This window comes from Vipera berus, assembly GCF_964194415.1.
Source record: "Vipera berus genome assembly, chromosome: 2".
NCBI classification, from domain to species: domain Eukaryota; kingdom Metazoa; phylum Chordata; class Lepidosauria; order Squamata; family Viperidae; genus Vipera; species Vipera berus.
The window spans coordinates 208,828,640-208,889,587 of record NC_138203.1 but is presented as its reverse complement, the minus strand read 5'-3'; the positions used below and the strand labels follow the sequence as shown (position 1 = coordinate 208,889,587).

Sequence of the window (60,948 nt, the reverse complement as noted above, 5' to 3'; positions counted from 1 at the left end):
AAATAGCTCTAGAATCTTTAAAGAATAGTTAACATATAAATGCCTGCAAATGTACTAGTCCATGAGGCTATTGGCAGATAGTAAAAGCGTTCTTCAAAAACTGGAACACTTGTTGAAACCGCAAAAAGAAATTAAATTTAACCAAATAAATGGAAAATATGCTGAGAACAATTAATCAGAACTTTAAACACATTAGAACTCAGCAATCTGGCTAGAATGGTAATTAGAATATTGGATAAAGAATGACTTAATAAGGGGATTGCAGAGAAATATTTTGTCTTCATTACTTACCACGTAAGATACTGTAGATGACTTTGCCAAAACTTGTTGGTTTCTAGTAAGGGTTTTAGGAACCTCTACAAACAATAAAGAACTGAGATGTGGGGTTGCGTTTGGCTTTTTTAGACAAATGATAAAAACACATCTGAAGGATAAGGAAGCAATTAGCTTTGAAATATTTGCTTTTTTTTACAAAATGTCTCTGTGATTGTTTGCAAGACAGGAAAGTAGGCAACCTAACTCAAACAAATTTGAGCAGGCATGCCTTTCTACTCTGTTCACACATGACCTGAAGTTAGGGTTGAGCAATGAGTTTAGGAGTCGACTCCAACTTTAATACATTGGTTGGAAAAATAACCAGCAATTCCAAGAAGTTATCTCCAAATTTTAAGAATGCATACTAATATTGCCCAAATGTAAGCAAAAACTAATTGTTCACATTTAATACAGCATTAGCTGAGATATCAATAGTAAACATGTCTTTGTGACGGGCAGCACAGTAAAAGGTCAAATAATTTGTGGCTTCAGGGAGAAAGACCAAATTGAACACACTGAACACATCCAGTTCATATAGATTACAATATTATTCAAGAATCAGTAAAGATGCAAAAAGGAGCAAGCAAAATGATCAAGGAAAGCACAGATACCATACAAGGAAATGTTAGAATGTGGAACTACTTGGGTGCAGAAACCAGAATTGTTTAAAATACTTCACTGTAGAGTCCTTTTCACATGTAATTTGATACAAATATTCACATAGCACACAGTCATAGGTCAGAGGAGAATAAAAGCCATCAGTAGCTATTAATCTAAAGGCTTTTCTCTCAATTGTCATAAACAGTATTCTTCTACATGTTATTTGCTAGGGAATACTTAACACTTGCTTATGGCCTTTCCAAATGTTAATTGCTCATTGCAACAGAAGACTGGATAGAAGTTTGTTTTCCTTTATACTGCTGCCATGTCCTTAAATAAAATACCAAATGCAATTTACTTAACTGAAATAGACATTCAAGGAACATATTTTCAGTCCAGAGCAAAATGCTGTAGCATGATTCATGATAGCTACTAAATCAGCCTCTTAAGCTTACATCTTAGTTCTCCAAAGCCTCAAATTACAAATCTAAGTTTAAAACTATCAAAAGGTAATTTGTCCCCTTTATCAACTACAGAATACCAATAACAACTGAATTCAGCTACACCATGTCAACAGGTGTGTCACCATCTCAATACAAATTGTAATTTTAAAATTTTCTAGTATGGTGGCCCATGAACAATGTTCAGCTGTATTCTAAATTAATATGATTACACCAGCCATACTGCTTTTAAATAGGTACTGCAGTTGGCTTTCTAGAGGCCATGCACAGTGTGATGGTCTTAATATATAGTGGAGAAGACTATCAGGCATTCCCACAGCTGCAATGTTATTTTATTTTCTTTTATATACATTCAGCAAAGACAGATGTCTCATAGCTTATCCAATGCCATGAATATAATCACAGTGAAAAATGGGTATTATCAGAAATTGGACTTTATCGTTTCCCCCTTATCAGAGCGGCATTTTAAAGCCAATCTAAGTCTTAACACATAGCAACATACTTTGTAAATTGAACATGTGCATATTATAAAGATTTATGATTTCATTTCCCACAGTCATGTAATAGTGGAAGGCACTCACTTCAGAGCTAATGACAGTGTCAATACATAGCTGGGCCTCTGAAACTCCTGAAAAGCATTACACAAGTATATAAGGCTATTAAAAATAAAACTGTGCAACTATAAAACCATGTGACAATGAGAAAGGGGTCAAAAATCTCATGAAAGATTTCAACATACTCCAAAACTGAATAAAGCAAATCTATACTTTTTTTATTTTTTTAACAATTTGCCAAGACTGGAATGAGAGATAAATAGAAGGCACAACAATTTTGTTTCGGTTTTAATACAAATACAAACTAAACATGAAAAAGTCCCTATTTCAATAAAAAAAAATTTACAAGTTCAGGAAGAGTGTTTTAAAGAGTCAAGTTCTAGACATTTAAAACCTATCCCACAATCCTTGTAAGTGGTAAAACAGTAGTGAGAATTCCTTTTCGTGATCATGTACCAAAAGAAAATATTCTATGAATACCCTTTATTCCACTTTTACAACGCCACACAAAAAAAAAGGGTAACGTCGATTTCCAAACAGCAACATCTCCAGACTGGGAATGAAGAGGTCCTATGACCCCACCTTCCAAGGGTTGTACGGATTTCCCCGCCCTTGAAATGTTTGTCAGGTGCTAGATTTTCCTATAGGCTCCAGAACACATGCAGGTAAAAAGGGTAGTTCCACTGACTAAAGCGCACCTCATGTCAGTAAGAGGGGGAAAAAAAGAAGAAAAGCGCCACACTTCCATTAGGAAAAAATCACTGGTACCAAAAAAATATATATATATATCCAGTCCATATGTCTGCAGCGAGCGAGCAAGGATTTGGTAATTCTTTCTAAAATCCATCTTTTCCTGAAATATTGTTCCACAAAGCTGGAATCTGGGACAAGGACTAGGAAGAAAAATCACAAAACCAAACACAAACAAAATGAGCCAAAATTGTATCAAACGTAGCAGTCTATAACAGGGTAGGACCACATTCCAAGATACCCAAGGCTGAAATTCACAAATCTGCAGGAAGAAGGGTTTGTCTCCTCTCATCATCCATTAATCACTGGCGTTGCCCGATGCCCCTTCCAGTGCCAAATCCTGGTTTCTGAGACATTCCTCCACGTGGAGGGCCTCGAATCCCACCTCCCAGCCCCCCACGGGTGCCACCAGGCCCACGGGGTCTGTTGTCTCGGCGATCACCCTCCCTGGCTGCTCGTGTTTTTTTCTCTTCTACATTCAAGCGTACTTCTCCTCTGAACATTATTGGCTGCAAGAGAAAACGAGAGAAAAATCAAGAGACAAAAAAAAAAGCCATTCAGAACAGTGAATAACAGAAGTACAATCCAAGTCTACTCAGAAGCAAGACTCACTGGATTCACCATGATCTCTTTCTGGGGAACACAGGATTGCAACCTAATCCATTCAATCTTCCAAAAGGCTAAAAGATAATGCTGTGGATCCTACCACCTGTTTCAAAATAGGTATATGTGTTTCTGTGAATTTAAACCACTCCGTATTCCTTTATTTTTTAACAAGTTGGGATTACTTATGAAGTTCCTGTACAAAGCCGTAAGAACACTGGATGCTCTCCTGTCCATCATATTTGGTCTCATTTCAACATATAATAGAGTATTGTTTAAGGAGATAAGGGCTATTGCATTTCCTATTCTGTCCTTCAAAGCTTCCTGAAAATCCAAGAGAACAGTTTCGTACGTGGGGTCCAAGCAATCTACAATTATTCACTAAACTGGTGAACTACCCACACACATTTACTATTATGGTTTCAAAAAGTACCGAAGAATCCTAATATATAAGATTACACAATACCGTTTTTTAAAAAAATCTTTCCAAATAACTAGAGTATGAAATTGATATTTATTTAATAATTATTTTAAATGACTACTGCACACTAATTGCAGAAATAATCTAATTACGGTAACTATGTACCACTCTTGTTAATTCCATTTTAGCAATCATTTGCCAACATAAAAGCAGAAGCATTCCGGTGATTTTTTTTTTGTTTTTAATACAAATATTTTCTGTTTTACCTTAAAAGGATAGATATTTAGCAAAGTTCAACACGGCCATATCACTTAAAGTTTATTAATTTGAATTTAATGTACCCTATTGCCGAGGATCTTCTGAACTGGTTCTGGATCATCAAATACCACAAATCCAAAGTTAGGGAGTTTTCCTCCACTGTTGATACGCAGTTCTACAACGTTTCCATAGCCTGCAAGAGAGTTTCCAAGTTCTTTGATCATACATTAGACTGTTCTGTGAAAATAAGCATGTACTTTTAAACACCACCAATAGCAAATTCCAACCGACAGAAGAACAATGTTCACAGCTTACTTTGAAAGAAGTCCTTTAGTTCCGACTTATCAACGTCGTGAGGAAGGTTCCCAACAAAGAGCTGTTGACTGTCTGGGTACCTCACAATCCGTCTGGTTTCCATGTCACCCTGTTCTCCTTCCCGTACTTAAATAAATGATAATTATGGCGTAAGAATACCATGAGATTAAATAAAATGAAAAAAGCATCTATCTTAATCTTTGTTTATAGTAAAAAAAAAAGCTAAAGTCATTAATTAGGCAAATGAAATTACAAACAGGATGCAACAATTGGTCTAGTTATTCCTATTCTGGAGGCTTCATTATTGACATGTAAGTGGCATCTTACCAAAGCCTTCAAAGTAGAATAAAGACTAAAGTGCTGGTGCAGTGGTTAGAATGCAGTACTGCAGGCTATGTCTGCTGACTGCCAACTGCCAGCAGATTGGCAGTTCGATTCTCACCGGTTCAAGGTTGACTCAGCCTTCCATCCTTCCGAGGTTGGTAAAATGAGGACCCAGATTGTTGTGGGTGATAGGCTGACCTTGTAAACCGCTTAAAGAGGTCTGTAAAGCACTGTGAAGTGGTATATAAGTCTAAGTGCTATTGCTATCCACATAGAATTAATTTGGACTCATTCTTTCCAACTCTTAAGCAATATTTTTGTATTTTTTAACCTAAGCACAGAAGTTGGGAAGTTTTATTTCAATACTGAATTTCCTTTTAAAAACTATACAGCATCACCACCATACAATTCTTCTATATGCCAAATACAGAATTTAGTTTTCTTACTTGTCCTAGGGCCTCTTTGTAGTGGCATGTTTGTCCGTTGCTCTCTCACCCTCTGGTCCCGCTGAGGTCTCTGGGGTGGAGTCTGGGATTCGGGCTTAGATTCAGGACGGGGCTGCAAAATGTACCAGCACAAAATGAGAGTACAAAAGAGAAGCAAAATTAAATTTATTCTGTCTGCAACCATTAAGAACCTGTGGAAAACAGGCTTAAAAGATGGAATGGAGAAAATTAAGCCCTTTCTTTCACTTAGCACAACTCGGCGTGGAAGCTGGCAGAGGTCATACTGAATTGGAAGCACTGGTGATGAAATGCTTCCTTTCCACAGTGTTTTTCATGCATTCCTGGTGATAATAGCAATATATGGTTGCATTTTATCTTTAATGTGGCAGTGTCTCCTCAAAATGATCAGGGGGTTGAAGAATAGAAAACAAGTCCAAATGATATGGCCAGGAGACAATTGTATAGTTAGAAGCAAATCCCTCTAGAGAAGGGGTGTCAAACTGCCAGGCCGCAGGCCGGATGCATCACGACGAAACCACGCCCACCCCACTGCCAGCAATGGGGAAAAACTTCCAATAGGTGACGTGACGTCACGTGACATTGCGAGTTTGACATGTCTGCTCTAGACCCTAGTGTTTTTAACTAAAAAAAATGCCCATTCCCATTCTTCTTAATCAAATTTTCTCCTCAGGAATTTTAGAAAGAGGCTAGAGTTATTGGGAGTGGGAGAGCCAATAAAATTGATGTGAAACCCATTGTTGCCGCTTTTTCTTTTAATATTGTGTTTACTTGAAATCAATCCCCAAGTTAAGAACATCCAACTTACAGGTAACTTGTGTAGGCTACCTCTTACTAAAAATGGTAGATGGCACTCTCCTTAAGCCAACGAACTGCTGAAGTTGTGCAATGTTTTCATGAATTGCTGAGGTTGCATATTTTTAATATATAGCCTATTTTCAGTGATTTTCAACATTCATTGAAACATTGTGCAACTTCAGCACTTTGCTGGTTTAAGGAAGGATTGTGCCATTTGCCACCTATGCTGAACACGCCATAAACAATTGACTAGTGCTAAAAATTCAAATTAATTGTAAATTCAAGGCATCTATAGATTGTATTGAACTTGTTGATTACTCTTGCATGCATTTGTTAGGCGGTTCATACCTGTGATGTAGGCAATTTGACAACATGGGGTGGTATGCCTGACACTGGAACTGCTCCACTGGGTGGCAAATTCTTACTGGTCACAGATGCCCATGAAGATGTCTGGGGGGGGGAAAAAGCTTTAGTAACGATAGAATCCTATGTTCTTCAAGGCTGCCCCTCTCAACTTCTACAATTTTTTACAACTCCACTGGTACAGTCTCATTTATATACATAATAAGTATATACTAAATAAATAAATAAATAAATAAATAAATAAATAAATAAATAAATAAATAAATAAATAAATAAATATTTGTCACCATTTAAATTTTTCCTTCAAATTATCTCAGTAGTTAAGAATAAAACTTAAAAATAATTGGTTCTAAGTACTGGCAATTAACAAGAACAAAGATAACTATTTTTGCCTACTAAAATTGCCTTTCAATGCTTTGTTAGGGCATAGCTCAGGGGTCATGCCTGGCTGGGGAATTCTGGGAGTTGAAGTCCACAAGTCATAAAAGGGCCAAGTTTGAAGAGCCCTGGCACAGCTAAGCCATAAATAGGAAGATTTAGACATTTGGTTCTTATACCATACTACATTTCGATGCAAATACTGATGCTTACATCGGAGTTCCTTCCCACTACGGAGTGCTTTCCGTAAGTTGGAATGACTAAATCTAACAGAGTCATGATACGTTGAAACAGTTCTCCATGTTGTATAACCATAATCTCTTATCTGCAAATAGGTAAAGGTAAAGGTAAAGGTTCCCCCGCACATGCGTGCTAGTCGTTTCCGACTCTAGGGGCCGGTGCTCATCTCCGTTTCATAGCCGAAGAGCCAGCGCTTGTCCGAGGACGTCTCCGTGGTCATGTGGCCGGCATGACTAGACGCCAAAGGCGCACGGAACGCTGTTACCTTCCCACCGTAGTGGTCCCTATTTTTCTACTTGCATTTTTACGTGCTTTCGAACTGCTAGGTTGGCAGAAGCTGGGACGAGTAACAGGCACTCACTCTGTTTCGCGGCCCTCGGGATTTGAACCGCCAAACTGCCGACCTTCTGATCGACAAGCTCAGCGTCCTAACCCACTGAGCCACCGCGTCCCTACAAATATCTGCAAATAGGACTTAGATAAATCTCATTATCACCCTGTAGGTCACAGTAATGAATTGCAAGTAGTTGTTTCAAATTTCCTCAACAGCTGGTTGGTTTCCAGAAATATGGTATATTTGCCACTGGGTGTCTATGGAGGTATTGCCATTTTGTCAATAAGCTGTAAGTGAAACATCTTATAACTTGTATAGGAAAAATACGAGGATTTTGGTAGTGCTTTGGTAGTGCTTTCAGTGACACAATAACATTAAAAACAGATTTAGCAGTAATTAATTTAGTGGTGCAATTTTACGGAACTAAAAGCCAGAAAAATAATTGCAAAATGAACATTTTTTTAAAAAAAGTAAAAGAACAAGTTTATGGAAGGACAACATAGAAAAAAAATTCTTGTATTACTCTAGAGTCTTCTTGCACAACAGGTGTTGGATCTGCAGGAACCGGAGAAGGACTCTTCTCAATAGCTTCCTCAGGAGCCGCTTCCTCTACCACTAGGTCAGTTTTTTCTTCTTGAACTTCTACTTCAGGTTCTTGTTCAGGCTCAGCTTCTGGTTCCGGTTCTGGCTCTACAACTGGTTCTTCTAGTTGTTCCTCCAAGTCATTGCTGCTGAAGAAAGATCTTTTCATTATAGGCGGCAATCTGTCTACACCGTTCAATAACAATCTTAACTGTTTCTAAATCCTACATAGTTAGGGTATTTATAAAACGTTCAGTTATTTATAAAATGTTCCAACATAAATAATTTAATTCAATTCTATACCGGCCTGCAAAAACGTTTTCTTGACTAAAGTCACTAATGCCTCCATTTAAAAAAAAATAAAGATTCTTTCGTTCTTTTTCCTTGAACTACATACGGAAAATAGGTCTTCCAAAAATACATTATTTCTAAAAACGAAAAGAATTGATAGGGGTTTATATATTCTAAGAACAAGATTGCCAATTACCGCTGAATGGTGAAAATTTGACTCTAGAATTAACAATGGACTTCTGTTATCTATCAGCAGTGCTGCGAGAGGCGACTTGTAAGCAGAAGTGAGGTTAGACTGGATGTTCCGAGAACTGGACTTTCTATTTCAGCTAGAGCAAGAAAAGACAGGGTAACTGGAACGCTGGGTTGACTTACCTGACCGACTGTTCATAGTAAGCTGCTGAATCATCAGCAACTGCCTCCGGAGTCTGTTGCCTTTCCTCAGGCTCTTCTGCCTCTTCCTCAGATTCTGGTGAGGGAGGAGAAAAAGAAAAAAAACACCTATGTATCCTACTTTGTACAAATTAAAAGGACAGCTCATAATGTTCATTCAATCTTTTATGGCTTACTAAATATGTGTACGTTTTAGGCACATATACGTTTTTATACACGTACATTTTTAATGGGACAATTAATGGGGCCAAATGCACACCCGGGAAAGAGGTCAAGGTCTTTGGGTTGCTCGGGTTGCTCTAGCAAAATCTTGAGGGGAATAAACAAAATAATAAAATAATGGAATAAAAAGGAATAAGCAAGGAAAGACTAGTGCATGCTGTCTGCTCTCCCACTCCTCCTCCACATAGCCCGGGGGTCCCCAAACCATGGGCCGTGAGAGATTTGCAACCAGGCAATGGAAACAGCCGCCGAGCGCAAGCACATGCATCTTCACTTGCGCATCGAGCGAGCGCAGGCACGTGTGCACATCGCTTGCGAAAATGGAGCTGCATGCATGTGCACGAGCTTGCCAGCCACTTGCGCGAATCAACCTCTCTCCGCCCCCAGTCTGAGAAAGCCGGAAACATTGGGAACTTTGACGTAGACTATGCACTAGCCAGCAAATCCCAATTATAGGTAGTCCTTGATTTACAACCAATTATTTAGTGACAATTCGAAATTAGAATGGTACCGAAAAGTGACTTATGACTATTTTTCAGAGCATCCCACGGTCACGTGCTCAAAATTCAGATGCTTGGCAACTGGCATGTATTTATGACAGCTGCAGTATCCCAGGGTCATCTTTTGCAACCTTCTGACAAGCAAAATCAATGGGGAAGCCAGATTCATTTAACAACTGTGTAACTAACTTACCTGTGACAAGAAAGATCATAAAATGGGGCAAAACTCACTTAACAACTATCTTGCTTAGCAACTGAAATTGTGGGCTCGATTGTGGTCGTAAGTCGAGGACTACCTGGACACAGTGACTTCCTTCTCCTGCTTCACATCCACTGATGTCTCAGGAAGGCATATCCATCTTTTCATTCTTCTTCTTCCTAGCAACTTTCCGCTGACTCAGTTCCCAGACTGATATATCACACCAGACCACCCCCATCCTTATCTTCCGGAGCCTCCTTTTACACCCCCCCTAAGCTGCCAATATCCTTGGCTTTTGCTTGACTTCCCCCACCCGAAAAAGCAGTTTCATTTCATGGATAGACCGAAACACCCAAAACATTTATTTTTAACCTTGATACAGAACACCCCAAACCTATTGTCCCATGCGTTCTATTTCTGCCTATCCTCACCTCCAATGTTTGGCTTTTGACTGAATTGCCAGTTTCAGAAAACAGAAACCGAACCCATTAGTGACTGAAGAAGGCATCCCTCCAATATTGTCTTTTCCTATTATTATTTCAGACTGTACAAAGATTTCATCCACTTCTCTACCAGGCTTACATCAATTAATCAGACTAGGACAGCAACACAAGTAATCCGTGACTTACAATTGTTCATTCAGTGACGGTACTGGAAAAAGTGACCTATCACCATTTTTCACACTTACGATTGTTGAAGCATCCCACGGTCACGTAATCAAAATTCAGATGCTTGGCAACTGACTCATATTTATGAATGTTGCAGTGTCCCGGGGTCATGTAATCACCTTTTGCAACCTTCTAACAAGCAAAGTCAATGGGGAAACCAGATTCACTTAACCGTGTTACTAACTTAACAACTGCGGCAAGAAAGGTCGTAAAATGGGGCTAAATTCATTTGACAACTTGTTTCACTTAGCAACAGAAATTTTGGGCACAACTGTGATCACAAGTCAAGGACTATCTGGAAAGGTCCGAAAATATATTGCAATGTAAAACAAGAAGTTCATTAAGAAAGCATTTCTAATGATAATTCAGTTTACGGTAATTAGCTTTCTTACAACTTAAACTATAGAAATACCTGACAGCTAAATGGAACAACAGAGTTGGAAGGGAGATTGGAAGTCTTCTTGTCCAAGCCCCTGCTCAAACAGGAGACATCTATACCATTTCAGACAAATGGCTGTCCAATCTCTTCTTAAAAACATCCACCCACAGCTTCTGAAGGCAAGCTGTTCCATTAATTGTTCTAACGGTCAGGAAATTTCTCCTTACTTCTAAGTTAGTTCTCTCCTTGATTAAGTTTCTACCCATTGCTTCTTGTACTGCCTTTCAGGTGCTTTGGAGAACAGGTAAACCAAAATAGAGGTAAACCAAATTTGGCTAACTCATTAATTCTATTAATAGACAAATACAGAATAGCACCTGACTGTACTGAAAACGGCAGCTTTAAGTTAAGTTAAAGGTTGAAATCAATAGGCTGTTTTCAGTTTATTATTTTAGTATAGAAAAACAGAATTTCTGATCAAAGGAAGAATGATGAAAGTACAGATTTTCAGGGTCCTATTTTTAGATCTCACAAGTTTTGGGTAGCATTATCCTTTTTCTGGCTCATATCTTTTCACTGATCTTCATTGTTACTGTAAATTTAGTTCTGCTTCCTCTCTGGAAATATCAACAGGTGCTGCATTTGGGCTTTATACCTAAGCAGAGTCACACATGGTTAATACTTTTACGGAGACATCAAGGGGTTTCAAGGGCTGTAAACTAGACTAAAGTAAAGTAAAAAAGTAAAATCACCAGAAGCTTAACAGTGGTCACTTGTATAATGCTACCATGTAAATAGCACGGACAAATTCACCAAATCATTAGGATTTGAAAGAGATCCTACCTTTTTATTATTCAAAGGCATATTTAAATTATGCAGACAAGTCATGATTTGGCCATTTCACTATTTAGAGGAGTTATGAACAAAACAAAACCCGTCATAAACACAAAATTAAGATTATGGACCTTACCCTCTGGAGGTTCAGCATTCAAGTCACCAAAAACTTCATCCTGATAGCGAAATATGTCATTATGGACATAAAACTTGTTGGCAACTGATCCCTGTAGACAATACAATGTGAAAAATAAAATTCAGCAGTTTGCTCACCACAGATATTTGATTTCATTCTGTCATCCCAAAATCATTTGCAGGTAGTCCTCGACTTACAACGGTTTGTTTAGTGACTGTTCAAAGTTACATTACAACGGCACTGAAAAATGGAACTTGTGACCATTGTTCAGAGCTACGACCTTTGCAGCATCCCCATGATCATGTGATCAAAATTCAGATGCTTGGCAACTGGTTCATACTTATGGCCATTGCTGCCAAGGCCATGTGATCACCCTTCTGTGACCTTCTGACAAGCAAAGTCAATAGGGAAGCCAGATTCACTTAACAAACTGGTTTCTAATTTATCAACTGCAGTGATTCATTTAACAATTGTGGGCGAGAAAGGTCGTAAAAAAAATTCAATGAGTGTCTCGCTTAACAACAGAAATGTTGGGCTCAATTGTGGTCGTAAATTGAGAACTACCTGTACTGGAATTTCAGTCCAAAACAGTTTTAGCTATATGTGCTATTCAGAAAATACAAGGAAAAACTTGCACAGCTGACTTAACCATTGATTTCTGAACTCTCAATCACTTCAAGCAAAATACAATAGAGCTCAATGACTAAAAGACAAAGAGTGAATTTTCTTAATTTTAGTGATAGACACCGAAAATAAGCCCCCCCCCCAAACACCCTGATTTTTGGGGTGGACCTAATATAAGCCATAGCCCCCAAAATAAGCCCTAATTAGGACACCACCCATTCCGGCCCACCTCACTGCTGCAATGTTGCAGGAGGTCGCGCGGCACATCGTGTCACTACTGCCACAAGGAGGCGAGATAGGTGGGGGAAGGTGGAGCTGCCCAATGCTTCCTGCTTCTTTCAGCCCCCCCCCCCCCCAGGTCAGGTCATCCCTTGCTCGGCGACATTCCATTTCACTCCCCCTCCCGAGCCGGACTGCCATGCTAAGGAGGATGGCGAGGTAGGCCAAGTCCCCCTCCACGTTTTGGAGCTAGGAGGGAGCGATGGTAGAAGGCTCCACTGCGCTGTGCGCCACTGGAGGGGTTTTCTTCACGCTTCGCCCACAGATCGCCTGCCTGGCGGCAGCCACCACCTCCTCCTCCTCCAACTGTCCCGTGGCTTGCGCCATGGCGGGGCAGCACTAGCCTCCCCCTCTGCCAGCCCTCTGGCGCCGCCACTGGAGAGAGCAGAGAGCAGAGAGGCTCTATGCAGCGATGCAGAACAGAGAAAGAAATGATCAGTCTATAATTTTAATGGTAGGTTTATTTTAACAGTGAGAGATTGAATAACAACAAAATAAAACCAGAAAAACGCATTTCAAAAAAGTTATAAATTGATTTGCATTTTAATGAGTGAAATAAGTATTTGATCCCCTATCAATCAGCAAGACTTCTGGCTCCCAGGTGACTTTTATATAGGTATCGAGCTGATATTAGGAGCACTCTCTTAAAGGGAGTGCTCCTAATCTCAGCTTGTTATCTGTATAAGACACCTGTCCACAGAAGCAATCAATCAATCAGATTCCAAACTCCACCATGGCCAAGACCAGGGGTAGGCAACCTCGGCCCTTTTATGACTCATGGGCTTCAACTCCCAGAATTCCTGAGTCAGCAGCTGACTCAGGAATTCTGGGAGTTGACGTCCATGAGTCAAAAAAGAGCCGACATTGGCCAAGACCAAAGAGCTGTCCAAAGATGTCAGGGACAAGATTGTAGACCTACACCAAGGCTGGAATGGGCTACAAGACTATCGCCAAGCAGCTTGGTGAGAAGGTGACAATGGTGCGATTATTCGCAAATGGAAGAAACACAAAATAACTGTCAATCACCCTCAGTCTGGGGCTCCATACAAGATCTCACCTCATGGAGTTTCAATGATCATGAGAGCAGTGAGGAATCAGCCCAGAACTACACGGGAGGATGATCTCAAGGCAGCTGGGACCATAGTCATCAAGAAAACAATTGGTGACACACTATGCTGTGAAGGACTGAAATCCTATAGTGCCCACAAGGTCCCCCTGCTCAAGAAAGCACATGTACAGACCCCGTCTGAAATCTGCCAATGAACATTTGAATGACTCAGAGGAGAACTGGGTGAAAGTGTTGTGGTCAGATGAGATCAAAATCGAGCTCTTTGGTATCAACTCAACTCGCCGTGTTTGGAGGAGGAGGAATGCTGCCTATGACCCCAAGAACACCTTCCCCACTATCAAACATGGAGATGGAAAAATTATGCTTTGGGGGTGTTTTTCTGCTAAGGGGACAGAACAACTTCACACATCAAAGGGACGATGGAAGGGGCCATGTACTGTCAAATCTTTGGTGAGAACCTCCTCCCCTCAGCCAGGACATTGAAAATGGGTCATGGATGGGTATTCCAGCATGACAATGAACCAAAACACAAGACTAAGGCAACAAAAGAGTGGCTCAAGAAGAAGCACATTAAGGTCCTGGAGTGGCCTAGCCAGTTTCCAGACCTTTCCACAGAAAATCTGTGGAGGGAGCTGAAGGTTCGAGCTACCAAATGTCAGCCTCAAAACCTTAATGACTTGGAGCGGATCTGCATAGAGGAATGGGACAAAATCCCTCCTGAGATGTGTACAAACGTGGTAGCCAATTACAAGAAACATGTGACCTCTGTGATTGCCAACAAGGGTGTTGCCATTAAGTACTAAGTCATGTTTTGTGAAGGGGTTAAATACTTATTTCACTCATTAAAATGCAAATCAATTTATAACTTTTTTGAAATGCGTTTTTCTGGATTTTTTTGCTGTTATTCTGTCTCTCACTCTTAAAATAAACCTACCATTAAAATTATAGACTGATCATTTCTTTGTCAGCGAGCAAACGTACAAAATCAGCAGGGGATCAAATAATCTTTTCCCCCACTGTACAAAGAATGTCTAAATAAAAAGAGAAGATTAAGAATGTTAGGATTCAATGAATTGGAAAAATACTCAGAAAGAGGTATTATAAATAAAAGAATAGGCAATACGTGAATTGATATACAGATGAAAAAATGCAAGTAAGATTTTTCAAGGACAGAGAATTATGAATTCATACAGTGAACAGTGGAATAAATTAGATTTAATTAATTTCCTCTCCTTTTTTACTAATTCATGTCTTCAATTTCTTTCATTCCCTACTTCTCTCTTCTTTTTCAACTTGCAAAAGATGTCCTGGCAACAATATACATTTTTGGTTTAGCCAGTAAGCCAGATAGTGAGATTTCATCTACAACTTGTTAGAGACAGATTTTTATGGTGAAAAACGTCTTACAATAACCTAGCAGTACCTAAAATACAAAAATGTAGAGAAGTATTTCCCTGGCTACATACCTCAGGAGCAAGGACAAAAGTTTGCATGAATCTCCTCATTGGCTGAGTGTTATTAGACAGCTCACCCATGACCTGTACAACAACACCATCATTAATAGTGGCGTGAGCATCCACGTGGCGGATCTTTGTGCGGCAATCCTTAAAATTCAGTGACAACACCTTCTTGTGGATATCCTAAACAATAAAATGGGGAGAAGGAAAAATACAATAAAAAAAAGATTCTCAGAAATGAAATGCAAGTAGGGATGTGCACATAAAAGGAAATATATTTTGTTTTAAATCCAAAAGAAATAATTGAGTTCTGAAAGTTCTGATGATCCATTTAGATTGGCAGTAGCTCAGTAGAAAAAATGTAGTACGTTTTGACCATTCCAGGTTCCACGTGAAATAAATCTCAGAGCACTAAACCAAAATCAGAAAACTAGATCATTCTCACTCTCTTCTCATCCTACACATTTTCCGAGCATCTTCTGCTATCTCCCCCACCTTAGGCATCACTACTTGTGGCTGTCCTGGGGGCCTACTCTTTAATGTAATGATCTCTGCACTAAGAAGCAAGCTTCCAGCACCTTCACTCTTTCCCTCTCCTTTCGGCCACTGCCAAGATTCACATCTTTTTCACGGAAGACCCTACGTTTTTCTTTTCCTGCGCTTATCTCCTCCGAACCACTTCTGCAATATTGTGTTCCATATATGGACTAAACCAGAGGTCCCCAAACTTTTGAGCACCAGGGACCAGTTCTGTGGAGAGCATTTTTTTCTGCGGACCGGAAGGGGCATGGTTTCATGTACAGCCCCGCTCAGGGGCAGGGGGGCGGTAGCACCGGCAGGGCACTCAGAGGCAGGGCAGCAGTAGCTCCAGTGGGACACTCGGGGCAGGGGTAGCACCAGCGGGACACTCGGGGGCAGGGCAACAGCAGCGCCGGCAGGATGCTCGCCGCTAGCATGAGGGGGGGGGTGAGTGCATACGGATGTGTGCATGCACTGGCCATCCCTTCATGTGGCCCGGTGGCCAAGTGGCCGTGGCCAGGTAGTGGGCCGCGGCCCATAGGTTGGGGATCCCTGGACTAAACAAAACTGAACAGAAGAATTTATGCATTTTAGGTTCAAGTATGAGCACAGTACTTGTTTAAAAAAAGGAAGAGACCAAATTTTTGTTAACTCAATCCTCTTTCACAAAAATATAGTTTGATTAAGCTTTCCTATTTAAATTAGATATTTGTGCCACTATATCCAAAATTCAATCTCTACAGAAGGGTAAAGTACAACCAAGTCCCTGAAAAGTATACAATATTTAAAGTAACACAGAAAAAACCAAGAGACACTCGGGGACTATACTGATGCATAAAGCCTAAGAATGTAGAATGGTTTATATCATCTTGTAATTGGCTGTCGCAGTCAAATAGGAAGTCCTGATCCCTACATCCCACTTTAAAAATCAATTTCCAAGTTTGAAGGACTATTTTTTCTAGACATTTTACATATGACTTTACAAATGCTTACAGATTGTCCGTGAACGGCATCTGCTGGTTTTCCATTTGAATCCAAGCCACCATGAACATATGAAGAATTCTTTCCATAAAATCTGTGAGACAAAAATTTACAAACACTGTACATACAATTTCAATCTACCAGGTGCATTTTCATAACATTTTATCTATTGGCATTAAGCAACAGATATAGGCTCTTGTTTAATTTGGATCTATAGATAAAAACTGATTTACCAAACCAATTTCTGTAATAGATATTGGTAAGGCTCAATGTTTCACCTGCCATGGGTAAGAAATGAAGAAGGAATTTTGATATTATTTCAGGCTTGTCACAATAAAAAACTAAAACTAAATAAAAAATTTAAAGACTAAAAATTGGGGAAAATCAGGTTTTATTTAAGTCATTAACCTCATATATCTCTTCTAAGTATGTTCAGTTAATTGCTCTCATTTAAGTTGTTTAGTATCTAAAGCCTTCAGTTCTTTTGCAGAAAATTTATTTGGATCCTACTTACATAATTTAAAATATAGTAACTAACAAATTCCATCAATTCAAGCAAAGCTAATAGAAAGGAGTTGTGGGAATTGTAGTTTGAAATAATGCAATCAATTAGTTTGGGCTTGTTATGCATTATTTGCAAGCTCTTGTACCTTGCTGCTGTATTCATAAAATTAAGAGACACTAGCAATCACCATTCTTTTTTTTAAATAAAAAGCTACTTGCAGTCTAAACAAAAAATCAGCAAAGAACATCGTTTATTTTCCCTTGGCTTGTGCCAAGGAGATAAAGTGGAATTCCAAGCCAAAATCTGTAGTTTAATCTTGCTGAAATTAGTGGAGGGATAGTGCCCATAAGGTGATGAATTTAAAATAAATTAATAAATATATGCATACATATTTCATAGAAAGGGAAGGGAAATCTTCAGGCTGAGAAAGTCCCTAACTGAAATAAATGTTATATTGGGGTTTGTTTGTTTGTCCTGTTAATATGTTGGCTATGTGCCTCAACATTTATTGAAAGGGGGGGGGGAGGAAACCAGGGTCTCTGGTAACAGATTCTAATTCTAATTAACTGATTTTCCATCATCAAGCGAGAGCAGAATTACATTTCTCTCATTTTTAAAAAATAGGGAATTATTCTAATATTTTCAAAAATTATTTTTAAAAGCATAATTAGGTCAATTGGAATAGCATGGTCTGGTGTTCTACCTATTTTGTGACTGAAATGAAAAATGAAGATGTTCAAATTCCCATTGCATCACTTTGAGTTTTGTTCCACTAGAACACCCTATTTCAACTTTTGCTCTGTCAAAACCCAGCCAAGCTTAAAATATGAAGCTGCATGTTTGCTTCATCCAGGTACTTGATGATAACTTGAATTCCAAATAAACTACTGAAAATGCCCCCCAAAATTGATGCTTTTATCCTAAGATGACAAAATGTACATAAATGACATAACGACATATGTATTTCCTAACATATGCAAATATTATTCAAGACATACAATCAAGCAGTAAACAGCCTAATCAAGAAGCTACCAAGGAGAAAGTAACATCCCACCAACACTGAAAGAGCCACCCACCTACAGTATATAAACAGAAAGCAAATCCCTCTCGTTTCTACCAGTGAAGAATTAACTAGTCTGGTAACAATAAGCCTGCAAGCAAACAGGCAAGCTCAGAGCAAAGACTCCACAGTTCAGCCCTGAGTACATATATTCTCTTCTACTAGTATTATTTATGAATTTCTCCTAATCCATTTTTTATCAAGGGCATCATCATAGAGATGAAAAAAACTGAACTATAGCTTCCTTTTGATCTGCATATTAATTACAAAAATGCAAATTAGGCTGGTTAGTATTCAAGTATCAAAACAATTTGTCCTCATCTTTACTTTGGTATGAAGCTGAGGGGAATTCCAGAATATGGAGTTTTTAAAAAAGGCATCTTACTTCACAGAATAGTATCGCTAAAATACAATGTAGTATATTTTCTGATAGAAGTGATACAGATCATCCTCTACTTATGACTGACTGAACAAAGAGATTTATGACCCATGTTGTTGTTGTTAGTTGCGAAGTCGTGTCCGACCCATCGCGACCCTATGGACAATGTTCCTCCAGGCCTTCCTGTCCTCTACCATCTTCTGGAGTCCATTTAAGCTCACGCCTACTGCTTCAGTGACTCCATCCAGCCACCTCATTCTCTGTCGTCCCATTCTTCTATTGCCCTCAATCTTTCCCAGCATTAGGCTCTTCTCCAGTGAGTCCTTCCTTCTCATTAGGTGCCAAAGTATTTGAGTTCAACTTCAGGATCTGGCCTTCTAAAGAGCAGTCAGGGTTGATCTCCTCTAGGACTGACCGGTTTGATCGCCTTGCAGTCCAAGGAACTCGCAGGAGTCTTCTCCAGCACCATAGTTCAAAGGCTTATGACCCATGCCCAGTTACAATTGTTGCAGTGACCCCCTGGTCATGTGATCAAAATTTGGGCTCTTCCCTGCCTATGCTTAAGAATCCAGGGGAGGCTGCAACTTTCCCCCGCTCACCTGACTGTCTCTCATCTCTGCTCTTTTGGCCCCTGCTACCTTACCTTGTAGGGCAGCAAGCTAACCCAAAATTGTGTGGCTCACCCAGCTACCTTGTGTCCCAGTTCTGCACCAAACGTCTGCAGCCAGCTACAGTGGCCAAAGCAGAAGTGCCTCATTTCTTTTGCTACCTCCTTTTCATACCCTTTTCATTGTTCATCTACCTCCTTTTTGGACCCAGCTTCTCCTGCGGCCGTTTGCTACACATGGCTAAAGCCAGCAATAGTTCAGGAAAGCTTTTTGTTGCGTGACTGCCTTCCATTAGGACCCAGCCGAATACCAGGCCCCCTAGCGCCCTCCCCATCCCTCTGAAACACCCTGGCGTTCCTTACCTGGGACTTATCTGCTTAACACCCATTATTCCCTATGAACGATCACAATCAGAAGTGCCAGGATTATGGTCTTTGAACAAAGCAGCCACATGACATCTCACTTAATGACTGCTTTACTCAACAACCATCATTTTGGCCCAATTGTGGCTGTAAGGCTAGGATTAACTGTAGCAGAAAGGAGGCAGGCAGTTCATGTTCCTTTTAACATCTGCATCAAATAATTACACAATTGTTGAGAACATATTTTAGAGTGGCACAGAAAAAGTATGTACATAAGAAATTTGCTTGCATAATACCAAATTTTAAGGCATAATTGCTGTTCTTTAATGTAGCAAGCAAATTGCTAAAAGCGTTAAGAGTAAGGGTAAGGAGCCGATGTAAGAAAAAGGAATGAAAAGCACAAGTGCTAGGACATACGCAAATACCAAACAGAAGAACAGGTTAATTTATTGTTAGAAAAGCTTACAAAGGTAAGTTGAAAACTGTACCTGTGCAGGTAGTCTGGTGCTTGATTCAGCAGAGTATAATACTGTCTCACGAACTCCCGCCCAACCAGCAGGGGACTTGGCTTCTCCATCACCATTTCTTTGGTCAACTGAAAACTGAAGGCCAAAATCTTCATGAAAATCTGAACCCACCTAAAGTCTTGCAAATTAAGTTCAGCTAAATTAATGTATTATTTATTTCATATTTTATTAAATTACCCTAAAATTCAAGCGCTATTCAGGGATATAAAAGTATTTGATTTTCTTCTTCCCAGGCACTCCTTAGGGTCCTTAAGGACATGAGAAAGCTCAGTCTACACTGGCTTTGCATATTCAGCCCGAAATACAGGAATTACGTCTCACTTCCAGAAATATCTCATATGAAAGGAAAAAGTTACTGCCATTCAGGTTCTTCCAATGCTCAAGAGAACATGCATGAAAGTGACAAAAGGTTTCATTTTACTTCATCTACACTGAGAGAAGCAGTAACAGATCAATTCCTAATCCAGGGGTCTTCAAACTTGGTCCTTTTATGACTTGTAGACTTCAATTCCCAGAATTCCTCAGCCAGGCACACTGACTGAGGAATTCTGGGAGTTGAAGTCCACAAGCCATAAAAGGACCAAGTTTGAAGACCCCTGTCTTAATCTCTTTTCTTCTAGAAAAGTCCAGCAAAATACTTTCCTCTCCCTTCTGTGGATCACACAGAATAGGACCCTATGAAAAGAGCTAGATAGATCTTTCATTTTTATCAATATTTTGATCAAAGTTATCTTGCCTAGGTAGTGAAACAGTGCCCTCTATCTATCAGAGATCTGACCACTTTGCTGGCCCCTTTACTATTTTCTATAGTTGTATGTGTAGGACTCTTTTACCAACAAGATGCTTTAGCTGTTTTCATGAATTCTGGAGGAGGGGGCTATATGTCACCCAAAGTCTATTGGACTTGGGTTGCTATAATTTAAATAATAGTTTAAAAAATACAACACTTCCAGCAAAATTCTGTCTGGATTTTCCAGAACTTGTAAAATACTCATTGTTACAGCTTACTTATTAAATCAAAAACTAAGTAACAGGCTTACTCTTTGAAATATGGTTTACATAAACTGGTATCTGATACAACTAGTCAAAAACCAATCTACTTCAAATATTAATATAATATCAGGTATAAAATTGTTCATGAGTTTGAAAATATATATGCTACTACCATAATAGGTTAGCCAATCTCAAAATGACATGGAAACGGTTATCACTGAAACAAAAGTATTCTCTGTAAAATATAATTTGCTCACATGAAAAGAATTAAATTTTTACACATTGATTAATCTGGATGAAATCTTAGAGGGCTAACTATGTGAAATAACTATATAAGAAACAATAAAAGCTCTCATGGCAACTCAAATGCCAATATGTTTCTCATTGTGAACACAATACCTCATCAGAGGCAGGAAAGCTCATCTCGATTCTTTTCCTACCAAACCCACGAACAAACGGGGTTAGCAAACATCAAGAGGTAATGAAGTACTAACAGTGAATGTAGATAAATTAATAAATGCAAGAAATTTGTCTATTATACAATGAAACAGCTATGGGTATTCATCCACAGATAAGTTTATTAGGGAAAGTAGTATATGAAACAAACAGTATTCTTACTAACCTTGGGGAATGGTTATTTGAGGGACCATCTCTCCCTGGTTACATCTACCTATCCCATTAGGTTCAGCAGAAGAGCTCAACTATGGGTACCGCTTATATAGGGGGTTTCATCTGAGGGGACTCAGGACGAGAGCCTTTTTCACCTTGGCACCTGCTGTCTGGAATGTCATTGCCTTTGAGGTTAGACTGACCTAACCCCATTGGCCTTTCAGAGGAGCCTGAAGCCATGGTTCTGGCCTGGGGACCAGTGGAGGTATGGAGCTGATAAGATGGTTATACTGTTTATAAACTGTTGGATGGTACTCTCCTATATTTTCCAATTGTGTTTTTTGTTGTTGGTGGTTTTTGTTACTGTTGTTTCTTGTTATTCGTTTTTTGTTTTTGTTTTTAACTTTGTGAGCCAACCAGGGTCACACGTGTGAGATGCCTGGGCCATATAAATGAATGATAGATAAATGATAGATGAGAAATATTAATATTCTGAATGAATTCTAGATTAATTGCTTCAAAATGGCAGCAAAGGACTGAAATATATTTGTTTTTGAATGGTGCATTTCAAACTGTTACCTATTTACTCTTTTTCTCAGAAACCAAAATAATATACAATATAAAATACAGTTTAACGTAAATACTTTTTAAAACCTGGTTGAACTACATAATCCATGTTTTTCTGCAGCAATACAAAAATATCATTTTAAAAAAAGAAAATGCGTCAATCCATGTTGATACTAGGTTACTAAGTTCTGTAACAATATTATAAGGACAGATTTGGCTAGGACAAGTTGAAATCTGGATCTACTGCTTGATCTGGCTTCTATATCTGAACTGTTCTATTACAGTCTGTTATTGTGTGTAAGCAAAGAAGTCCAGATCTATTATCAAAGGCCCATACAAGGCAACACTGACCAGAATAAATACTAAAAGATTCGTGAATTCTTTTAGCTAGGAATTATAGTTAATGTACACAACTCTACCTTTGTTAAACTAATATTTAATGAAGCTAAACAGCTTAACAAATGCCTACTTAAAATCACTTGAATGCATGACAGTTGAGTTTGAACAGATACCATTATATTGTAGGGATCAGATATAAACAATAGGTTATATGATATTCTAAACTGAAATTGGAAACATGCTTAGTAATTGGTTTCTGATATAAAAAAATCTTGTAACTTTACAGTAATGTGAAGGAAACTATTGTGAAGTCTAGCATAAGGTTAATATGAGAAGAAAATTCATGCAATCTCGAGAGAACATTGGTATTCTAGAGCTCCCTAAAAAGAAACCGCAGGTACTTCTCACTAACGAACAATAATTCAGGCCAGAATTTCCATCGCTAAGTGATGTAGCCATAAAGTGCAACATGACATGACTGCACAGATTAGCGATGTAAATTCTAGCGTTCATGGCTGCTGTTGTTAAGCAAATCAGTCTGTGTCATTAAGTAAGGGTGTCACCACTGATAACCTCCTGCTGGATTCCCCATTAACTTTGCTGGTAGGAAGCCAGCAAAGGCTGCAAATGGTGATCTGTACACTCTGATGTTCTAACTGGAAGCTGGGCACTAAAGGCCCAGATCCCAATTGTGCAATTATATGCTGCAATCAACAGGAGCACAAGGATGGGTGATAACTGTCACTTGTTCAGCACCATTTTAAGTGTGAGTGGTCACTCAGTGAGGACCACATCTACTGTACTTCAGCCCGGTGGCAGAATATCAAAGCTTAATAAGCGATAGCCCCATCAGTAATGCTTCTTTTTTACACAAATAGCAATAGCACTTGGGCTTATATACCACTCCATAGTGCTTTACAGGATTCTCTGAGCAGTTTACAAATGTCAGCATATTGCCCCCAACAATCTGGGTCCTCATTTTACCGACCTCGGAAGGATGGAAGGCTGAGTCAACCTTGAGCCAATCAGGCTCAAACCCCTGGCTGTAGGCAGAGTTAGCATGCAATACTGCATTCTAACCACTGCACACAGATACACACGCCTCATAAAAATCCACTTTGGGTGGTTTAAACCCGAGGAGGGAGGAAATCTATGATACACCAGCACACTGATAACATGTGCTCTCAGAATAGAATCCATATACAGTATAGAAACTTCCCAGGTTAAGAATGAGTTCTATTCCTAACTTTTCTCTTTAACCCAAATTTCGGAAGTCGGAACTTGTACTTACAATGTATTACTAAAAATGGCAGGCAATAATGTCCTTCCTTGAAGTGACAAAACATTGAAGCTGTGCAATACTTTTACAAACTGACAAAAACGGACAGTATTTTAAAAACACATGGCTTCAGAGGTTCCTGAAAGCATTGCGCAGCTTCAGCACACTGTTGCCTTGAGGAGACAGTACCGGCAACCTATCTGAATTCAGGGTTAGTCCTTCAGTTGGACATTCTTAACTGAGGGATTGCCTGCAATTGAAAGGGTTACAAACCAAATTAAATTGTACTACCATCTTAAACATTTCTATAGTGTAACGCTACATTCAACATAGTAAATAAAATTCTAATCTATTTCATTAAACTTACAAGATACAGTTAAGTTGGGCCACAGGATTCCATCATCTATGGAGTCTTTGGGATCCCTAAGATAGCCCCACACTACATCTCTGCTCCATGAATTTCACCGGCTATTGGTCTGCTTCTGAGGGCAGTTTAAGGTGTTAGTTATAACCTTTAAAGCCTTTAATGGCATAGGTCCAGGCTACCTGATGAATCATCTTGTCCCAGTAGGACACATCTGTCCTACTCATGTCGGCAAAGATAACCTAGTGCGGATCCCATCAATCAAAGAACTCTGACTTTCCAGATCCAAAAGAAGAGCCTTCTTTGCCACAGTGCCCACTCTTTGGAACATCCTATCCTCTAGAGCAGGGCTTTTCAACCTTTTCACCCATTGTACCACTTTTAGGATAAGGCAACATCCGAGTACCACCAGCCGCCTAACAAGATGTCAAAAACTTGATGACCAAAAAAAAAAAAGGAAAAAAGTAATGAAGTACAGGTAGTCCTCGACTTACAACAGTTCGCTTAGTGACTGTTCGAAGTTACAATGGCACTGAAAAAAGTGCCCCCCAAGCCACAGCCAAGCAAGACACGTGCCTGCCCACCCAGCCGTGCTCTTCCTCCTGTCCGAGGTTTTCATTGTTGTAAGCATTTCTGTTGAGGATTGGCAGCAGGGGTGAGATGGGGGGGGTGTTTGCTTTTTATTCCCCCCCCCCATTTGCTGGGTGGTTGCAGCAGGTTTTGGTCAATTCACATGACCCTGTGACTGTCATAAATATGAATCAGTTGCCAAGCATCTGAATGTAAATCAAAAGACCCTGGAGATGCTGCAGCATTCCAGCTGATTAGTGCTTCTTCAGGGCTCAGCAGAAGCACCAGGATCAGCGCCGAACTCCAGCTAGAGCCTGGCGCTGATCCTGGTGCTTCCGCTGAGCTCTGACAGCCCTACAGCTCCAGCCATCTCTCGCTCAGGCTTGTGCGGTGCTGCCACCAATTAAGCTCATTCCCCTCCCCAGCTACCACTTCTCTAGGATGGTCGTGTACCACCTGCCAGGTGCCAATGTACCACAGGTGGTACCCGTACCACAGGTTCAAAAGCCCTGCTGTAGAGAAAGTTCTATGCCAACCCTCCTACCCTTCTAGAGGAGCTTGAAGACCTGGCTCTGCCAGTTGGCCTGGGGATTTCCACAGTGCAGGTGGCTGCTGGATTTATGTCAACTCCCCCCCCCTTTACTCTTTGCTTTCCACCCACCCATCCATCTTTTCCATTTTTTTATTTCATTGTTCTATTATTTTACTTCTGTTTTGTTTATACTCTTTCATTTCTTTGTTGTTGTAAGCCACCTGGAGTACCCCCACAGTGAGATAAGTGGCAAATAAATTTAATAAATAAATAAATATCATGTTTGAAATATTTAAATTGATTTATAAACAATTTAGAAACAAGGGCACTATAATGCCATTCAGTGCAAAGACTTCTGATCTATACCACTGAAGAGGATCAGCTTTCAATGTCAACTTATCAACTGCAACTCAACAGACCCGGAAAAACACCAGTTGCTGAGCTCCTAAAGAAATGCAAGCTTTTCATGGTAACTTATGAATGCTGATGTGGGGGTGGTGTGGGAGGTGTGTCTCTAGAAAGTGAAGAACATATTGTGAGCACTCTCACAAAATGACTGACAACATGAATTATGTTAGGAAGCCAGGAGCTGCATGTCTTTGATATAGTGAAGCAAACAATATTGCTGAGAATTCATCCACTTGCTTCCCACTTGGTCAAATTAGAATGATTACAGAACGCCTCTTAATAGAAATGTTGAAAAGCCACTGTAATGCATATTTAATTTTCATAACTGAAGCTATTTTGGGGGAAAGTGCCTTTCTTTATCCTTGGTTTTTTATTTCATATATTTGAAGCAATATATTTCATCTCACTTTTCAAACCAATTAGGATACATAATTAATCAAGTCAGAACCAAACTACTGTTTCTATTTGTGGAAGGGACAACAGAGTAGATAAAATTATCCATTTTCCATTATATGAAAACTACTTTGCTCCGTTCTTCCCAATAATCAAGAACACTACTGAGAGGGAAAATAGGACAGACATGGTAGCTTTCAGAAATCTTGTCTTCAGATTTCAAGCACTATTTTCCTTACACCTTCATAACTCTCAACAGTTTTTCAGCAATGTATGGGCATAGCCACAAAATCTGATTCTGTATTTCCTTTCTGCAAGAAAATCCTTGACAGACCGACCTTGCTTAGTGACCGTCTGAAGTTACGATGGACCACCAAAAAGGTGGAGTTTCGACAGCCACACATCCCCTCCTGTCTTGTGGTTTCATTTTGGGCACTTGGCAACTGCTCACATTCATAGCTGTTTACAAATCAGCATTTGTTTCTGGTTTCCAGTGTTTACTTCTGATTTCCAATGAAAAACGCTCATTTAATGACCAGCTCAAAAAAATAATAAAATTAGGCAGTCACATGGTGATCCGTTTAATGGCTACCATGACTTCTAACAACAATAATCCTGGGCTCAATAATGGTTGTAAATTGAGGACTACTGTAGTCAGAAATTCCAATATGTGTAAATGGAAAGTTATAAAAGTAAGATCATATTCAGACACCAACTATCTAGGAAGTAGAAGAAATGGATCTGTCTTTTACATCTAGAGTGAAATGTTCTAGAAGACTCCAGGGAATTCAGCTTCTTGCACATAATCTGAAGGTACTCCTACCATCAAATGCATGGGAATAACTAAATAGATTTACCGTAGTTTACAGTAAGATGTTACAGGTAAAAGAATTATACCCAACAGAAGTTTATTTGAAATATTATTATTCAAGCCAGTGGATTAGTAGAACTTATTTCAGTCTGGTATGCAATCTGTGTTGTTTTTTTCCGTTGTCACATTTTTAAAATTGTGAAATAGCTTTCTTAAGCTGCTTAGAGATTTTGGCCATCCAGCAAGGAGGAATGTGATGGATGCTGTATGGTACATTTGCCAAAAGCATTAGAGAAAAATATAGAAGACTTTTTCTGCTAGAGTTGATGGGATGGCCAGAAATAATCAGGGAGAGGTGGTCCTTTAAACAGTATGGTTCATGTCATAAAGGGCTTTTAAAGCCAAATCAGCACCTTGGTTTTGCCAAGGAAACACATAATTGCCTACATCATCACATTTTGCACCAGATGGATGCTTCGTGATACTGTTCATGTGGACTGTATTACAGTAATCCATCCAAGAGTTGATCAGAACATGAGTGATCATGAGTAGAGCCTCCCAATCCAGGAATGGGAGGAACCAGTACACAACATGAAGCTGTGCAAAGGCCCTCCTAGCCATGGCTGTCATCTGCTGTTTGAATAACAGTTACAAATCTAGGTGGACTCCCAGACTGTATAAAGTCTGTTTGGGGCAGTGCAAATCTATCCTATAACAAAGATGGCAAAGTTCCTGAATTGGAGGGACCCCAAACCTTGGAGCCATTCAATCTTTCCAAGGCTCAGCTTAAGCCTGAAGTTCCCCATCCAGTTTCCTATAACCTCCAGGCACTGGGACACAACATCAACAGCATCATTTAATTCCAAAGCAGGAAAAAGGTATATCAATATGATACCTCACCCAATGGCAATGGAGGATTTCACCCAGCTGCTTCATGTAGTTTTTGAATAGGAGAGAACACCAAACCCTATGGGGCACTAAATAGAATTTATGCCAATTTCTATGAATCATATAGCAACATGGGTGAGCTAATTCAAGAAGGTCTAGCAACTTACAACTATTACTAGCATTTTCCAAAAACTTGTTCATTATTATGATTTTTTATATCTACCATTAAAGGTAGTTATTTATGTTCAACTAATATTAACATCTGATACCAAGATTAATCACCCTTTTTCATTTTAGCTAATACAAACTTTAGCCTTTTCAAATAATCAGAACAGTACTTTTACATGGATGGCAATCACATTTATATTCTCTAGTACCTTCTGGATTTTATTTAATCACTACATATTGTACTGAACTTCTTATGTCACTGCTTAATATTCACCTTGTATTTAACTATGAATTGGGGAACTTTGGACTTCAGATTACCAAACACCTACTAGCCTTTCCCACTGAGCACTAGGTGCTAAAAGTTATCGTATGTTCCCCATCACTGTGAAAGATCCTTTTTGCAGATGGGGATATTGTAATGCATTAAGCTGATTTTTACTCTGACATCTTAACAGTTAATAACAGCTATAGGATTAAACGACCGGTGAGGCAAACCTGGTATGGAAATCCTTAGTTTTGAAGCAGAAATCTCCATCTCTGCAGCCAGTGTTCTAATAGTAAAAGTTTTGCAAATCTTATCCCAGAATAGGAGAAACTACATTCAGCTGCTCCTTCTACTTGCTATGAAAGGAATAAACATGTCAGGAAAGGAAAAACTTTCCTTTTCATCCTCACTAGAATAAACTCAACATGGTTGACAAAATGGCAGTTCCTCCACTATGAACTCTTCTCCCACTACACACTGGTCTCCATAGAAACATCCTGCCCATGGCTTTCCCTTGGTTATATATACAACACTAACACAAATAAAAGAATGATTTAGCAACACACTCCCAACATTTAGAAATTCACAATAAAACTCTTTGCCAGCAAGGAGAGGGATATAAATTCAGTATCATCTGGTACTCTCAGTTTTGTATTCATAAAGAAGCTATGACATATGTTTCAATTTAAAAAAAAATCAAGGAAAAAAGGTGCTAATTTACAGCAATTCCTCAATCAGTTGGATGGAGACGGAAGTTTTTAGTATTTTTCTGTGGCAAGTTAGTAAAGAGTAATTTTAGAGTACCATTGCTCCTTTCAAACTTATTCTCAAAGGAAAGCTAAATGAAGTACTTACAAAGTACCACATCACAAAGATGCATGAAAACTTTTCTTCTGTTCCCTTCATATAAATTATTCCTTGATTTTAAATTAGGAAGGGAAAGATGATTTGTTGCTGCAGAATGCATGTTACCAAGCCAAGTTGACAAAAAATGTGCCAAACCCATCAAGAGGAAGTCAAGCTAGATTATTTTTCTGTTGCTGCCTATTATTGCATATAAAATTTAACCTTCTCATAGTAAGTCTTTTTAAGCTTCATAGGAAAACTTTTTTCTGTGAAAAATGTTCTGTGACACACATCTACAGCATCCCTTATAAGAGGAATATTAAAAAGCACAATAGGGGAAAAGAATCAATTTTCCATATGCACTCAAAATAAAATTCTATTCAGGTACAATTGTTTGGAATAGGATGCGTAAGTACTGCTATGTCAGGCTCCAAGAATCTCTTGTGTCACTAGTATGTAACACCAGCACAAAGATCAAAATAACCATTAGGATATTTCATTGTGGTCTTTAACTTAAGGGGACATAACTGACATTCCCCAAAAGAAACTGCAGTATTGAGTTTTATAGAACTACATTCACAGTGTACAATTACATTCAAACCACAACTCTTCTGGCTTCCAAACAGCAAGTTATAAAGGAGTCATATACATAAAACTTAGAACCATCTACACTTCCTAAACGTAATGCTGCCGATAAGACAAAAATAGCACTGACTGGAAACATGGCTACTCTACAATACTCAGCATCAGATTATAAAGCTCCCACTTGACCCAGTTTACATATTAGTTACAATGTTCACCACAGATTTCTGTTGCCAAGTGAACATACACATAAATGATTTCTATTAAGACTACCTGGGGCAAGAGTACAGCTGAGTGACAGGTGAAACGTGAAGGGCTCAAAAGTATTTGAAAATTCATGCCTACCGATTTAAATGCATATATTTCCTGCACACTTATGCATACCTATCTGTACCCAAACAGGCCTGACGAAGGGGGGTGTTTTCAGGGCAGTTATTATTAGCACTTCAACAAAATTGCATGTTTAGATAGATAGATAGATAGATAGATAGATAGATAGATAGATAGATAGATAGATAGATAGATAGATAGATAGATAGATAGATATAGATAGATGGATAGATATAGATAGATATATAGATATATAGATATATAGATATATAGATATAGATAGATATAGATTATATAGATATATAGATATAGATAGATGATATATATGGATATATATAGAGATAGATAGATAGATAGATAGATAGATAGATAGATAGATAGATAGATAGATAGATAGATAGATAGATAGATATCCAGCCTAGATCTGATGGTGGTGGAATGAAATTGTCATTCCGTGAGGCGACAGACAAAGCTCGTAGCTGTGTGCCAGGGTAGCACAATAAAGCCTCGACCATGGTTCACTTTGTGAGCGCTGCCCCTTTTTTTTACCCATGCCTCCTTCCCCCCCCCTTTCGCTATTGAAGGACACCATTGTCCTCTACATGCAGTTATTTCTGCTACGGTAAAAAAAAAAAGGGCCGGCCTCTCAAGCCTCTCTCCTTTGATTATTCTCCCACCCCTACACCGCCCGAGACGGCCGGTGTCGCGGAATTTTTGTCTTTTTTATCGGGAAGAGAAGAGCCGCGGCGGCTTTGAAGAGTCCCGTTTCCTCCCTCGGCAGGCCCGCGGCGCTTCTTTACAGACCCGCTCAGCTACCTTCTGACTGAGCTAGCGAGCCGTTCGGGACGCGGGGCCACCTTCTTTTTTTTTTTTTTTTCTTCCCCCTCTCAGGGCACAAGGAGGAGGCAGGGAGAAGCGAGGTTTGGCACCGATAAAAGTACCGACTCCGGGGCGGGCTTAAGAGTCGCCCCCGTCAGTATAAAACAGGGGTCGGCAACCTCGGCTCTTTTATGACTCGTGGACTTCAACTCCCAGAATTCCTGAGCCAGCATAGCTGGCTCAGGAATTCTGGGAGTTTAAGTCCACGAGTCATAAAAGAGCCGAGGTTGCCGACCCCTGGTATAAAAGCACCATCCTCCTGGCCACGCGCGTGCGTCGAGGCCGACCCTCCCCGTCCTTCACATCCCTTGGCCGGCCGGGCCTGCTAAAGCCGCCAATTGGCTATCGCAGGCGTGTATTCCCGCACTACAAAAGGAGCAGCGAGAGAGAGAGAGAGAGGGGTCGTCTCGCTCGCTCGCTCGCTCGCTCCCGGCCCTCCCGCCCCACGATCTCCTCATTCCGCCACTTCGAAACCCTTTGGCCGAAACCCTCCTTGCAGGGCCGTTGAACAGGATCGATGCCTCCAAGCAGTAGTCTGCGGCATCTCCCTTCTCCGCCCCGCTCTGGAAGCAACCCAAAAAAACAAAAAAAAAAGGCCGTAGAGTCCGAGAGAGACCGAACCGGGATTGATTAAGGAGGGGAGGAGGACCGCAGCCACCGCCGCTCGGGCCCTCTGCGCATCTATGGTGATGGTGACGACGGAGCCGTTTGCAGTCCCGTGAAGGACGTGACCCGGCCTACCCTGCCAAACCAACCTGAGGGCGAGGCGGAGCTGGACGAGAGGAGGTTTCACTCCGAACGAGGCAGACACGCACGACGAGAGACGGGAAGCACCTCACGCAACAGCGTGCTCAGCCGCCGGGTAAATATACCTATGGCGCAGCCTAACCCTGTTGAAAGGCCACATCCAATCAGCTGTCGGCCAAGTTCCCGTCTCGGAGATCGATAGGCCACAAGAAAAAAAGGGGACGGACAGCTTCCAGAAAGGCAAGGAAATAGTCCAATAGAGTGACGGGAAGCCCCGGAACGAGGAGCAAGATTGATGCCTGCAATAACCAATAATTGCCGACAAAAGGCCTATTAAGGCAGGAATAGAAGAAATAGATTCAGGCGAAGACCAACGAGACGACGCTACCTTCATTATTAGGAGAAAGATGCCGCGGAGGCGTGGCTAGATAGCCCGCCAAGGATAGGTGCGCTGCACGGTTGAAAGTCTGATAATCAAGACTCGGAAACCCCGTGTAAAAAAGGGCGTTGCTACGGATCAGTAACGAGCGCAGAGCCCGATTACAGTACGACGAACGGTAATGTATGATTGACAGAATTGGGATGTGGACCGATTGAGTCAGGAAAGCACCTCATCCTGAAATGAGTCCGGTTCCGAGTGAATAAACGGGAGGGGGAAAAGTGGGCTCCTTGCATCGTGCCCCTCCCACAAGCGAGTCTTGCGCTGCCGCCTTGTTCGTTGAAAGCTCAAGTTCGTATTGCTGGCCCTGATCCGGCTTGAACGACTGAACTCACGGGGGTCGCAGAACGCGGACCTGATAATATCTGTTCCGACCTTTAATTAACTCCACAGACGGGCGCGCCAAGTATTTGCCCGGGCCGAGACCTGTAGAAGCAAACCAATGTGCTCACGCCTCTAATAGACTTTTTATGTTTGACTCATAACAGAATGAAAAGTTCGATCAAAGTACACCCACCAGTTTCAAATGAAGATTTAGGCTTTAAAAGTAGGGCTTGCCCCAGTCTCTCAAATGAATTTCCCATTTTATTTATTTATTTGTTTGTTTTATATACCGCCCTTCTCCCGGAGGACTCAGGGCGGTGTACAGAGCAATAAAGTAAGAATACAATAAAGCAATAAAGTCAGAAAATTTTAAAACCCAAATCCATCAGGCCAGGCCGGCTTGTTGGAATAGATAAGTTTTTAGATCACACCGGAAGGAGCGAAGGTCGGGGGCCAGATTTCAGCTGGTAAGCGGTTCCAAAGGATTGGCGCACCCACCGAGAATGCTCTCCCCCTGGGGGTCACCAGCCGACATTCTCTGACCGGTGGCATCCTGAGGAGGCCCTCTGTGGGAGCGCACAGGACGGAGGGATGTTGACGCTGGCAGTAGGTGCTCCCGTAGGTAATCCGGACCCATGCCATGTAGGGCTTTGTATGTCATCACTAGCACCTTGAATTTCACCCGGAAGGCAACTGGAAGCCAGTGCAGCTCACGGAGCAGAGGTGTAATATGGGAGTATCGGGACACCCCCAAAAGCACTCGTGCAGCCGCACTCTGCACCAGCTGAAGCTTCCGAGTGGTTCTCAAGGGCAGCCCCATGTAAAGAGCGTTGCAGTAGTCAAGACGAGAGGTCACAAGTGCATGGGTGACTGTACACAAGGCATCCAGGTCCAGATAGGGTCGCAGCTGGCGCACCAGACGAACCTGGGCGAAGGCCCCTCTAGTCACAGCTCCTATATGATCTAAGAAGAGCTGTGAATCTAAGAGGACACCCAGATTGCGAGCCTTATCTACGGGGGATAATAACTCGCCCCCGATATTAAGAGATGGAATAATCTGAATATCCTGACATGCCGGTATGTACAGCCATTCAGTCTTGTCCGGGTTGAGTTGAAGCCTGTTCCTCCCCATCCATTCCCGGACCGCTTCCAGGCAACGGGACATCACAAGTAGTAAGGCTTGTGTGATTCCAGGGCCATCTTCAGAATGATGCTTTTGCAGTGTGATTACTACCGGTAGACTAATATTGACAGCAATCAATACACAAGTAGTCCTTGACTTATAACCACAATTGGGACCAGAATTTCTGAGGTTAAGCAGGGCTATTGTTAAAGGAGTCTTGCCTGATTTTATGACCTTTTCTGCCGTAAGCAAATCTCTGGAGTTGGTAAGTTAATTAAGCGGTCATGGGGGAATTCAGTTTTCCCCCCATTGAGTTTGCTGGTCTGAAGCTGACCAGGAAAGCTGCAAATGTTGATCACATGACCCTGAGATGCTGCAACCATAAATACATGCTGGTTGCCATATGCCTGAATTTTGATCATGTTATCATGAGGATGCTAAGATGGTTATAAGTGTGAAGACAAAGTCATAAGTCACTTTTTTCAGTGCCGGTATAATTTCGGGTCATTAATTTGTCTAGTCATTAACTAGGTTTTGGTCACTTCACGTAGCCCTGGGACACTGTGACCGTCATAAATATGAATCAGTTGCCAAGCATCTGAATGTAAATCACAAGACCCTGGAGATGCTGCAACATTCCAGCTGATCGGTGCTTCTTCTGGGCTCAGAAGCGCTAGGATCAGCGCTGAGCTCCAGGTGGACCCTTGCGCTGATCCTGGTGCTTCCACTGAGCCCTGACAGCCCCGAAGAAGCACTGATCCTGGTGCTTTCGCACAGACCTGCAGCTCCAGCCATCTCTTGTGCGGTGCTGTCACTGGTTCAGCTCATTCCCTCCCCCACTACCACTTTTCTAGGATGGTCACGTACCACCTGCCAGGTGCCAATGTACCACAGGTGGTACCCGTACCACTGGTTGAAAAGCCCTGCTGTAGAGTGCCTTGGGGCTTAAAAAAAATTAACCCAGCTGTAAGGTGAAAACAGTTTCATTAAATCTTGATAAAGTACAACCCTTTGAAAAATATGTTCCCTCACTTTAAAGAACGCTGCTTGCACTCTAGAGTAATATTGTTAGGACTCATATATAGACATGTTGTTGCCAATAATGTTTTATATATTTCATAGCCATACACAGACTTTGGAAGGATAAATAAAAAATCACACATTACTGTACACTACTGTAATATCAGTTGTCCATGTATGATGAATAAGATAACTAAAATGATAATTCCACGTGTATAATTTAAATGGTATGTTCAGCATCAGAATGACTACATGCAAGAAAGATCAAACCCCAAAAGTTACACAAAAGTTTCAGGAAATGTGCTTTTTCAACAAAGTAAAATCCTGCTAAACAATAATATAGAAATTCTGTTCTGCCTTACTTCTGATCAACTCTTGTACATTTTAACCAGAGCTGTGTGGCCCTTTGCAGAAAGTGATCAAAACTATTTTTGTATTCTTGCAACTAAATAATAAAAAGCCCACTAATAGAAAGCAATCTGATCTGAATTAAATGCTACTGAATAATACAGGGACAAAGGTAAGTTTTCCAGTTGATAGTTTAAAATGCTGTTACTTAGATTCTAGTAAATGGGAAGATATAACTTCTCATTTATCCATTATTTATCATAGTACTGATGTAGGCTTGGTGCTACCTTCAGCTTTTTTAAAAAAAATAGTTCTTACTTTTTCTACTATAAGTGTATGCCCCCCAATATTCCAAAGTGCAGAGAATAATAGACATTCAATAAATAGCATACTGGCTGTTACAATTTAAAATTGTATTCCATCTACAAATTTCCTGAAAAAGAAATTCACTGGTATTGATCATCTAACAGCATGTGTTTTTGTTTTTTTTAAAAAAATCTTTTCCTGCCTACCTAGGTTTGCACCAAACCTGGAGAGATGAATATAACTTCAATATGTAGTTGTAAGAAAGGTATTATCAAATAATAAACATTCAGTCAGAATGTGTTCTTTAATATATTTCAGATGCTTAATATTCCCTTGCTTTAAAATTCTTAAAAATACAGAGTTTCTCCAAGCAAGGAGTCCTAGTGGTGCCAGCCATCAAAATATATTGTTTAGCATTTTCATCTTTTCCTTCCTTAATGGATTTTCAATGGGAAGAAATGCCACTTCCAACTCTGTAATTCAATAGCTATTGTTCAAGAGTATTGAGGTATCAGGATGTTAAAAAGGGTCTAGCATATCTACCTCAGGAAACATAGGTGCTTTGGACAATCTGGAAAATAATTGGATAGCATAAAGGTTGAAAAAAGCAACAAAAGTAGCATGTAAATAGTTTTAACAAGGCGTTCAGCGTAGAATCAAAAATAAGATCCTCCCTGAAAAGCCATTAACATGTCTAACATTTCTCTATTTATTGGAAGTTGAGTAATTTTGGATGAAAACAAATTGATTTTGTGTGTATCATGATACAAGCTCGTTATTTTAACTTTAACTTTATTGTCACTTTGAATGTACACTAATCAGCATACATTAAAATGAAAATTCATTGCATACAGCAGGGGTTCCAACCCCCAGTCTATGGACCAGTACTGGGCCGCGGCACGCCAGCAACTGGTCCACACAAAACAAACCCCCATGCTTGGGACGCAGGCAGCACACAAAACCATGCGCCCTCCAGTCTGCAAAAAAATCTTTCTCCAGGGAACCGGTCCCTGGTGCCCAAAAGGTTGGGAACCTCTGGTATACATCTCTCAAGGATCACCACCTCCCATATACACTACATAAATATGACAAAAATAAATACAGAATTATGCATATACCCACATATATTATATGACACAGAGAAACAACAGTCTAGTACAGGTTATGTATACATTTCCTTGGTGAGAATAACGAATCTTCTGAGTTTACCAGACGGATGGCATAGGTAACAAAAGCTGGTGGGTAGTCCTGCTAGAAATACTTTGAAATCTTCTCCCAGAGGGGAGAACAGAAACAGACCGTAAAGTAGGTGTGTTGGGTCTCTAACAATGCTTTGAGCTCCTGGATACCAAGGAGCAAGCTTCCTATGATCTCAGCTGTCCATACCATTCTCTGTATGGACTTTCTATGTGAGGCACTGCTGCCACCAAACCAGACAGTGATGCAGTTTGTTAAAAAGAGCCTTGGTGGAGCAGTGGGCTAATGCCTCCTTAAGTAACACCAGCTGCCTGCAATTAGTGCAGGTTCGAGTCCCACCAGGCTCAAGGTTGACTCAGCCTTCCATCCTTCCGAGGTAGGTAAAATGAGGACCCAGATTGTTGGGGGCAATAAGCTGACTTTGTAAAAATGCCGCTGGGGGGGGGGGGTTGAAAGCCCTAATAAGCAGGCATATACATAGAGTGAAGGCTATTGCTAAGCACATTGATTTGTGCTTCTTAGATTGTAAGCTGCCCTGAGTCTTCAGAGAAGGGTGGGATATAAATGGAATAAAAAAAATACTTTCAATCGTGCCTCTGTAAAAAGTGGTTAGGACAGAAGGAGAAAGATGTGCCCTCATCCGACGCAGGAAATGCAGATGCTAGTTTGCATGCTTCACTAAGGATGACGTGTGGAGACACCAATTCAGATTGTTAGTTATCTGCACCCCTAGATCCTTAATACTGTTGACCACCTCTACAGCTGCATCCTTAATACTGAGTGGAGTATGACTATGCCAGCTCTTTCTAAAATGATCTCCTTTGTTTTATCAGCATTTAGAATCAGGTTACTTTTATTGCACCAGAGCCTTCACCTCTTCCCCATAAGCATCTTCATTGTCATCCCGGATAAGATGGGATGTTTGATGTTCTCTCCAGAGCATCTGACAACATTTATTTATAATAGAAAGTCAGGTATCTATCTATGAAGTTTTATCCTTCATTTATGGCAAGACAGATATATGACACATTTTGATCCTTCCCTTCACTTGGAGTAGCTCTCAGAGAGACTTTGTTTTCTATTACATCCTTGCAGACATTGGACTGGCACTTTGTTATCTCTAAAACCCTCATTTCTTCTGATATAAAATACAGCACACTGCACACTGCTAATTCATAAATCGGTAGCTTGGGACAGGCATTTACAGATAAAATAAATGATCACAGAACTTACATTCCTTTTAAATAACCTGAAACCACATCTAATTATTAGCCTTCTACTATAAAGATCACTTACATCACAGCTTCAAACCACGACAAATTAATCTTCCCCCTTCTGGTAAAAGACCTTTGTCACAATTTGGTAACTTCTAGAGCAAGGGTATCAAACTCGATTGCGTCACGTGACATATCGTGATACATCGTCACCTTTTTTGCCTTTGTGGAGCTGGGGTAGGCGTGGCCTGCGCATGATGTATTCGGCCCACAGGCACCAGTTCAACACCCCTCTTCTAGAGAGAAACAGACTGTACTTCAGAATTTCCAGCCCACGTGGCCTTTTGGAATTTGGGAATCCAGCCTTTGTGGAGGAAGCCTTTATTAAAAGAATTGCCTTCCTCTAACCATGGTCACTCAGCATTTGCTCACTGCTCCCACCCTAAATTCTGCATTTTTAAGTGTGGAAAGGCTAGGATCCCCATACGTTGAACTTAATCATACCATGTGCTTTGACAACAGAACATAATTCTTTCCTATTGCCTTCTTCCAGATGTCTCTCAACTTCCCAGTCAAGCCAATGGTCCTCACATTTTCTAGTGTCTCCTTGAATTCTAAAGGTCAGCTAAATTCTTACCTGCTATGCAGGGGTGTCAAACTCAATTTCATTGAGGGCCACATCAGCATTGCGGTTGCCCTCAGGGGGCCGGGTGGGTATGGCCAGGGTGGGCGTGGTCTACTGGGTGGGTGTGGCTAGCTCTACATCATTCGCATCAAGAGTGCCTATGGGGGCCTGGGAAGGAGTGGGACAGATCTGAGGGTCTCTGGCAGAAGGAGGGTCTCTGGGCCAGGGCCAAGGCAGTGGGGGCCGTTCCCTCACTGTTTCCAGGATGGCTTCGCGGGCCACATGAAACCACTTTGCGGGCCAGATCCGGCCCCCGGGCCTTGTGTTTGACATCTCTGTGCTATAGCTATTATAAGTCTATAGCATAATCTTGTAAATCTCTTCTCTAAACAGCTCATTTTGTTTACAACTGATAGGCAGCTAAATCAACTTTCCATACTTTTTTTAAAAAAAAATTAAGGTGCATATTATTAAATTGCCTTGTCTTCAAAATAGCTGAAGAATTTCAAAGAGTATTTTCAAGTTCAGCTTTTAACGTAAGTGTATTCAAAATAGATTTAAAGTTTTAATGATTTTTAATAAAATAGTTTAGATCAAATGTCGAGATATATTTTAAGATATCTTAAATGTAAACATTGTAAGATATTTAAGATTTACATTTACATATTTACATTTAAGATATGTATAATGTAAAATATATAACATTGCCATGGAGTATTTTTAGCAAACTTTTTAAAATGTTCCTTTTATTAAGTATTAATTATTAAAGTCAAAGGAACATGCTAATTTAAAATCCCAGGGTCTTAATATTTTATAATGTCTTATAAAATGTTCAATGTTAATAATAGTTTCTAATATACTTTAAACCACAAATTTTGGAGAATTTTATATCTGTCAAATCATTAAGGATGTGAAAATTGAGAATGTCATTCATTGTGGAATTTATACTAAGCAACTAGCTCTGGATGTACAGTATTGCTCTTTTGACAAATTACAATTAATGTTTTTGAATATTAGCATTCAGTTTTTCTTTAGAAGTAATTAAATGTAATTATAGGTTTCCACTATGCTGCAGTACAAATGAAAACACCAATTATAAAAACAGCATTGAAACTACAATATAAATGAACTCAATTGTTAATAGGATTTAAAAAGCTTATATATTTAAAAAATGAAGTTTGCCAGCATGCAAGCTTCTATTTAAGCTATTTATAATTTTGCTTGTATTTCAGTTTCCACAGATTTTAACACGCTGTAGGATTATTTCTGATAACACTGGCAAAAGTCAGAGTTGTCTCCTGCAGGTGATTACCATAAAGTTCCAAAATTAGCAGTAAACACATTCCCATTCCTTGAAAATACCACATTATCCATTGTGCACATGGCAAACAGAGATTCCTGTTAGCCTTTGGTAACAAAAAAATGAGTCTGGTAGAATCTTTTCCAACTAACACAGTTTATTAAAAGATGATTTGAAAAGATTTTCCCAGATCCTTGTCTTGATATCCAAAGTTATTGCATCAGTCAAGGAGAATCTGACTTTTCCTGCAGTGGAATCATATTTAAAGGTCCCCACAACCAGCAATGGCAGAGATGATGGTGAAGAAGCAGCAGCGAGCTCACATCTTAAAAACAACAACTGTTTGGAATGACTGCTTTTCCTTTTATTCTCCAGCATTTTTTACTATTTTTAAGTTGGGAGTAAACAAAGAAACAAGTACCCTTTCTTCCATTTTCTGTCCCCCTCTGAGCTTATTTTCTTGTTGATCATTTTACTGAACATCATTGTTCCTTTAACTTGTGCTGTTTTTGTGTTTTTTAGTTTGTTTAGCCCAAAGGATAGCCAACCAAAGAACCTTAAAATATATATAGTATGGTCAGTAAATTTAATATTTTGATAGATATTGATCAGCTACTGTAGAAGTTGGTAGTCTTGCTACATTGTCTGTGATTCAAAGATAAGGTTTCAATCTGGAGAATAGTTGCATTGGATTCCTCCAGAAGACATCGGGTAAAACAAGACTGAGAAATTGGAAAACATCCCAGAATAAGGCAATGACAAACTATTTCAGTAGCACTGACAAAACTACCTGGACCTGTTATGGTCATGCACAACAACATAAAAAGCAAGCAACATTGTACACATTATCATGCAAATAAAGTGGCTTGCCCTCTTGCGTCATTCCATCTATTTCATTTACATTGTTATGTTCATATCATTGTGTCTTCTCATGGATGTCTAAAGAGATGCCCATAAAGTCGCCAGGAATCATTTGAAAATATTTTACCATCCTATTTTTTAATTTTTAACTTTCTTAAGAACGAATAAAAAGTACAGCACTTTGCAAATAATTTAAATAAGATTAAAGAAGGCTAATAATTAAATTATACAAACTAATAGCATAAGTATCAGAAAACAAAAGTGGAATAAATAAAAACCAGTGAAATTCAGTAAAATTAATCTACTTGTTGAATTATGTAGGCATCATACATGTGATGTTTCTGAAAGCCGAGATCAGTGATTTTGTAGTATTGTAAAGGATACTCCAATTCTTCATTCCAAATATCTTGCATATTATATCCAGTTACTATGTTTAAAACTGCTGATAATACTGTTCAATATTAAACCAGTTTTTCTAATCAAATAATTGTTGATTCAAATATATTTGTTAGGACACTACTACAAATAGATAGGGTGAGTTCAGATGTGCCATGAGTGAAAAGCAGTGGTTGTGTTCATGACATATACTAAGCCCAGACAAATGTCTATGGAGATTCTCAGTCATCCAGGTCATAGTTATCCCAAAGATGCTTTTTTCACGAAGCAACTGGACTGTTTTTTCTTAGAAGACATTTTGCTTCTCATCCAAGAAGCTTCTTCAGCTCTGACTGGATAGTGGGGAATGAAAAGAGTTATACTCCTTGCAGACAGCTGTTGAAAGAACTGTATTGTAGACTGGAGTTAGATAATGTCATATCCCTCCCCCTCTGTTGAGAGAGGGCTGTTCAATATTGACATAGATGGCCTCTTTGACCCCCTCTTTCAAACCAGCAGTCCTCCCTGTCCAAAATGTGAACTTTGCTGTCTTCAAAACAGTGGCCTGTCTTTTAAATGCAGATGGACTGCTGAATTTGGTCCTGGTTTGTTCTGCTATATTGTTCCATACGTTTATGAAATTGTTATTTTGTTTCCCCAATGTACAGATCTACAAGTGGCTCACTGCTTGTACTGCATACACGACATTGCTCACTTTGTGTCTGGGTGTTTTATCCTTGGGGTGGACAACCTTCTGCCTTATTCTTGGGTTTGAAGTGTGCACATATGTTGTGTTGGCTGAAGATCCTCCTCAGCTTTTCCGATATTCCTACAACGTGTGAAATGACTACGTTGCTTCGTTTATTGTTTTCTTCTTGGTCTGTTATGGAGGAGTTCCTGCTGGGAATGTCACGTGATGTGTCGCAACAGATTGCGACTTTTTACCCATTGCCAGCAATGGGGTGGGTGCGGTTTAAGCATAACGCATCCAGCCCGCAGGCCAGCAGTTTTACACCCCTGGGATAGCCACATGTTCTGAGGGCTTGCTTAATGTGTTTTATCTCTTTTTCTTTTCATTCTTTGCTGGTTGGCAGGCCTTCACCTCTATGATGTAGGGTTCTAATAACTCCCATTTTGTGCTCCAGTGAGTGATGTGAATCAAAATGTAAATATTGATCTTTGTGTGGGGGGTTTCTGTAAATTTCAGTGTTAAGGCTTCTGTCTTCTTTAATGTATACAGCACAGTCCAGGAAGGCTAGACTGTTTTCCTTAACATCTTCACATATGAATTTGATGTATCTATCCATTGAATTGATATGTTTGGTGAATGCTTTCAAAGAAAACAGGACCGCTGATTTGAAAGAGCGGTCAAAGAGGCCATCTATGTCAAAATTGAACAGCCCTCTTCAACAGAGGGGGAGGGATATGACATCATCTATCTCCAGTCTACAGTACAGTCCTTTCAATAGTTCCAAGAAGACTCCATACATTTGCACCGCTCAGTGAGTCTGAGGACAGATAAGCCTCCACGTAGCATTAATGACTTGCTAAAAGAATGCAAATGAACAGCTGTCTGCAAGGAGTATAAATCTTTCCATTCCCCACCATCCAGTCAGAGCTGAAGAAGCTTCTAGGATGAGAAGTGAAATGTCTTCAAAGAAAAACAAGAAACTCCAGTTGCCTCGTGATTTGTACAATATGCTAGGATTGTGTGGGTTTGAGTTTGGTTTAGCTAATCTAGCTGGTAAAATGATTTAATCTGCTGTGTCAGTACAGCTGCACAATGAGGCATCTCCACAGAAGCAGATATTAAACGGGAGCACCAATACTTATCTCCTTAATATATCTAACATTTCATTTTGTTAAGTCTCTGATCAGTTGGCACTATTTTTTTTTCTTTTACTCAGATACCAAAATGCATTGTTTGTCAGCACAAGCTGCTGAGTAACAGTTAAAGAAGGCAAAATAGAAAAATGCCCCCCCCCAGCGGGAATACAACAGGTGAAAACCCTGATCAGGCCCACTGTGACATTTGACAGGACGCAGTTGTATTAACAGTATTTTAGGTTCTTGTGGTTGCTAACGAGTTTATTCCATGGTACTGACTTACACAATCATGTAAACTTGGTATAAAAATAAAGGGGACGTTGTAATACAGAGATACAAAGCAGCATTACACCCTCCAAAACAAGCACATGTATTTAAAATTAAATTACACTGCATTCTTTGCGACTTGCCCTTGAATAAATATGCTTTGGAAATCAGTGGCATCAAGTTTTTTAAACACTGCAGCACAACTCTGGGGAAAGCAGGTTACACAGCAGGGCTCTGCAGTGTCACAGGTTGAAAAAGGGTGGAGTTTGGCCTACCTACTGATGTCCACCATTCTGAATCTAGTGAACGTGCCTGCAGATATTCCTTCCCACTATCTAAATCCCATGGAGCAGACTTTAGACTCTTTCATCGTATTTGGATTGGTCAATTTTGGCAAAGTGGGATTCCCGTAGAGTCCTAACTACCAGCAGTTTGAACTGGGCCGTATTAGTTATGTGTACAGCAATCTCAAAATCAGTGATAACCTGAATGGCTTTTTCAGCTCATTTGGAAGGTTACTCTCACAAACCAGTTGTCGGTTGCAAAACACCAGTAAACCAGAAGGCAAAACAGCCCTGCGCTTTTAAGTTTATCTTTTTTAAAAAAAGATACATGCACCCGCAATGTTGCTGCTCCGCAGCGATTTTTCATTATTATTTTTTCCAGCCTTTTATTTTTTTGCTTTGTTTCAATTAAAAGCGTATTTACAAATTAAGTTGCTAGAAGCAAAGGCCTCGTAGACACCGAGGAATTTTTTTTTCTGCGGGCGCACGATTGCTTCCCCAGCGTCACGCGCTTCTCTACGACGATGGCCGAGCTGAGCGCCTTCAAAAGGGATGAAAGAAGCGACCGTTGGGGCTGGGGAATTTGCCGGGTAGGGGTTTTTGATTTTTTTCCCCCCTTGCCTACAGAAGAAGTACGGCAGAAATATGGCCGTTCGGGAAAAGGGGCATAAGATGCCACGCCAGCCCTGACTGTTGCTGCTGGAACCAGCCACCCTCCTCCTCCTTCCCCTGTCGGGCTCCCTCCCTCCTTCCCTGCCAACTGAGGCGCTGCCTCGAACCCCCAAAGGAATTTCTCCCTCTGCCGGCACGAAGAACACGCGGCGCCCCAATTCTTTCTCCCCGCCCTACCAACGCCTGCCCAGCTGCCAAGCCGACGGCTTAGAAAGGAGGAGCCGCGGCGTCCGGGGCAGGGAGGAGCAAGCTGCGGTCTGGTCGGCAGGCCTTTCGCTTTGCTGAGGCTGGACGAGCAGGAGCAAGCGAGAAAAGGTGTCCGGAGGAGGAGGAGCAGCAGCAGCCATGCCGGTAGGTGCTTGCACAGCACCCTCTAATCCGAAACTCGGGTTGGGGCGGCGAAGGAGAAAAAGGAGGGCCCGAGCCCAGGAGGAGGCGCTGCAAAGGAAGTTTCCTGGCGGTCCTTCTCGCTTGTGTAGCGGCATCAGCTCTCCGGTGCCCCTCTGTGATTTCCTATTTTGGGGTGGGGGGGTGGGGAAGAAGCCCTTCGCCTTTCGTGGGGAGAGTCCTGTTTATCTTGCTCCCCGGTTTGATTCCCCCAAGCCCCCCCCCCAGTCTGTAAGATCTCCTAAATCAGCGTTTCCCAACCTTAGGAACTTGAAGATGCGTGGACTTCAACTCCCAGAGTTCCCCAGCCAGCTATGCTGGCTGGGGAATTCTGGGAGTTGAAGTCCACGCATCTTCAAGTTCCTAAGGTTGGAAAACGCTGTCCTAAATCGCGTTGGGATTCCAGAAGAAAGGATGACCCGTCGGCGCGGGGGTTGCCCCTGGGCGGAAGGACGGGCGAGGGGGATTGTCACGGAGTTTTGCTGAGGCTTCTTCTTAGCCTTGCCCAGATTGATGTCCTCCAGAATTCCCCGCCAAGTCCTAATACTTCTAGAGCAGGGGGTCTTCAAACTTGGCCCTTTGATGACTGGTGGACTTCAACTCCCAGAATTCCTCAGCCAGCTTTGCTGGCTGAGGAATTCTGGGAGTTGAAGTCCACCAGTCATCAAAGGGCCAAGTTTGAAGACCTCTGTTCTAGAGGCATCGGTTTGGTTAAGGCTGCTGGCAGTCTTTTTTTTTCTTTCTTTCAAAATGAGGCGTTTTGTGAGAAATTAGTCCTTTTGGCCAACGGGATTTTGCAGATGTTTTTTTAGACCTCGCAATGGTATGCTACCCTCCCCCCCCCACCCCCCAAAACAATAACTTGGAAAATTGTGCTTGGCCAAGCGTCTTTCCCACACAAAATCCTGCGCTTCATTTTTCCACAGAACAAATGAATCCTTTACTATTCGTGCGTGGCTGTGTGTCCTATTTAATACATTTTTTCTCCAACTTGGTACTCTTCTGATGAGTTTCATCCTATCTTGAGTGTTTTAGCCCAACAAACCTGTCGGATCCAAATGATCTGTCGCCAGGATTGGGAGAGAAGACCTGAGGTCCTCCAAACACATTTGACAATTGTTCTCATAACTCTATTATTAACTGTAAAGGATTTGTTGTAATTTATGTCAATACAGTATACACACTTCCTGGCCATGTTCTAGGACTAACAGTATATCTTTGCTCCAATTCCATATGAAAGAGCATGTTTTATAAAGCCGCCTAATTTGCCTACCTTCTCAAGCTTCACTAAGGGTTATCTGCCAATAAACTGCTTGATTTGAAGTATCAGTGTCAGCTCAGGCCAAGTGAAATCTTCTCTATCCATTGGTTTTTGCAGATAATTGTGGCCTTCCAGATAGAACTGCTCTGGATGCTTAAGATACATATATATACACACTTTATGCTTATGTATTTATTATTAAATTTATTAAATGTATTATTATTAAAGTTATTAGGCACATGAGAAATACTCCCCTTAAAACAGCCATTTCATGATGACAACTACTGCTTATATAATAAGCAGCAATTTCTAACTAGCTATGTACAGTACAAAAATTATAATAACTCCAATAATTTCTAGCTAGTAGTCACTCTGGCTAGGAGTTCTTGTAACTAAGAGTCTTAGTATAATGCAGGAACATTGGTTTGGAGAGTACTGTATTTGAGTAACAACATCCCAGTTTGGTAAAGCTGACAATACTTTTTTTTTAAAGAGCATTTGTAGCAGCACATAAAGTGGACATAGACCTCAGTTGGTAGCGTTAATTGAGTACTGATGGATTGCAATTAACTAGCTGCATTTGTATTACTAGGATACTAGTCCTTAGTTAAACTGGGTTTCCAGGTATGCATGACATGATTACCTGGACTGTCTTTGCACAATTCACAGAATCTCCATCTTCTGGTCATTCACAATGCAATTATAGCCTTTAACCCTAACCTTTCCCTGTTTTTACAATAAATTTAGTTGTATTTTTCCTCCATGAGGGCAGAACCCTATATAATCAAGTGCTGGGATCTTAAAAAAAATATTATAGGTTCCTCTTTAGAATGTGTTCTTCAACACAGCAGTTGCAGTTTTATGTCTAGTTGTTTATAAACTGTTTGCATATTGCAAAATTAAGCCACTTTGCGATTTATATGGAAATATCCTGGACATTAACTGATGCGACAGATTAACAGAGCCTGTTCTATTTAATTTTATATCCGTCCTCTGTTCTTCCCATTGCCACAAAATGTGGTTCAGATCCATAATCACCACACTAAGAAGTTTATTGTTGCAGGAGCAGCAACAATGAAAAAAGTGTTGCTGGGAGTGGGGAAGTTCATCCAAGAATTACAGGACAAGTTTTTCTGCCACTTCTGGCTAATCCATGGTGATCCAAGTATCTTGTTGCTTTTTGTGGACTGGGGAATGAGGTTTGAGTTTGTAGAGTGGCATCACTGAAGCCTGTGTTCTTTTCACTGTACTGTTACTCAACTATGGCAACTTCCCAGCTTTGCAGGGGGCATGGAAGAGCACACAGGACTGCCATATGCTTTCTCTCATTCTTTTTTCCATCAGAACTTAAAACTAACCACTATGGCTTTCTTTGTTCTGGATAGAAAGTAGGCAAAAGAAGTCATCACCCTTCCTGTACTGACCCTGATGCACTGACTGCATCATGGGCCTTATGTTAGATAATGGGAGACGTGGGTCTGAATAGCTTTCACTGCCATATGTGGCACTCACTGTCCATTGTACCTCAAGTTCTGGAATAGAAAACTTGACAGAGTCTTGTGGCATCTAAAAGATCAATCAAATACATCTGATTAATTGGGTTGATATCCATGAACACTTACCATATTATGGAACTACCATAAATACGACAGTTTTTAGTGTTCCCATATAGCAGTGATGGCGAACCTTTTAGAGACCGAGTGCCCAAACTGCAACCCCAAACCCACTTATTTATCACAAAGTGCCAACACGGCAACTCATACATTAACATCTTTTGTCTTAAAAGAAAAATACAGTAACAAAGCTTTCAATGATACAAACAACTTTTTACTGAAATCTCTGGTGATTAGTGTGTCTCTTAGGGGAAACAAGCTAGACTTTCAGTCATCCTTCTTACTTCTAGTGAAAGTAGCAATGCTTAGACTCAGAGATTTGGCCCTACCTACATTAGGGCTTGCATCCACTTCTGTCCACACATTCCTTAAGTAGGATTCCACACTTTTCTCCAATTTCAATCTCGGTGAAATGTACCTGAAGTGTTACTTTAAAAACCGGTTAGTCCTTTTCAGAATGACACTTGCTTCTCTCCTTGACTACCTCCCTCTGCAACAAATTCTAGCAAGAGTGCACAAAAAGCCACAGAGACAATTGGATAATTCTCCGAGGGCTGGCTGAGTTGTTTACAAAGAATCCAAGTTGTGGTTCACAAATTATGTTTGCATGTTTATGTTCTATAGAGTGAAGATTTGTGAATATTAGTTAACATAATATTTAATTGTGCTTTGCATTGTACATGTAATTTAGACAGTGATGAGTTTCAGTAATCTTATTGTTTTAATTCTCATGATTTCAGAAACATGAGTTCTTTGTGGATATGACCTGTGAAGGATGCCTCAATACTGTAACCCGTGTTCTCAACAAACTGGGAGGTGAGAGAAGTTTGGCAGACTCTGATATTTCCAACTGTTTCCAACTGTTCTTGCTTGGAACACTTAGAGTTTTGCTCATAACCTATCTAGAAAAATTGACATCAGGAACTCCAAGATCAGTATCAACTTTATAAGATGATATCCCACTAAAATATTTTTGATAATTCCACCGCACTAGAACAATGTTCTCCCCCACAGTATGCCACAGTAAATTCATGTTTATGTATTGAATTTATTATTAAAGACTGCCTTTCTATTAATATGGATAGTTGCCTGAACTAAATAATATCTGTTGAGAAATACATGTTAAATTTGCATTTTATGATTTTTAATGAGAATATGGAGAATCCCCTTCTGAAAATCATTTCCTCTGCTGGAATATTAAAGATTGTCCTGTAAACTTTATTTGCATCGTTCAGGACTTGATCCTACGTTCATTTAGCAAATAAGTTTTCTATGTAACTTTTGGTCTGAGAAGACCTCTACTACTCTCTTTCAGATCTTAATAGGGCTCTACCCTCCTCCTGTCCTAAATTAGAACTGGTATAATGTGGCTTTTTGAAAGATATCTTATACAGAATGTATACTTCCATGTTCAGAACTAAATGAAGGCCTTATGAATGTGATTCGGTGAAATGCACCAAGAAGCTTCACGTTAACTGTTTTGTATGTGAACATATATTTATGTTATGATTAAGGTGGATTGAATGGGTGTACAGGTAGTCCTTGAATTATAACCATTCATTAAGTGATGTTTAAAGTTACAGTGGCATTGAAAAAGGGGATTTATGACCTGTCCTCACACTTAACGACCACTGCAGCATCCCCACAGTCATGTGATTAAAAATTAGGTGCTTAACAACCAGCATGTATTTATGATGGTCGCAGCATCCTGGGATCATGTGATTGCCATTAGCAATCTTCCCAACTGGCTTCTGACAAATTCACTTAATGACCACATGATTCACTTAACGACTGTGGCAAAGCAGGTCATAAAATCTCGGCTAACAAGTACCTCACTTAGCAACAGTAAATGTGGTTGAGAACTACTTGTCTAGCTACTAGTCATGCACATTTATCATTTTTGACATACCATGTCCCGATTTTATATCCAGCGGGCCTCAGAGAATTTCCTGTTGTGTTTATCTTTTCTAGATAATAAAAAAAAGTTTCTATCAAACTTTGGGAAATATGTATGTCTTCTGTTGCATTTTTATCGTCCCTGGAAAATATGCATATTTTTCCCAGAAACACTGGAGAATGTGCACACGTCAGCACAAGCCCAGCAATAATATTGTACTTTGACCATGCAGTAAGCAAGATCTCCAAGTAACTTTGGTAATTTGACAAATCAGCTAGGTGTTAATAGGTCAGTATATTCTGTTCGCAAGCAATGTTGGGCAATTTTATATAAATCAATACCTGCTGAGTATAATCCAGCACTACTGTGCACATTATGCCCATGTATCCACATAGATAAATAAAACTGTTCTATACTGTAGTACTGCATAGGAATGAGTATCATTTTGATCAGTCACAGATTTATATTCTTAAAGGTCAGTTTTATTTCAAGAAAGCTGTGCCACTCCCTAAACCCTTAATACAGGGTTGGGAACCAGACCGTGGAAACGGTGGGCGAGGGTACCTGGATGAAACTATTTCTCAAAGCAGCACAAAACCATACCATCTTCCTTTCCTACCCCCACCACGCCGCCACTGCCACCTCTACTGGTCTGCCAAGTCGTAAAGATTGGGGACCGCTGCCTTAATACACACACAATAACAGAGTTGGAAGAGTCCTTGGAGGTCTTCTAGCCCAACCCCTACTCAAGCAGGAGACCCTATACCAGGGGTAGGCAACCTCGGCTCTTTTATGACTCATAGACTTCAACTCCCAGAAATCCTGAGCCAGCTATAGCTGGCTCAGGAATTCTGGGAGTTGAAGTCCATGAGTCATAAAAGAGCCGAGGTTGCCTACCCCTGCCCTATACCATTTCAGACAAATAGCTGTCCAGTCCCTTCTTAAAAGGCTCCAGTGATGGAGCACCCACAACTTATGAAGGCAAGCCCTTCCATTGGTTTATTGTTCTCGCTGTTAGGCAAAAAATACCATGCCTGTTATTTCTTTCCTCTCTCAGGTGTTCAGTTTGAAATTGACCTACCCAACAAGAAAGTGAGCATTGATTCCACTCACAGTGTTGATACATTGTTGGACACCCTGAAGAAAACTGGGAAAAACGCCTCCTATCTCGGAGAGAAATAAACATTTAGAGAAATGTTGCTGATTGGGCTCTTTTGCTTTAAGAAAGGTTAGTTGTCAGAATTATTTAAAAACTGCTGTCTGAGCAGAACTGAATATGATGTGAAATGTGCTGGAATAGCAGCCTCAGATGTTAATGAAATATATTGATCTGTTGTTAGTTTAGTGAAGACTAACTACTCTCTCCTGCTTCAGATTACCAGAAATAAAAGGAGTTAGGTGTGAAAAAAATTAATGTCATATTTTTATATATGTCACTCTGCCCAAGAGTAGAGACTCTGCATCACCACCCCATCCCTAATACAACAAAAAAAGTTTTATTAGTTATAACTGGATTTGTGTTGGGGCTATGTAGCTGTGAAGACAAAGAAAGTATCCAGACCAAGCCTTATCCAGCATATTGCTGAGCAAGCAGCTAGGGCTGCACGTAGCTGACATTTTAGGAGGAGTTAAATCTGTCCAACAACCAGTCTGGTGAGCTGGAGGAGCAAAGGACCAGCTTAATCTGGCGTCACCTTTCCCTCAAAATCCTACAGCATGATCCTTTTTCTTTCCAAATTCTGCCTTGTGCAGGAATAACTACAGAAGTGTGCTTGCAGCAGCCATTCATGTCCACAAGGAGAAGTGTTTAGGCCCTATGTTTATTTAATTTTATTTTTGAAAGTACTTTTACCCCTCCTAAAAAGAAAAATAGCCTTTCAGAGAACTGGAGACTGTGCAGGTAGCATTGTTATAAGATTCAGCTAACCACAGATCATTTTTTTCAGTCTTACCTTCTCTTTGATAAAACTGATTGTACACACTTCTGTAGCAGTTCAACTCTTCTGGCCACATCAAGTCTCATCCCACATCCAGTCAAAGCATAAAGCTAAAATTTTGATAAAATCAGTAATAAATGGGTTTTGTCAAAATATGAACCTGTCTCACATGGACTGAACAGTATTTTTTTGAATAGATGGAGTACATCCTTCCTCCTTTGTACTTTCATCTTAAATGGGTTGAGATTTCAGGTTACAGTTACAGATTGAACACTTTTCCTTACGTGAATTGGAGAGTGGGTTGTATACAAACCAAGATGATGTCACACATTCAAAGAGGGTCAAAAGCATCATAGAACGAAGTGTCTTAACCGTCTTATGGGAAGCAAGAACGAAAGAGGCTATACATACTTCTTGGAAAATCAGGTTCTAGAGCAGGGGTCTCCAAACTGGGCTGCTTTAAGACTTGTGGACTTCAGCTCCCAGAATTCCTCTGCCAGCATGGCTGGCTGAGGAATTCTGGGAATTGAAGTCCACAAGTCTTACAAGCAGCCAAGTTTGAAGACCCCTGTTCTAGAGCATGGGAACCACTACAGAGATGGCCCAAATCCCATGGACCCCCTCATGGAAGAAGAACTCTTACTGGGCCTTCTTGAGATGATTGAGCTGAATGGACAAAATAAGTTTTTACAAAGTAGTGCCTGGTTCCCAAACACTACAGAACAGCATATTTGGGCTCTGTAGGCAATCAATAGCACTATGGGCCTGGAAGCATAGGTAGCCAGTGCAGTGACTTTAAAATCAATGTATTATCCTGTAATAGTGATGTTGTCTGGCCAGCTACTGGCTACTACATTCTGCACCAGGTTATTTCCAAAGGCTGCCCTACACACAGCATGTTCTAGTAATCCAAACAAATAGGCTTTACATTTCTATCTGAGTGGATTTTTTTTTACAGAGAGATCAGTAGGATCCACTGCTATGAAGTATGCCAGTTTTTATTTTTGGAGGAATGTGGATAGGGTACGGTAGCGGCAGAAGTAATCTATTGTGCTAGTTTCCCATCTACACTGAATTTTGATAGCTACCATATTGGAATAGCTTAAAGTAAAGGATGAAGTTTTAAAAGTAAAATCAGAAATAGGAACATCCAAAACACAATAAAACGGAGACAATAGTTTTTAGTTCCACCAATAGCACAACTCAAGAGGATTATATCAACACCAGTTACTGCTATTATGAGAAATCACTGTGTTTATTTTATATCCATTTACAGATAGTCCTTGACTTACAACCATTTGTACAGCAGCACTGAAAAAAGTGACTTATAACCACTTTTCATATGACTACTGTAGCATCCCTGTGATCATGTGGTCAACATTTGGACGCTTGGCAACTGGCATGTATTTATGATAGTTGCAATAACCTGGGGTCATATGATCACCTTTTGCGATCTTCTGACAAGCAAAGTCAATAGGGAATAGAAAGTCAATAGATTCACTTAACAACCGTCTTACTAACAGTTGCAGTGATTCACTTAACAGCTGTGGCAAGAAAGGTCATAAAATAGGGCAAAATTCGTTTAACGACTGTCTTTCTTAGCAACAGAAGCTTTGGTCGTAGGTCGATGACTGTCTATATTGTGAATGTATCTGTACAGTATTTTAAAATTCTAATAATGTATCACAATTTACTTAAAGCGGTTGTGCTATGTAGCTTCCACCAGCAGGTGGAGATCATGTCTAACTCTTACTTCCCCTGGTTTTCCAGCAATGCTTTTAATATGGCTTCAGTAAGAAGGGAGTTACTTCTACTTCTGTTGATCCTGTTCCTTTGACTGCAGTTGCCTGGCCAGATGTTGAAAAAGAGAGAAAGGAAGAAAACAATTTTCTGTGGGAAAAAAGACTAAGAGAAAATGTGACCCCAGATGGCCCAATTTTCCTCTTACAAATGTAACGCTTATGCATTCTTCTGTTATGATCTTGTAATAAAGCAAGGAGCTGTTCCTATTTTCATGTAAAAGTCTCGACTCTGTGCATTTTTTCAGAAGCAGCCAGTAGCTTTTAGAAGAATCAAGCTGGTTAATTCATATTCACCTATATTCTACAGCAGACTTTTGCAGACTTGTGCCCATTAAATGGCTATGACGCTAGAGATGATGAAAGAGTGGCCAAATATTCTTGAGAATCTCAAATTGCAGGATATACAGGAATGTGCCAGGACCAAATTGAGCTCATGTAGTTTTTACATTCACTCTTACTATACTTCCCTTTCTATAACCAATAGTGCTTCTAACCCTCCCTTCCCTCCTTTTCTGCAAATTATATATCCACCCATCTCAACAGTACCTCTAGGTGGCTTACAGACAATATAGTGATATAAAGCTTACACAATTATCGGCAGAAAAAATAAATCCGGTGGTTTTATTATATATTAATCCCCAACTAAAACCAGAACTTGTACTAATCATTGAGCATGATAGGTTTCCTGGGGCAGAAGTTAATTTGCACGGGACTATGCCTCAGCTAATAATAAGGTACTGTTTTATAAACAAATTATAGATTTGAGATATAGAGATATTATTTTCTTTTAAAAATTGATATTTGATAGCCGGTTAAAATGGAGTGTTTTTCCCCACAGCTGGATAGAACTTCTGAGGAGAGAAATCTCTAAACTACCCCTTGCATACATAGGCAAAGTTGGAGTCCTGACAGTACCATGCTTTTGGTTTTGTGGCTAGACATTCTTCAGACAAAGCCATGAAAACCATTTTGTATTTTAGGCCTCATTATATTGAAATTATTAGGATTTAAGTACTTAATGATGAATTGACTTCATTTTTAATAAAACCTGAGTGTGGAATTGGAATTTTTGAAGGGCATTTCTCCTAATTTTTTAAAATAAACGTAGGCTAACTTAAGAGAGTGCAAAAGTTGGGTTGAAACTTAACATTAAGAAAACCAAGATCATGGCATCCGGCCCTCTCAATTCCTGGCAAATAGATGGGGAAGAAATGGAGGTAGTGACAGATTTTATTTTCCTGTGCTTCAAGATCACTGCAGATGGGGACTGTAGCCAAGAAATGCTTGCTTCTGGGGACGCTTGCTTCTGGGGAGGAAAGCCATGGAAAATCTAGACAGTACACTAAAAAGCAGAGACCACCCTGTCAACAAAAGTGCGTGTAGTCAAGGCTATGGTCTTCCCAGTTGCAATGTATGGCTGTGAAAGTTGGATCATAAGAAAGGCTGAGCACCAAAAAATTGAAGCCTTTGAACTATAGTGCTGGAGAAGACTCCTGCGACTCCCTTGGACTGCAAGGCGATCAAACCGGTCAGTCCTAGAGGAGATCAACCCTGACTACTCTTTAGAAGGCCAGATCCTGAAGTTGAAACTCAAATACTTTGGCCACCTAATGAGAAGGAAGGACTCACTGGAGAAGAGCCTAACGCTGGGAAAGATTGAGGGCAAGAGAAGAAGGGGACGACAGAATGAGGTGGCTGGATAGAGTCACTGAAGCAGTAGACGTGAGCTTAAATGGACTCCAGAAGATGGTAGAGGACAGGAAGGCCTGGAGGAACATTGTCCATGGGGTCACGATGGGTCAGACACAACTTCGCAGCTAACAACCACAAACTTAGTTCAATAACCAGAGATCTGTTTTCTGGGCACAAAATTATTTAACATTAGATATAAACAGAAGTGTGGCCAGGTTTATAGCTGATTTCTCTTAATCCTTTGCAATTGTTAAAAGGGAGAGACGAAATTACTATTTATGTGTATGATGCCTTTATTAGTTTTACAAATAACTCAAGGGGGTGAACATATCCAACACACCTTCTCTTGTTTTCCCCACAACAACAGCCCTGTGAGGTGGGTTGAGCTGAGAGTGACTGACCCAAAGTCACAACTGGCTTTCGTAAGCTAAGGAAAAATTCTAAGCTTTCATATTTTCAACATTACACTTAAGAAAAATATCAAATTACGTCTCCTTACATCTTCAGATCACAGAATGAAGCATAACAAAAGATAAACATAAGCATAACATTTTCTAACTATTATCAAGAAATTATTTTCCTGGGAGTTCTACCTACCGGTATATTCCAAATACATGGCATTTTTGACAGTTTTCAATTTAATCTTACTTAAATTGTATTGTTTGGAGCCCAATCCTAAATTTATCATTGCAGGGTTATGAGAAAGATTAATCCTCTTTGAAGTATTTGTGGTTCATGGCCCCTCAATGTGTGACAAACCCTGTCTTTTTATCGTTGTTATGACTTGCTGTCCTTTAAAATATCTGTTGAAATAATAGTAGTTTTTTAAAAAATATGCATTGGTATATCCCCGTTATTTTAATATTTCTCCTTTTGAAAGGCTATCAGGATTTATTATTAGAACCAGTGGTTCCTTATTTAAATAATACAAGCCCTGGCTCCCATTGATATAATCGTCAACTCCCTGAGATCATCTACCTTCAGTCAGATCTGCAGCATTGTTCCCTTTCTCTTAGTTTCACAGACAACTAATGACTTGTTTTTTTTCATTCATTTAGCAATTCGTGTCCTTCTCTATTTACCACTCTTGTCTTGCAAGCCTCAATCTTCCATACATCATAGTCGTCCATAGAAGAGCATATATGTAACTCAGGGCTGAACTGTGGAGCCCATGGTGCTCTCTGCACTTGCTTGCTTGCTTGCAGACATTTCAGGTAACATCATCAAGTAATGTAACAGCTGATTACATTACCTAACTGGGTATTGAAATGTCAACAAGCAATCAACCAACCTCAGCACCAAGGGCTCCCATCATTGTCATCAAGAGATGGGTCCATTCACCTCCACCTCCTGCTATTAGTAAGGACAGTACTGGTCAGTTTGGCTAGCCATGAGTCTTTTGTGTATCAATTACTGAACAGCCTTATGGAAAAGATTAAGTGTCCATAAGGAAGTCAGTTCTTCCATCCAAGTTACATTAGGAGATGGAGTAAGAGAGATTATCCATCCAATCATGATCTGTCATATTCCATAACTCACTTAGTCTCCCATCCACCTGCTCCTCTTCCTCTCTTTTCAAAGCATTTTGACTTATGAAGAATTCGTGGACATTTAAAACTATTTTATAAAACTTCAGGTGGCCAATATTACCACCATGGGTTTGGGATTTTTTTTTTCTTACGGCCAGCAGAGCTACTGCTGCATTTCTTCTCTGAAACTTAACAATATTATTGCAAGACCAAAAGAAAGCAATTTATTTGGCACACACAGCACAGTTTTTGCCATGGTCTCCAATCCACAACCCAATGTCTTCTCTAAATTTTGGTGCCTTTACTCTCCTTGTAGAGCTAGCTGAGCATCTGAGTGAAGAAATAGCATGACTAGAGTTTTACCATGTGGCGGAAGGTTTTCTATGCTATTCTTTCTGTTGGCAGAACAAAAGAGTGAGCCAAAAACAGCTGGCACTTCAATAAATCACAGAGTTTTTATGTGCATTCTCTTGTTCAGTCCTGCCATCTTTTGTAAACAATAAGTCTCAGTAAATGATAAGCTTAAAAACTGAAATTAATATTGCACTCTGCAAACAAGCTGAAAATCTAGCTAATAGCTAAGAGATCTCTGGAGGCATCAGAAGATATGTTGTTGCTTGGAAATATATATATGCAGCATTTCTACCATAGCAATATACATTGCCAAACAGGAAATTTGAAATGAATATAAATAATGTTACAACCAGAAAGATGCATCTCTTTTTTACTATATTGACAATTCCATCCTCTCCCCACTCTATCTAATCCTAACCCAACAAAAGCATTTTGAGTTTAATTATTCTGCTTTCCCCGGCCTTCTGCCCTCTAAATGTATTGGGACTTCAATTTCCAACCACCACCCCCCATCCAGCATTTCAAAATCTTGGAGCTGATCCATTGGACAAACTAGTTAACATGCTTATTTTAGAGCATCACTTTTCAGGACAAACATATATATTAGCAATTTGAATAATTTACACAAATAATGAACTGTCGTAAGTTGTGACTATAGCCTGCGGATAGCCTTGGGCTAGGCTGAAACAGGAAAGAAGATTTAACTAGCAAGGTGTTCAAAAAGACTTGAGAAATACTTAAAACATATATATATAGATAGATAGATAGATAGATAGATGATAGATAGATAGATAGATAGATAGATAGAGAGAGAGAGAGAGAGACTTAGAAGTGAAGTGTCACGACTGAAGTAGTTCTTGTATGTTTATACTAAACATTTATTTCTAAATCTCTGCCAATAATGAAAAGTAGCTCACATAAACAAGTAAGTAACAAGTATAATAATGAAAAGCAGCTAAAATAAACATGTTGAGAATTAGAGATCTAAAAGCTAAAACATGCTTTTTCATGTCAGGCTCATAACCCTGTGAATATCACCCAACCATTGCCCTGAATGGGAGAACTTTTTCATAAGATTGGCCTTGGAAGGATTTGAACTGATATGAATTGATTTAAATCTAAAGGAGGAGGAGGAGGAGATTTATGTTCGGAGGCCTTATTAAAGAGCCGTGCTTACTCACATACAGTTTTAGGTTTAGCAGTAATATTTCCTATAATGTAACCTAATGGTGACGTCTATTCATTTACAGCAGTTCCCATGTTCTGCCTATGCTGATTTAAAAGCCAATGAGATAGTTGCTTTTAAGGTTCTTGCCTCCTCTCTATTTCCCCTGCCATCCAAATCTTAGCAGTCCAAAAATGAAATGCTGGCCATCTGGCAAGTGGCATCCTGCTTACACTTTTAATAAGTGATTATATGTGTGATAGACCCTTGTAGCAAGGATATGTTTTTGAGGGGTGGGGGTTGGGGCGCTACTACCTAAGCAATAAGTAAAGTCAGTCAAGTCCAACTCTAGGGTATGGTGCTCATCTCTGTTTCTTGGCCGAAGGAGCCAGCATTGTTCAAGGACAATTTCTGTGGTTATGTGGCCAGCATGGCTATCTGCCAAAGACACCCGGAACGCTGTTACCTTCCCGCTGACTTGCATTTGCATGCTTTCAAACTGCTAGGTGGGAAGGAGCTGAGGCAAATAACAGGAGCTCACCCTGTTGTGTGGAGCTCATGTCTCAAACCTGAGGTATCAGCTCTCCAGCTGACAAGCTAGCTAAAAAAAAATCCCCACCCATAAATTAGATTGCTAAAGAATAACCCTTTGAAAAAGTCAACTAGAGATGTATTTATGTTTTTGCTTATTTTGTGCTCATTGCAATCAAACAGCTTCTTGGCCCTTCACAGTGGTGCCTCATTGGGGGGCAGGGGTGGGGTGGAGAGCATTCCTGGAAGGATGAGTAAAAGAAGCCATAAATATACACCAATAGTATATACTTACCCAAGACATAAAAGTCAATTCCTTCTACTTTACTTATTTCACTAAAGCCAAACTTCCTTCTGTAATCTGGAACATTTAATTATTTGGCCCACAGTAGCTCCCTTCCTCTGCCATATCTCTTAACATATTTTGAAGGACAGCCTTTAGTGTATTGCGTCTGTAATTTTCTTGATTCTCTCTCAGTGGATGGGTTTAAGTAGCCTCTTCCTTTTTGATAGCTCTCTAAAAATTTGAATCTTTTGCCTTAAGACATTTGATACGGAGTGTGTTATCATAGTTATGCACAGCAAAATGCAGAATAATAGAGTTGGAAGGGACCTTGGAGGTCTTCTAGTCAAAGCAGGAGACCCTATATACTATTTAGGACAAGTGGCTATACAGTGTCTTCTTAAAAGCCCACAACTTCTGAAAGCAAGCCATTCCACTGGTTAATTGTTCTCAATGTTGGGAAATTTCTCCTTAATCTGAGGTTGCTTCTCTTTCCATCCATTGTTTCTTGTCTTGACTTCTGGTGCTTTGAAAAATAGTTTGACTCTTTGTGGCTGCCCCTCAAATATTGGAACGCTGCTATCGTGTCACCCCTAGTCTTTCTTTTCATTAAACTAGACATGCCCCATTCCTTGTAACTGTTCTTCATATGTTTTACCCTCCAGTCCCCTAATCATCTTTGTGGCTCTTCTCTGCACTCTTTCTAGAGTCTCAACATCTTTTTATAATCTGATGGTCTGGTGATCTGGATGCAGTATTCCAGATGTAGTCTTACTAAGGTTTAAATTATTTTTATTTTAAATTATTAAATTATATTTAAAATATAAATTATGTGGATACTCACCTCTTTTTCTTAAAAAAGATCTACTATTGCTAAGCAAGATATTTGCTCCTTAACTAAATGCTAACAATAGACATAGCAGGTTTTTTCCTGATGGAAATTATATCTTTATTGCTATAGTTCAAGATAAAGTTGGAACAGGGAAGATACCGATAAAAAGGGTTAATTAATTTGCCTCCAGATTAACTGTTTTTGCACAATTCAAAATGCTATTTTTAAGAGAGATCTAGCTATAGTACCACCAGCCTCTGAAGTTTATGCATATTTGAAAGCAACCTCTGACTTTATGTTCCAAATGCAACACTTCAAAAGCAGAATTGAGTTCAAAGTTCAGAGTTTCATTAAGTCAAAGGAGTATTTAGAAATCACTGACCCCAAAGTATACAGCTGCCTTATAGGTTTGCCTTTTGATGTATAAAATGTGCAGTTCTCATTGCCATGCAATTGTTAGGATTACTTAAGTATAAATATACAAGTAGTCCTAGACTTATGACAAGAGCCCAAAATTTCTGTTGTTGCTAAATGAGACATTTGTTAAGTGACTTTTGCTCCATTTCTCAACCTTTCTTGCCACCGTTGTTAAGTGAATCACTGCAGTTGTTAAATTAGTAACACAGTTGTTAAGTGAAACAGGCTTATCCATTGACTTTGCTTGTCAGGAGATCACAAAAGAGGATCTCATGGCCTTGGCAGCAACGGCCATAAGTATGAACCAGTTGCCAAGCATGTCGCCTATTGACTTTATCAGAAAGTCACAAAAGGGGATCACGGTGACTCCGAGACACTGCAACCATCATAAATAAATATGAACCAGTTCCCAAGCATCTGAATTTAGATCACATGACCATGGAGATGCTGCAAGATGTTGTAAGTGTGAAAAATGGTCATATGTCACTTTTAGATGCCACTGTAACTTTGAACAGTCGCTAAATGAACTGTTGTAAGTCCAGGACTGTCTGTATTTAATGTAAGCAGATTTTCCTTTCTATAGGAAAGGAAACTCGGTGATGACTTTTAAAAGAGCGCTGGCTTTCACACTGAATGATGGGGGACATGGGGTCCAAGGGCCTCAGATTGTACCCGATACACTAAGCATCTCATGTGAACTCAATGAGTTTTAGAAAAGGATTTCACAAAGTCCCATTTCACGTTGGTTCTCTCATTTCAGTTCAAACGAGCTGAGTATTGAAATCTATACGGCTTTAAAGACAGTGATACAGCACAACTCTCATATATATGATCAAGAACAGTGGTGGGATTCAAATATGTGAACAACCGGTTCTCTGTGGGGATGCCACTTCCGGAAGTCCATTCTGGGCCTGGGCAACAAAAAATTAGCTATCATTTCTGCTGAAGTGGTGCGAAACGGCTGAATCCCACCACTGATCAAGAGCCAGCAACTATTAACACAAGGGGTGAGGGGAATTCAACTGAGGGCCTCAATAAGTAGTAATCAATATTGTGGCAGAAAGAGCCATATCCATTATTGGGGGTGGACAAAATAGGTAGGTTATACCAGACATCTGGGGTCAGGCTTTTCAGGAGACTTTTTTTTTCATTTATTACAACATACTTATTTTAGGGATTACAATATCATCTACTGTACGTGTGTCTCCACCACAAAATGGCAGGACACTGTTGTGAGTTAGCAATCATGATCAGAGGGGCTTAAAGGAGGTAACCAGGATTTAGAGACTATAAGCAACCAGAATCCTAAACATATTACAGGCAAGTGTGTTTACCAAAGTTCCTTTCTCCTTGTTTCGAAACTCTTTTCCTGGAAGACAGAACAGAACAGAATAACGAAGTTGGAAGGGACCTTGAAGGTCTTCTAGTCCAACCCCCCCTGCTCAGGCAGGAAACCCTACTACACCATTTCAGACAAATAGTTGTCCAATCTCTTCTTAAAAGCTTCCAGTGTTTGAGCATTCACAACTTCTGGAGGCACATTTTATGTATATATAAAACCTGCACCTCTGCTTTCTTCATTCCACATTGCTCCCAAGCCAAAAATAGAATAGTTAGAATTATTGTTTTGCTACCTCAAAGTAGGAAAACAAAGCTGAAGCAAACATAGACATGTTCTTGAAAATAGAGAATCAGACCAATTCACTTAAGCATACAGAGCAGGAGGTTCTCACAAAGTGATGCG

General features: G+C 40.0%; 2 protein-coding genes across 5 annotated transcripts; one reads left to right on the top strand and one right to left on the bottom strand.

The window, feature by feature from the left end:
- Nucleotides 1–694: 694 nt before the first annotated feature.
- On the bottom strand, nucleotides 695–31,430 carry G3BP1 (G3BP stress granule assembly factor 1). Of its 3 annotated transcripts, none has more exons than XM_081317373.1 (12): nucleotides 31,331–31,430; nucleotides 19,714–19,827; nucleotides 16,324–16,405; nucleotides 14,821–14,994; nucleotides 11,383–11,473; nucleotides 8,427–8,520; nucleotides 7,702–7,909; nucleotides 6,212–6,313; nucleotides 5,048–5,159; nucleotides 4,278–4,403; nucleotides 4,046–4,176; nucleotides 695–3,189 (listed from the first exon to the last, which is right to left on the bottom strand). In XM_081317373.1, exons 2-12 carry the CDS (start codon nucleotides 19,806–19,808, stop codon nucleotides 2,983–2,985), a joined length of 1,422 nt encoding a protein of 473 aa, XP_081173499.1. In that variant the 5' UTR covers nucleotides 19,809–19,827; nucleotides 31,331–31,430; the 3' UTR covers nucleotides 695–2,982. The 3 variants fall into 3 exon arrangements, with proteins under 3 accessions (XP_081173499.1, XP_081173501.1, XP_081173500.1); XM_081317375.1 differs by having other exon boundaries at nucleotides 4,046–4,155; XM_081317374.1 differs by having other exon boundaries at nucleotides 7,702–7,906.
- An 11,495-nt stretch (nucleotides 31,431–42,925) lies between these two features.
- Nucleotides 42,926–52,615, top strand: ATOX1 (antioxidant 1 copper chaperone). 2 transcript variants are annotated; one of them, XM_081321258.1, is made up of 4 exons: nucleotides 42,926–43,855; nucleotides 47,506–47,581; nucleotides 49,720–49,890; nucleotides 52,443–52,615. In XM_081321258.1, the coding sequence occupies exons 1-3, from the start codon at nucleotides 43,850–43,852 to the stop codon at nucleotides 49,842–49,844; spliced, it is 207 nt and encodes a 68-aa protein (XP_081177384.1). In that variant the 5' UTR covers nucleotides 42,926–43,849; the 3' UTR covers nucleotides 49,845–49,890; nucleotides 52,443–52,615. The 2 variants fall into 2 exon arrangements, with proteins under 2 accessions (XP_081177384.1, XP_081177383.1); XM_081321257.1 differs by having other exon boundaries at nucleotides 43,407–43,855; nucleotides 52,370–52,615.
- Nucleotides 52,616–60,948: the final 8,333 nt, after the last annotated feature.

What these genes read in the sequence shown, in the direction of transcription:
- G3BP1 (XM_081317373.1), bottom strand. Translation starts at nt 19,808, where the DNA reads ATGGTGATGGAGAAGCCAAGTCCCCTGCTGGTTGGGCGGGAGTTCGTG. An exon ending in CTTTTGTCCTTGCTCCTGAG is followed by an intron (nt 11,474 to 14,820) that starts GTATGTAGCCAG and finishes TATTGTCTACAG; the next exon opens with GGATCAGTTGCCAACAAGTT. An exon ending in TCAAATTGCCTACATCACAG is followed by an intron (nt 5,160 to 6,211) that starts GTATGAACCGCC and finishes TACATTTTGCAG; the next exon opens with CCCCGTCCTGAATCTAAGCC.
- ATOX1 (XM_081321258.1), top strand. An exon ending in TGTTCTCAACAAACTGGGAG is followed by an intron (nt 47,582 to 49,719) that starts GTGAGAGAAGTT and finishes TTCCTCTCTCAG; the next exon opens with GTGTTCAGTTTGAAATTGAC.